Here is a 62,866-nt window from a genome sequence, read left to right on the forward strand (position 1 = left end):
TCTTTTCTTATCGCCCTGTGCCGCCGCACGACGGATTAGCAGGTTATCGCTATTGCAATGTCCGCCGCACCGTTGCCGTACAGGTGACCGTGCAGGCGCCCGGGCCTCGGTAACAACTGCCCAATCCCCCCCTCCTCATCCGGGCGGTTCGGTCATCGAAATGCGAAAAGTTACAACCGTTTAATTAAATCATTTTCTGTCCCCTGTCACCCTCCCCTTTTCGAGGGACACGCGTAAGCCGTGCAATAATCGCTCGACCAGCCGGTGAGTGCAAAAATCTATCAATAATGCTTTCTTCACTGCCAGCAATGCTGGGCTGGACTCGTCGTGAGGGGTTGCTGAGTGAAGCAATTAATGACGAACTTTAATTAAATAAACCGGGACCTATTTCGCGGCAGCACGGGCAGCAATGTGTTCTAATCGGTCGCATAAAGCGAACTCAACCTTTTTGCCCGATAGGCAAGGCACCGGGAGAGTGGGTCTATAAATTGTGGTATTTATTCAAATAATCCTTTCCGAACGTCTCGCGGGCAGGCAGGCGAACGTGCAAAGTTCGACGTGTTTTATCCCCCAGGGCAGATAACGAAAACGGCAACAAAAATGACACTTGCTATGGTAAGCAGATCAAATAACTCGAGCAGGAGAGCGTTCACCGGGGCAACAGCCTAGCAAACAGCTAGAGTCGGCCGTAGAATCACACTTCCAACAGCCAGTCGTCTCAATCGGATCTGTCTGGGAAAAGGATTCTATCGAACGGACATAAACAAACCCCACACACGTCAGCAGGTCAGCCGTAGCACACCGGTCGAAACCTAATTCGTCGAGAGTGAAATATAGTCCCCGGTGGACTTATCACGATCTTCTCGCTGACTTTTGGTGCTCGAGCATTATACACTTTCTTGCACCAATTGTATGCAAATCGGGCGGCTTGTGGGTTGTGGGATTGACTCGATACGGTTTGACTTTGAACCGATTGAGGGTATTGGAAGGCACGCGATGAAGACCACAGAGTGTTGAAAGGCAGATCTGTTTTCGGTACATTAAATATCAATCATTTGTTTTATTTCTTTCAAGGCAGAAGACTTTTGCTTGGTTTTATCTAACAAAGCCTTATAATATTCCCAAATTTTGGTGTCATAATTTATTTCATAATAATAGGGTCAAAATAACTGTTTACTTTTAACCGTAAATCATTGTACCGGTTTAAGAATTTATGGGCAATTTTTATGTATGGAACAGCTTACTTAAAACTTAAACCCTTACCCCGTCCTAACCCTGCCCAAAACAAACGTCACATTTTACGACTCGACAGCACGCGATCTACAGCGTGTATACACATAAACACACACGCCGCATATGACTGCTTGATGACAAAAACCAACATAAAACCGATCCCTGACCGGCCGAAGCAGGCGGGATAAGATAGTTTCACAGAAATGCAGTACAGTGCACACTGTCCCACCCGCCGAGGGCACACTCACCCCGTTTAAGCCCGCAGACGGAGAAAAATGCATCGATTGTTCACAGCTCCCTATGGCCATGCACTTGCTGCAGCGGTGCTGCGCACGGTGAAACAGTGGACGCCTTTGTGTCTTGTGCCGTTGCGCATTTGAATTGCCAACGCACTGTGACAGAGGCTAGCCCGCCTTATTCCCCCCCACTTCCCAGATGGATGGATCTAATCTGTCATCGACGGTTGATGGAAATGAGGAAAGGCAGAAGAAGCAGCAGCAGCCCTGTAAGCGATCGAACGAAGAAGAAAACACAGGGAACCGTATAGAGAGGAGTCGAGCACAACAAAAAAAATACACACTCCTCAACCGAGTTAAATGGACAAGGCATGCAATATTGCCATCTTTTCGGGAGGCAACCACTGGGTGGCGCAGTGTATGGCAAAGCGACACGTCCCGGCCCCGATCCGTACCGTCCTGGTGGGCCTGTACCGAAAAAGGCATTACACTTAACCGTAGCAGGCCGTGGCTGGCTTCTTCCTTCTTTGTCCCGTTTTGGCGAATCTCATCAAAACCGACCCGTCCGGGCAGCGGCAATGCCTCATTGACAGAACTGCATTCAATTGCAACACCGGTGCAGCATACCCTTTTTGTGTCGGGCGGAAAAGGCGGCGGAAAACAAGGGGGGCCACACTGCAAAGGAAATCAGAAAAAACGGTATCCCGTCACCGGTCAACCCGAGATGCAATCATAACGATCGCCAACATATTATGCTAATCAAATCACATATTTGCGACAAATAGTTACAAATCACCATGATATTGGCCGCCACCGGACGATCGATTGGTCGTTTGGTTGGTTGGCTGCTCTCCCGGGAGACAACTCGCTTTCCATATCTCTTTCACACCGGCCCTGGGGTCTTGATGGTTTGCCTCCCTTTTTTATAGCTTCTTTCGTCACCGGCATTGACACGACTCGATCCTCGATATGATGTGCATCGGCTACATACAGATAAACAAAAAAAAGAACATACTGCATTCATAGTTCAGCGTGGAATGAAAGGAAATTGCATCGAAGCATTGCCAAGCGCGTTGAGCTCCATCTATCAACTTCACATGTATGACTAACGCTCTCCGATCGCTCGCTTGCGCAGTTCATGCGCATAGAAATCTTCCACATCGGTTGCAATCGTGCGGTATCATGCTTCTGCTACCACACAGAACACAAAGCGATTCGTGGAATGTGTACGCGAGCGGGGCCGAATCGCGAAAGTTACCAATCATTTGCTGGAATTACATTTTTTTTGTTCCCTCTGCTGCAATCGCGATTTGATGCGGATGTTGCGTCGTCTCATCGCATCGCGACATTCGAATGCGTCCCTTTGATCGTTTGTGGATGCAGTTATGGCGGTGATAGTGAAGATTTCACAACGGTGTTATGCGAAAGGCACAAGGGCAAGCGTAAGGGTGCATTGTGGCCTGCGATCTTCGTCTATGGGGGCACGCGAAACAATTAGAAAATTTCTATGACGGAATTAAAAATTAAAAAAAAAACTGACGAACGACTAGAATCAATGTCGGGAATGATGAATCAGCTGATCAAAACGGTTGGGCCCGATCATCCATTAGCTGATTGTGCAATATACTTTTATTCATACTTTTGTCCATCGTTTCAAAGATGAATTGTAGTGTCGTAACAGCATATTTTCTTTTAACCAATGGTTACAATATACAGCTTCTTTCATAACATTTCCTTCCATACCAATATTCACCGCATACGTGGAATAACAAACATCGCTCTAACGATAAAGTATCATTTACTTTTATTTCCTCCCTCCAGCTTCTATCAAGCAGCTGGTGGTTAGCAGCTCGTTAAACACTCCACCAACGCTTCGTACACGGGGCGATCTTGTTAGCATACCCCCATCCAGATTGCAGACCGCCCGAAGATCGTCCACTGATTGATTCACCGCGACAGATGTAGTAAAATAAATTGTGAAATAATTAATGCTGATTACAATCCAATCAATCCGACCCCGCGTCCCTGCACCGAGCCCGTTCTCTCCCTCCCAAAAAACAGCGCTTATAAAGCGATCATAAACCGGCGCGCGCGCGTAAAGGAAACGCGCGTTTCTTTCTTCTTTTTTTGCATAGAAATAGGCATTTTATGCGACGGCGGGACACACAGGGCACGCGCATAATTGTGCGCCATAGGCTGGCAAGACACCTTCTCACACACACCCGCTGCTGCTGCGGCCCACGGGATCGCGGGATCGTAAAGAGTTATAATGAATGGTGCCATTACGCGGCTGCAAACGCACTCTTCGCGGGCTCTCGGCGTGGCCTGTCAGTGTGTGTGTGTGTGTGTGTGTGGGATGACGGCGTGTGTCGGCGAGGCGTGATTCATGCTCGATTGGCTTTCACCCGACGGACTATTCACGCCCGTTTATGCGCGGCTTTTGTGCTGTTTTTTTTTCTTCTGCGTGCAAACGCACCAACATCAAAGCAGGAGGGTCACACAACCGCGGACACATAACAGTCAGCATTCGAGGCTTGTACGGAACTGCAACTCAGACCTGCAGTATAAGCTTAGCTTGAGCTTTTCTATTCTTCCACTACACTGCCGATAAGCATCGACTGATTGCAATTGTTACAAATGATGTACAAAACCTGAAAAAACAGCCAAAAGCACCACCAGGGCAGCAGCATCGAACGGGTTGCTGTGGGTGTCAATTTGTTTTTTTTTTCAGAACCAATCGATCGCGACATTGATCGATTACGCGCGAGGACGCACAGCGTTTGCATCAGACCAGCATGTAACAGCAACCACCCCCAACGCAAACAATGAGTCACAATGTGTGGCGCGGCTTGCTACTCCCGAATAGGGAGGCGTTGGCTGTTGTTGTTGCTGTTGCTGGTGCAAAAATTCGAACCCATACGCCTGCCGGGCCTCATAAAACATGCTGCTTTCTGTGCTGATGAAAGGCGGACAGCAACAACAAAATCACTACACGCACTACATCCCATTTTGCTTGCTCCGCTGTGACATGTGCGTAAGATGGCTTTGTTTGTTTGTTCCGCGGTTCAATGTACATATACATCTTGTTAAGTGTGGTGCGATTTTTTGTTGTTGTTGTTGTATTTTTTGTGTCCTTCCTGTGCTGCGTGAATTATAAATTATTTATGAAGCTGTAATATGATGAGATTACCAAACCGAGGGCGCGCGCCGAGACATCGCGCACACACACACCACGCCTGGTCATCGAACCCTTAGGCGGGGAGAAGGTTAGGAGGTAGGAGCATTTTCAGCAAATGGTTCGTCACCGAAGGTGAACTGTTGCGTTTGCAGCGGGGAGATGTTGTGAAATACTTCTGCGAGGAAAAAGCAGCAGCTACACAGAGCAGTGTTCGCGTCCAGCAGCATTTTCCGTGAAGTTAGTTACAACTTTAGTGTAGTGCCTCTCACACTTACTTTTGATATTTATTTTAAGCTTCAAGCTGTAATAACCTAGCTCTCGCGAGTGCCTCTCCCAAGCAACGTACGCGCTACATCGCCCCAGGTTTCAATCTATCGTCCATTTCTATTGCTTTATTTGACGCAGCCGCCCCGAAAGGTGCCAACCTCATGGCGTCGTTGCGTAAAATCCTGCTCTCACGCCACATGACGCCTTACCGATGACCACTCGCCTTGGGGTATCAGGCCACCTGCCCCGTCCGGCAGGAAGCACACCCAAACCCGCAACGTATCGCGTGCGTACCCGCTTTGGCGTAAACAAAGCCCCGCAGAAAACGACGATAATGCTGGAGAAAAGTGTACGCATCCAACGAGTTGTCCGGCGAAAGCCACACGAGGCTCGACAGAGAGAGAGAGCGCGCGCGTTTGTTTGCCTTCGGGCGGGATGTTTGTTTTGTTTTAGATTTTGTACATTTCACCCTTCGTCTACCACCGCCGGTGCTGCGCGTGCTGCCTAAACACACGACGGCTGGAAAACGGTTGATGAAATAAATGGGCAAAAAAACGGTCACTAAATTCCACCTGCACGCACTAGCACTGGTAGGCCGCCGGTGGCAAGCGCCAGCGTGATGGACAGCAGTAGGTGTGACTGGCGATTGTGGGGCAGAAGCGGGCGCGAACGCGACGACAAAAGCTACCTCTTTTCCCTTGCTCAAAAAAAAAAAATATAGAGGCAAAAAAGCGTGCCAGTGGAAAATGGGTGGCATTCAACCTTAATGGAAGCAATAAAATGAAGAAAAATCAACTACACTCACGGGCATGAATTAAACATGAGCTGTGGTCTGGGGGGGTGTGGGAGAGAAGAGAGCTTTTCAAACCGGTGGATTATTCTATTCCCTCCCCCCCCCCCCCCACCTCCTCAAAGGGTGGTTATTTGTTTGGCTATAAGCTACGGTCGTTATTGTTTCGTATACATTTGCCCCCCAACCCACGGGCTAATATCCATTCCAGCGCCACGCTTAGTGCTGCGTGGCAGCTGAAATGATACGAATTTATTAAAACTGCACGGACAGATTCGGGTTGTGACGTCAATGGGGAGACTGTTTTTCCACCTCGGGGAGAAGCTCGCATCTCGTAACGGTATTCAAAAAATGACCAAAAATACACGCTACATCTCCAAATTGAATACAATTACAACCAGCTTGTTGCATTATTCTACCAACAAGGTCTCGTGGATACAGATCTTCTCTCTAATGCTAGGTATGTAACAATCCATTTAGATTCTAAGAAGTACACACTCTTTAATTGGAAACCAACATCCTGTCGGGATTATTTATCTTCATACTAGACACCCGCAGTCTTACTACCGCAGATCATGGAAAGCAATCACCTCATTACATTGATCTCGCCCAACACCGGATGTCGATCTTAACGGGTCGCCGCATGCAAAACTCCTGCATAATCGAACCGTTTGTCTGTTGCCGTTGCTTAGACGGGCAAGATTTCTCGAATGCATCGAGCACACTGCAATGTATCATCGGGCGACGAATGTTTGCAAACTGGCTGTGCTTTATGGCTGTGCTACTGCCAATGAGTAATGCAAATAGTGTATCAAAGAGCTTCTTTTATTTCAGCTTCGGTTTAAAAATAGCTAAAAGTCACGCCTTTCTTTTCAGTTAGCGTAAAAGATTGCATCTCTAAGTAAATGTGAAAATGGCTTGCAATAAAAAACACAACATTTTCTTCGTCGATTGTTTTAGTAATGTTTCAGGATTTTTTTTCTATTTCAGTGATTTATTCTTTTGTTAGTGAGTCATCAATTCATGCCTGTTTTAGTGATTCATTCATTGACAGTTCTGATCCGAGAGTTCAAACAATCATGCATCTCAAAATCGTTTGGCTTTTTGTTGTTTCCGGTTTGAAAAAAGATGACATACTTACATTGCGTTCGAGAACATCGTTACAGATTATTCAATTCGCTGATTCAGTGTGACTATTCACTCTATTAGAATACGTATCTTGTACAATTTGAACGAAGTTTCAAATTCAAAACATCTAAGAGGGATTCGATTCACTCACTTTCTCTCTCTGACGAGCTCACATTTTAACTCATCTAATAACTATACCGACTCACTATTTTCGAATTTAACTTATGTATTCTCTGTGCCGATTACTGCGAATAAAATAAACGTGTATGAAATCTTACAAGAATGAATCATAAAAGCTGTTTATTGTAGCAGTATTAGTAGTAGTAGTTGTTGTAGTAGTAGTAGTATTAGTAGTAGTGGTAGTATTGGATATATTTGGGCCATAAATTTAGATACATACATTTGTATTTACATTACTGTAGCTTCCCTCGCTAACTAGACCTGTCCTTAGCATTGCGGATTATATTAAATTATACGTTTTGCCTATTTGGTGATTGAAAATATGAGTAGAAAAAATTTCAAAGAAAACCTACTACGTTCCTAACAACCAAGAAGAAAAAAAGTTTTGTTTAATTCCATAATCTGAATGGCTTGGATATATTCTACTAAATTCAATATACGTTTTCCTAACTTGCTATAACGTTTTCAATTCTTTACTTGGATGGATTAGATGATTTGGGGTTTGAAGGAACTCGGGCCTATATTATTTTCTTTGAATATTCGCCAAGTTTCTTGTGATGTAGTCGTGTATACATTTTCTATTGAAATACGAATGTTAGTTCGTAGGCTGAAATTTCAGCCTGTCAGCTGTTTGCATTGTATAGCAGTTTTCGAGCAGCTATCTAAGTGTGTATAATATACAGGTGGTATTATCCCAAGAGGTATGAGTTTAGAAGACTGATTTTTATCGCTTCTGCTTCTGAATGAAGATTTTAAGAGTGTTTTGTGTATTCGTTAAGCCTTCAGAAAGCTTGTTTGGACAAAAGTTTTTACTCATCCTGTCAAAAAGTGATATTCAAATTTAGTTTTAAAAAACATGCTATGAGACCACCTGGACTACATACACTTTGATTCTAGATTCCACCACGTGATCTCTTTAATGCACCTTGGGGTAAATGTAAACAACACCGTGTTTTCGAGCAGGCACTCGAATCAAATTCTAACTTTGAGGCTAGAATAATCTAGACTGAACATTGCAGGCTAGTTTTTTGTGTGGTTTTGTATGGAGTGTTTACATGATTTCAGCCTCCAACTCTCAAACTACATACAAAAAATTGACTAGAATCGTGAAGGGCCCCATTGGCATATTGCATGTGCTGTAAAGAGTTGTTGTTCTGAACCAAGGGGTTACGTTCAGAATACTTTTAAGAAATTTATTTTTTATTCTTTATAATTTGATCTTATGTGTTTTGGCACAAGAATTCCATACCGGGGATTCATAGGTTATGTTTGGTCTAATGACAGTGGTATAAAGCACGAGCTTATTACTGAGATTCCATTTGGATTTCCTGTTCAGCACACTGTATAGGGAACGAAACACTTTTTCGCATTTTATTGTTGTATTTTCAACGTGTAGTTTAATTGTCATTATTTTGACGAATTTTTTTTCGTATATATTCAACCGATTGCTTCTATGTTATGTTCGAGTTTGCTGTTTTTGTGTGTTAGCTTTTTCTTTCTTGAACAAGTAAATTGCGTAAAAAATATTGCTTCAAATTTTTTGTCATCAATTTTCAGCTTCCATTTCTTACAGTAGTTTGAATGTTTCTTTTGTGCTTAATTAATATTTGTAATTAGTGCATTAGGACGTTTTCCTGATGCAGTTATTGCAACATAATCGGCATAAAGATATTGTTCGCAATTTCGCATTTTTTGGAATTTCAAAAATTTAAATATTGAACAATAAGGGAGATAGGACGCTCCCTTGGGGAACTCCTGCTAAAACTGTTCATAATACAAAGATTCATTTCAATTCCATGCGCTGAGCTAGATTTACTCACTTAGTTTACCACTTCTCCACCGAATTCACTTGGATCGATTTCAAATCACTCTTTGAATCTTGCTTAGTCCACATATTTCAAATTAAAAATATATGACTAGTGTAGTGCGTGGTTTTAATAGAGTATTTACATATTTTCTGGCTTCAAATGCCCTACTCCTTGTAATAAAAACTAGCTTTAATCGTAAACCCTCTTTCCCCCGTTAGGTCTACAATTTTAATATGTTTCCTCACTCTATAAATATGAAAAGCGATTCACATAAATTGCAAGCCCGATGCTTGCATACTATCGCCATCCTATCGCTCATACTCCTCGGGGCAATAAATTGTGCATTTCTTCATTGACCGATCCTAACATAATCGTGGCCACGGTTTTCGCTCCACCGTTTGCCTACGATGCGCAGCACAGCCAATAAGTAATTCATTTTCAATTACCATGTTAACTGAGGCCGGTTTGCTGTGTAGCACTTCCCCCTTCCCATCGGCACCGCCCCATGCTAACGACATTTATGAGCGCGTCAGTGAAAAACGATACACATTTCTCACCAGAACGAAACCTCAATCAATCAAGTGCCGTTGCAAGGAGTTGGAAAATATCCGTCCAAACCGTGCGACGCTGCAAAATGCAACAAAAACAACGCTAAAACCCGCTCACACACAGCGAGATGCACATAGAAAACTATTTTATTGGCTTAAAATGCCAGCAATATTGCGGATGCACCACCCGCCACACTATCAAACGGTTGACACCCCGATAATGATTGATATCGCCGACAATTACTGCGTCGGGGTGGTTTATTTTCTCCGCCAAGCGACTCCCATGCCTTTCCGCCTCTCCGTTTGGATGTAGCGGACCGAACCCAACCCCATTCAAGCTTCTGCAATGATAAACGAGTGACCGGCGGCCATCGGCCGGGTTGAGGTCATGTTTGGGTGTTTTTATTCGCTGGCGCAGCCAATTTTCCACCACCGTTCGACACCATCGATGGGTCCGGCTGACATGTGGGCTAGCTAATTTTTCACCAATGCACCTCTCCCATCCTCCCACTTCAGCATTATCCACAGTCGTGTGTGCACGCTACGGTGGTTGTGATAAATGGGTCCCCGGCTTTTCCATTTTCCGATTGTCGCCCGAGGGCAAACTTAGAGAAAAAAACCTCCGCAGCCGGTTTGGTGGAATGGAAATTGATATGCATACCCCATTGCCACCTTGCCATCCGATCCGGTAGGCCTTCTTGTGTTGATAGTGTTTTTGCTTTTTTATTATTATTGCCTGTTTACGGATTGCACTCAGCTACACTTTGCATCCTGCGCTCTATTCGCACGATCATGATCGGACCCGGGCCCGGGCCTGTTCCCGCACCCAGATGACCTTAGCGGTCGCGTAACTAATTTCCAGCCCCCGGGGCCCAGCCAGCTCGATGGGGGGCTGGGAAATGGTGCCGAACACTGGCCCCATCAGCAGGTTGTCGCCCGGGAAAGGAAACGATCGCCCATCACGTCAGCCGCCGATCCATCAAGCGCGATCGACAGCTCTGACCATGTTTGTCTGTGGCGACGACTCCGAGATGCAGTACAGATGGGTTTCATTTTACCGTTTGTGTTTGTCTGTTTCTTTTTTTTGCGTCTAAAGAGAGTTAGCGATGCAACATAAATCGATTATATAAGCAATGATTGGTCATGGGATGGATATGCGGTGTGAAATTTAGTGGAAAGACTTTTTTGTATTAAATCAAGCAGAAATGTGCTTTTTCAATAGCGTATCATTTGCCATTAGATCGGATAAATGCACTGCATGATTGGAATATTTCTTGAAATGACCTGACCAGAAGCTCATACAGCAATAATTCAAGACATTTTTTCATGAATTGCATATTTGCATATTGCTAAGCACGATGTAGTTACCACATTATGTAATTACCATCGAAACTATCTAATAAATTCACAATTATCCACCTCAATACCATCATAATCGTACGATAATAGTCTAACCTTGGACCCCATTCCGCTCAATTCCGCATTCCCCTACCCAAAAAAACGGAAAAATACACTCATGCAAACAAGCGCACACCGCAAACACTCAACAACAATGTGCTCCTTAACGGATTTGGTCCGCTCGCTCGCAGCATCCCGCGTGACCCTGGCGGTGCGAGTGTCACCTTCGCAGGATCGAACCCGATCGAACTGCAATCCGGCAATTGCCGGAACCTCCCTCGTGGTACCACACCCTATCGATCCGATTTGAGCGATTAACTCTCGAACAAAAGGCATTACGTTTAACGATTATTTGAACACCGAGCGCTTTTTTCCTGTTCCAAATCAAAAGGGCTCTGCAAAACCAACGACGGGCGACGGGTAAAAGCGAACGGAACAAGACCAAATAAACCGCATCGCTCCACGGCTGCTGTCCTTCCATTCCGTTCCCTTCCTGGTTGCTGCTCGCGTATTTTTTCCTCTGATTTTAGGCGGGTTTTGAGGCGGATTTTAAAATCGATCACAAGCGATTGGAAGGGTCGTTGGGCCGGCGGACCAAGGCAAAGGACGTGCGGCATCGCCGGTAAATAGAGAATCAATCGAACGAGGGGTGTACCCGGTGGCATTATAATCTGTTTGTTTACGCTGACGCAGCGGTTTCAAGTGCTTGCGTGAGCTGAAGGAGTCGCAGTGGAAAAGGGAATGTGTGAAACAAAACCACAAAGCAGTCGGTAATGTGTAATGTGTTTTGAATCCTTTGCCGAAAGGATAATGAGGATATGAGGATGTAAACGGAGAGGAACTAGGGAATAAGCATATTTTGGTGAGCTATTTATAAATAGAATTTGCGTATTATAGTTTCATTCTATCCCAGTTACAACTAAAAATTGCTTTGATTAGTTTTATTTTACACTTCCTAGTCAGGTTGATATGATAATAGCACTATTGAAAACAAGTGAGATATATTTTCAAACTCTCTTGTATAGTTGTGAATTTTGTTACGCTGCATCATGCAAACATAATATAAAAATACTTTATTTAAGAAGATTTCTGGATGTATTTTACAGGGTTTTCTACATTTTATTGGTTGGATCCCATCAATTTTAGGTGGGTTCGCTTTTTTTGTGCGTTCGCACGATTTTTTGGCAGTTTCGCAGAATTTTTTGGTCCAACTGTATTGATATTCAATCGGAAAATACCAATAAATTTGGGGAACGAACCAAAAATCTATGGGATACGATCAAAAAATCGTGGGAACGCACCAAAAAATCATGGGAACTGACCAATAAATCGTGGAAACCCTTTATTTAATTAAGATATGACTCAAACTATAATTGTCCCTCAAAAATTGAAGTAAGATTTTTGAATACAAAAACAAATGCCAATTTTAACCTGTTTTCTTTTTCAAGCTATAATATTGATATTTCAGCCTGTCATTGAAACAATATTCATAATTCAGATTATACTAATTTAACAATTACGTTTCTCCTTCCACGTTCATAGTGGATTTCACCATTTGTGTTCCAACAAAGATACGATTTAAGATCATTCTGTGTGTTTTCTGTTTGAAATTGTTTTTAATCATATTAAAACATTTAAAAAATATCGAATCAAATAGCGGTTTATCTTTCTGGACAAAATATTTATGCACCAGCAAATAAATACAATCATACGTGAAGTAACTCTACCAAATGCGATAAATCGGCGTTTGTTTACACTTTTTTCGGGTAAAAATAATATGGACTGAAAATCTGTTTTGCGTGTGGTTTTGTGTCAAGTGTTGACATGATTTCGACTGGCATGTGTCAAACTCCATAATATTGAATGATCAATGATAATTGTCGCAGCACGTAATCAACAAATAATCACAAAAGAAATATCTCCTTATAAATAAAGTTTAAGTTGTACAACTTATTAAAGCACACGTTGACGGATTCATATAATGTAAAAAGGCTTTAAAAAGCGTAACTTGCGGATTTTAAGTAATAATTCGTAAAATAGGGAAATCTTAATAAACATGTACTCCAATTACGATAAATCATATCGTAATAAGAAAATCGCCATTTCAGTTTAATGTAACATTCCAAATTGCCAAAAAAGTCGCTTCAACTCTTTGCTTCCACCTTTTTCTAAACCGCCCATCTGTTGTACGTCTGCCAAACAGGAAACGAAGTCCCGCAAAATTCATGACCAGCTGTCTCCAAGCCACGGCTAAACAATAAAATTTGCAATTACACGATGCATCTAAAACGAAACAAAGCAAAAAAACACCATTGCATCACACCTTTCCAACCGTTCTCAGGTCTAATCAAGCCGGCTAGCAAACCTAAGCACCGATTGTACGCTGCCCAAACGCAGCGGAAACAATGCATCATTAAACATTGGAAAACTACGAAAAGCAACATTGCCTTCACTTGCCAGAGCCCCTCTTGCCTTTGCTTTGGACGGTCCCGCGGATGGCGAGACGGGACGAGACGGCAATGATAGGATCTAATGCACGATGCAACTAACCCCGACCCCACAGCAACGACAGCGCACGTTCTAATTTACGCAGTTCAGCAAAAAAAAAAACAACCCGATCGTGCCAAATTGTCTAATTGCAGTTTTGGGGAGTAGCCTTTTGCTTCGTTCTATACTATCGATAATGGAAAAAAATGCAGTCGTAAAAACTAACAGAGTTTAGAAACCTTCAAGTACCTTGGAAGCGATTGGAAGGAAGTGAAGCCTAAAACGGACCTGCCTAATGGTGCATTAGACGCGTGCAGGTGCAATCGATGCGTGACGCGATGCTCTCTCACTTCCCTTCTAATAGCCGGATTCGCCCGGAGCGCATACAACACGGTACAGCCGAAAAAAAATTAACACCGCACCTCACTGCCGGTAGGAAGTTGGCCGATTTCAATGCCCAATTGTTCGTCGGAATGTGTTGTTTGTTTTTGTGCACACTCTTTCTCGCACTCTTCCCCTGTATGAACCTTACGCCCGTGAACACCCTCATTGCTTCAATGCGACCCTATTTTGGGGCTCGGGGTTGGCAAAAATTGTGCAATTGCACTTTACGCTGCAGTTACTTTCGCTTTCAATTGTCGATCACGGGCGCACCGAACCAATCAACTAAAACGGCTCCAGACGGCAAAGCAGGGGCGCCGATACGGGCCAAGCATCGAGCCAGACAGGGTGTCAGACAGTCTGGCTTAGTTGGGCTCCGATGATGGTGGATACGGGGGTAAAAAATGCTCACCCAAAACAAAGGTGCAAAAAGGAAGTAGACATCAATCGGGCGCAGCAGAAGGACGCATCGGAAGTGACGGTCTATTCCGCCGGCGGAACACAACACTGTAACCGCCCCGAACGGCCAGACGATGCACACATTTTTGGGGCAGTTTTTCGTTCTTTCGATTGTGGTGCGGTCAGTACAGTTCAAGGACAAGGTTGTACGTGGCTAGCCGGAAAGTATGGCAGCCTATTCGAGGCTGCTGTGTGCACTTGAGGCGCTAATTTTTCCGCTTGCTGTCGATGACGGGCTTGTGTGAAGATCTAATTGGGCGAAGGCGAGGTACATCGACAGACTGCAACAAAGCGTGGGAATGACAGCTCCGCTAGGAGTGTGAGCGGATTATGTAGATTTGTCTGTCTGTTGTCTAGACTTCAACAGTCACTAAGGGTCATGAATGGTACATACAAAACAAATCAACACACCAATGTTCAACCTCTTTACGATCCTCAAGATAGGGAAGACGGCACGTGTGACTGCCGAATTGCATGAAAAAAGTCATCTCATAGATCTCACCTCACCCAGTGGAGCAGTAGAAGACCGACTGTACGTAAGCATCTATTACAGATTCATCATAGTCACCCATCGATGCCTGGGTGTGAGATGATCCAGACGGACGTACGCCCAAAGGTTTCATTTTGAGCCTCATCAGCGCAATTGCTCCGAAAAGCTGGGATCCATTCGCTTCACAAGCATCATTGAGCTCAGGAAACGAGAGCCCATGTTTTTTGTGTGTCTGTAAGCTGCTACCGTCGTCCGATTTCAATGAGCCAACTCAACGAGGAGCAGCAAAATCTGGCCTCTTCGTCAACGCCGCAGTATCCGTGGGCACAGTTTTACATGATACTCTGCTAGCTAGTTGGTAGGATGTTGGATTAACGGAAGCTCTTCAGAGAATGCTCTGGAATCTGAGAAAAGAGTGCGACAGCCTATGTCGCTGGATAGTGGGATGATCGAATAGAGAAATCGTACGAGATCTCTAAAAATGTTCTAAAAATAGTATTACATTTGTGATAAGAAAATCTTTATAGGCAAGTTTTTACTTTATTGCAATAGATGGCGCTATACCTGTCATGTGCAAAGTAAGTAGTCTAAGGAACTATTGGACGTTACTCAGTGTTTTACCTAAACGACATTAAATTATTGCATGTGAAAAAGAAGCATTAAAATATTCCTTTAATTATATTCATTATCCTTCAACTCTTGGTCTAATATTGTAATTGGAAATTATTTTTCTAAAAGATACATCAAAATGTTACTATTTACAATAAAAATTCTAAACCTTTAGCGGAGTTTTCAACCGTTGTACAACCATCCTTTTTAACGGATTTACACTGTCCCTCGCTATATTTACAGATGGATGGCTTTTGAAAGCTTCGCCCCCCACAAACACCCACTCAACCCGACAACACCACCGTATCCTTCCAAGTGCAGCCAAGTGTGAAGTGTGAAGCTGGCGCATAATTATCACAAAATTCCGCACTAATCCCAGGCGACCTCGGTGCGCACTACTCGCGAGCGTAACCGAGGGACTCGAACAAAGGACGTTCGCCCCGGCGTATCAACTCCAGGAGGGCCACCTTCTCCGTGCCGTCACCTTGCCGTGGAAACGCGCTCGCGATGAAAAATGATGACGCGAGCGATGAAGTGGAAACGCGAGCAAACAACTCAGAATGCCGTCTGACACTCCGGCTCGACTCGGGCAGGGTGGCTGCCTGGACGATCTGCCCAGGCAGCCCAACCTCGCAGCATCCATGCCCGGGGAAGTAAGTGGCAAACACTTACTCTAATGAACTCTTCAGCGGTTTTTGGTACGCGTAAGAAGGCAGCGAAGGCACTTTTTTTCTGTCGTTCGCCCCAGGAACGGGACCCAAAAGCGGGCGGATTTTGTGAGCATGCAAATTAAGCTTCTCCTTGCGCTTGCCCATCGTATGCCACCCATACACAGACACATGCGGGACCAAAGTGGTGGATGATGTCGCCGGTGGAACCAACCGGCACACCCACTCGAGCGGCTCAAGTCCACGGGCTTAGTTTGCGGGATGCCGGGCGGGAGTGCCTTTTATTTTGTGTCCTCCGTCAAACAATCCGAACGGTACGCGGGACTTATAATTCGAGCCTCGCTTTCGCCACGATTGACGCGCCCCGGGTTGACAATTGCTTCCGGGGCCGGACTGGGCCGGGTCGTGCAGGGATCTCGGCAGCGGCGACTCTGTTCCCGCCCGGTGCAATGTGAAACAAAGTTGCAATGCTCGCAACACGCCGGAATGCGAATTTGCCGAAGGTGCGAATGGTATTGTGCTTAGCGTGTGTCGCTCCAGCCGGCAAATGGGCCGGTGCATCTCATCAACATTCCTGCTAATGGCAATTGGCAGTTACTATTGTGTTTGTTTGCAGCATTATTTTTTCTTCTTTCTCGCTCAAAAGCGCAGATGTGCGACTAACTTTAATTGCATTATTACTGGAAGGTGTGGTTGCGCACGGTCGTTTTCTTTTATTGCACTGCTTTTATGTGCATTAATTAAGTAGAATGGAATTGTGTTGGTCCTGTCCTGCACCGTTCACTGACATTATTAGCACTAGTCTTGGGCATTGAAAAAAATATTTGAATAAAATAGAACAAAGACTTTCGAAAAAGCATGTGTAACAGGTACAGCTTTGCTTCGTTTCTATGCGACAAGACTAATTATCCTTGACGCGAGCAATTTTGCTATTCAAACTAGAGCAAAGCTAGTGTTTACATTGATGAAACATGTTGTACTCCACTTTCTGTGAAGCAAAATAATTAAGAAAACACCGTTCGACCAGTTGATGGACGGATGACACCAGCCCAAAACAAACAAGCTTATAAACAGGGAGAAAGAGAGAGAGTGCAACAATTTATTTATCGATGCAAAGCCGTACGCATTACTTTGTCGCGAAGGTTGGTGCGTTGTGCCACGCCTTGCACCGAATGCCTTTTGTGCTTTTTTGTGTTTTGTTTGCTTTTACTTTCGCTGTTGCTGTGTTGTGTTGCTGGCGAAAAGTGCAGTGATCCAGTGCAGTGTAGCGAAAGCCAAAGCTATCTGCGAGGAAAACAAGATACTATTAGGTCTTGACATGACAGCATGGCACGTTCCGGTGCATAGGTTTTTATTCAACCTGCGACACATTACACTGGAAAAGCCGACCAGCCCAACAATTGAACTTGGCTGGTGCCCTTTCGTCACAAATAATAGACACTTATGATTTTGTTGCATGTAATGCGATGAAGAATACAGTCTGTTTTTTGATAGCTTCAGTGTGAACAAAACACTGGTGGTTTTCAGAAAGTTTTAGAACAAATAATTAGTACTGACCAACTGTATAGACCTTCGTTTTTATGTACTTACTGCATTCCATTGCTTTCTCTCTTTTGTTATAGTTTATCTCAATATTAATTTATTCAAATTAAGAAAAATCGCAAAAAAACCCTTATGATGCAATTTGACGGTTGGCTGTTTCTAACCTCCTACAGCCCAATATCTCAAATACACATCTGGTGCGAGGCACGAACAGACACCATAACGATCGAATTCTTTCATACTTCAGGATGTTCTTTCTACCCGTGCTCTCGCCGTCCGCACCTTCATCGCGCCATGGCACTGAGCTGGTCAGGGCACGAAAATGGAATCATATCGATCGCTCGATCAATGCTCATGCCCTCACGAACGCTAAACCCCTAAACGAGGCTCTAAAGAGCGGTTCCAAACGGACCCTCATGCACAAGTGTCGTAAATAAGCCCGACCCGAAAAACCGAGAAAAAACCCCTCGACAGGCAGCCGAAATACAGCCGATGCTATCGCCACTTCCTTCCCGGTTGGCGCAAACCATTCCTTGGCCTTTCGGCGAGGACGAGATGGACTCCACCCGGTGCTGCAGTGACCACCGGAAGACACGAGACACGATGAGTCGGTCCCTGAGAAGGCGCGCGCGGTAGCAGCCCTTGGTCAGCGTGCAGCTCCGAAGACGAGCGGCAGCAACTTGGGGATCCTCCTCCTTCCCTCTGACACGAAGACACACAAAACAAAAACAAATGAGACAAGACCAACCCGCAAAAACCCAAAATTAAACGAAACGGCTCGTGAAGCGGACGGATAAAATGTGGCCAATGTGGCAGCCATCCACTTGCACGGCGAATGCAAAATTTATTGCCGATAAAGGGAACATGATTAGACAACAATGAGCGTAATTGAAGTTGAACATGAGCATTGGGCCCGGTTGCAAATAACGGCTCGGCCGCACAAACGGCTGATACGCGACGTAAGCGGGTTGTGCAAAATGTGTAAAAAGGGGTTTTCGGGGCCAAAAGTGTAAAGCAAAAACCAAAAAATGTACGTTGGAAAAATGATGCAGCATTTATTTCGCTGCCTAAACTTCTGCCTAAACAGCTGAATGAGCACGATGGCAAAGAATTTGGGACTCGTTGCTGGTACCGCTTTAGTGCTTCCTGTGCCCCCGTTGCATGTGTTGCCGATTACAGTAGCAAGTGAGAAAATGTGCAATGAGGAGATACAATTTGAAGATACTCGGTTAACATGTTATGTTAATTTGGTTATCAAGTTCATCACCAGACTAAACAAAGTATTTGATGAAGGACTATGTATTTGGCATTCGTTTTACCAAACTTGCAACACTGTCCTTGGATGTTTTATTTTCATGAGAGTATTTACACAGTTTTGAAGTGAAAACTTCTTTAAAGTACTAGACTAGCGTCTGTATATATATTTTTCTCAAATACTAATACATTGGATGCATTTTATAATATTATCCTAGCTTTTGCTTTTAACCTCCTTTGTCTTATAACATATTCTTCGTTTTCTTCTGGATGCTCGGTCTCTGGCTGCAACTTCCCATCCATGTAGATAGGTCTTGCTTCACCTGAACCAGCTGATCGTGCTGAACTGAGGTTCGCTGTCGAACACCTTCTTGGTGGGGCACGAGTCCAGCATCCTTTAACATGCCTCAGCCATCATATCCTGCCAGCCTTTGCTACCGTTAGGATTAGGCATGTGTAAAATGAACGAGAATCGCACCGTTCGAACAGTTCGGTAAAGTGAACGAACGAACGAGATTCTTAACAAAAAGAACGACCAGGACTTTTGGAAGAAACTGACTACACCGAACGCGTTCGAACGTTCCGTCAGTGTTTGACGGCACACATAAATGTGGTAATGAAACGTGCAAAATCATATTGCTTTCTCGCTCTTTCTCGCACCGTGCGAACGGGTCGTCAGAGATCAAAATGTACCCTGTTGGTGTTGAAATCGTACCCATACAACTCAATTCCTCGAACGCCGTCGAATTTGTCCAGCAGTGTTCGATACGTGTGCTGTTGGTGTGGAAATCGTATCTATACGACTGAATTTATCGAACGCGTTCGAACTGGTGTTCGATCTGTGTTCTGTTGGTGTGTAAATCGTACCTACACAACTGAATTCATCGAACGCGTTCGATCTGATCGGTTAGTGTTCGATCTGTGTACTGTTGGTATGTAAATCGTACCTACACAACTGAATTCACCGAACGCGTTCGAACTGGTGTTCGATCTGTGTTCTGTTGGTGTGGAAATCGTACCTACACAACTGAATTCATCGAACGCGTTCGAACTGGTGTTCGATCTGTGTTCTGTTGGTGTGGAAATCGTACCTACACAACTGAATTCATCGAACGCGTTCGAACTGGTGTTCGATCTGTGTTCTGTTGGTGTGTAAATTATACCTATACAATTCAATAGATCGAGCCCGTTCAAACGCATTAGTCATTGTTCGCGAATGAACTGAACTGAATTGATTGCGCTCATCATGTTTATCCATGTTTAAGTAGTTTTTTTTTTTTTATAGAATCCTTGAGTGTGTATAAGACATAGGGTACAATATATGCTGGAGACATTTTTGCTCGTATTAGTTTTTTACATGCTAGTTTTTGGTCGGTTTTGCGATAGATTGTGTTGACCAGACAACAGATGGGCTGATTTATTTAATGTTTTTAAATGATTGGTTTCAACCGCAGAATGAGTACTTCTTTGGCTACAGTATGCGTCTATGGTGGGTAAATGAAAAAAATAACGAATGTTCTTTGTGAATAAAAACCCCATGAAAAAAAGAACGAAAGAATCGTCGTTCACGTTCGGTTCTTTTTGGTGAGCGAACTAGTTCGTTCGCGTTCGGTGAAAAGAATCGTTTTGCCCATGCCTAGTTAGGATGCTCGGTTCGCCGTACAGCTCAGCAAGATCGTGGTTCATCCTTCTCCTCCACGCTCCATACTCTAACACACCGTCAAAGATGGTTCGTAGGATGCGTCGCTCAAACAGGCCGAGAGCGTTTGCATCCTCCGCTCGGATGGTCCAGGATTCGTGTCCATAGAGAACAACTGGGCGAATCAATGTGCAATATATCACACATTTCGTGAGGGCTTGAAGTCTTCTGGAACTCAGCAGTCGGTGAAGCCCATAGTATGCACGATACCCTTGGACAATGTGTCTCCGGATTTCGCTGCTGATGTCGTTCTATGAAAGACCGTCACAAGATAGCAGAACTTTTCTATCACTAATTGTCGAGATTGTCGCTGTTAACTACCTACAAATACATTGCCTCTCAGTGCGGCCCTATCACGGACTGAGCCTCCGGCTAGCAGCTGCTTCGTCTTCGTCACATTGATCGTTCCAAGTTCGATACTCTCATTGATCCAAGTTCGATACTTTCAGCTTGCACTGCACCCCGTTCAAGGTGATCTCTAGCTGCCGGATCAACTTATCAGGAAAGTTGATGAAAGCTGGATGATATCCCAAGACTCATTTCGGTAAATGATGTCGTAAGTCACCTTGAAGTATTTCAACAGGTGGTGCGTAGGGATCTGTCGCTCTCGGCGATTGTGGAGAGGATCGCCTGAGGAGTAAAAATTTGGTCGATAGTTCGTCTGGTTGGTTACTAAATAATGCATTTGAAAGGTTTAATGTCTCACTATTTTATAATGACTTCCTAGCCTTCCATTCGATCATGACTAAAAACAACATTTAACTGTTTCTTTTTTACCCTAAAAATGCTCCAACGGAAATAATTTCAACATTAAAAAAAATCCCGAACCATTTCTAAATGAATGCATGGTCTCCAAAAAAGAGTCGTATTGTTTATCACACTACTCTCCTTTATCTCAGCATCATCAGAAGTAAGTGTTTAAGATCTTAGACATTACAGACAGGATAATTGTTCCCAAACCTGCAGTCGGAAACTGCAGCATTTGAGGCGAAGCGAAGCAAATACACGAAATACCATTTACCGGGCGCAATCATACGGCTCACTACTCGCCCACACAGCGCAGCGGAAGCCCATGCCAGTCTTGGCCTGACTGGTGGCCAGAAATCGTTCCACCCGAAACGGTCCACCACTTCCGGGGACAATTAAGAAAATCCGGCAATTTCCCCTTTTTTCCACCCGCTCACCCAGCCGGTGTGCAAATAATGACAGCGCCAAACCGGGCAGGGTCTGCTAAAAGATGCAGAATGCATATATCTCGAGAAAACCTCTTAACTGTCTGTCTGCCCGGTCGCATGGTTTCGCAGCTAGCAAGCTGATGCATGAAGTGTACCGGGCATGTAAGAGGACTACTTTGCCGCCCATTGTTTCGCGCACGGCACGGAAACGGAACAGGAACAAACAGCGCTGCGGGACAATGCCGCACTGTTTTGCATGAACAACAGCAGTAGGGAAGTGAGGACAACGTTGAAAGCAAAGGAAAGAAACGAGCGCCGAATGATAAGAATGAGGACGAAAAACAATAGCTCCGAGGCCTAGCAGCAGCAGCAGCAGCAACAGCAACCAACGGCATATACACATCGCTTAGGAGAATTCTAGTCGACAGATGGAACCGGTGTCACTCCCCCGATAATAACCCAAATGGGTTTCCGTGCGCGTTCGCGTCCTTGTGCACGTTCCTGTCGAGCCCGAGCGTTACATGCATCATCATGAGAGATGTCACAATGTGTATGCATGCTAAACCACCCACCACCGACCCTCCCAAACACACACACACATACATAATCATTCTAAAGGAGTATGAGCCTTTCCTTCTCATACGGACTAAGCATCCGACCATGCTAATGACGAGTAAAGTAGGATGTGGAAGTAGCTATTATTACGATTCACGTACCACCGGGCGCATTCGTCGTCGTCCACTCCTTCCAGCCGTACAATGTCGCAAGAAAATGAACCACAATTACACGGCAACGGGGACGGGCAGCGACGGCAATTGAAAAACATCCACTATTGTTAGGCGGCCGAGACGTGAGACGTGCAAAACATTCCGCAATCCTTCATTTCAGTTCAGATGCTCGGATGTTGTACAGAGCGCGGTGCATAATGAGGGAGTTATGTTTTTTTTTCTCTATTTTGCCGGGAATAAAAGAGTATTTTTAATATGGAATTTGAAAATTTTGAACGGAGAGGGAATGAACTCGTTGCGTAGAAAGTGCGTGCAAAAAAGATGCAATCATGTATATGATTTCCTTTTGCTTAAGTCGCTGGGATTGTTGATGTGGCGTTGACATACATAAAAGCCTTTACTCTCAAACTACTACTCTGAATAAATAGTTAATAATCAAAATAATTTTTCTTTTTCTAGACTTTATTACGATGTCTAAAGAGATAATATTTTAAATTGCTGTGCTCAAAATCAATAATTCTTTTCTTTAAGGCATAGGAACATCTTATCCACGTGTGTCATAAGACTATATTGACCGAGACTAGGATTAAACCTATCTGAGTCACTAAGACTATTGTCCATTATAATTGTAGAGAACTTTTGTACATTTCTCTATTAGTTCTTTCTCATGATTTTGACCAATCTAGCCAGTTTTCCTTAGGGACAATACAATCTCAGCAACATCTTTCTGTTATGGTTGTAATAAGACATTAGATGTGTCAAAATGTATATTGATAGTGTTTGCGCAAGAACATTTTCGATAACTGTTCTTATATAATGAACAGCTCATAACGAATCAATAAGGGAATCGAGAAAAAACTGGAAACCATTATACATTTTTATTAATTTATCATTAATGTTATCATCACCCAAAAAAACATCATTCTTAAATTATGTAAGCTTTAAATAACCAACTATAAATTTGTTTCAAGGTATCATAGTGACTGAATTCAAATATTACACTAGTTTTGTGTGTGGTTTTGTATGGAGTGTTGATTTTAGCCTCCAACTGTCAAACTCCATACAAAACAGCCGTCTAGAATCGTGAAGGGCCCCATTGACAGTCATTCGGCCATTTACCACATTCTTATGTCGTTATAGATTGATTAATTTAGATATTATCTTGTTTTCAAATTACTCAACTTTTCATCTACAAAGTCAGATAGCTGAAAAACTTGCCATAAAAGCAAAAAATTCTGAAAAGATAATCACCAATTTCTCTCCAACATGCACCAATACTTCCACCAAACCAAAATCAAAGCTTCACACGTGAGCCGTTCCCTTCAAACACTGATGGTAATTTATTTTCCTTTGATCTAACTAACATACACAAAAAAATCGAATCCACCTGTACTTTGAAACACCTTTCAGATTAAAATAAATTGTGTGTTAAAGCATCAACCGGTAAAGTGAAACGAATTGCGAAACCACCCACGATACCCACGAATAACGAGTTAAAGTGACTGTATGATATGCACACACACACACACACCAGCAAATTACCTCCGGCAATTGAAGGTGCTTGAATTTTCCGAAAGATTAATAAAACCAAACTTCAGCCTTGTTCTAAAGTCGTCTCATCATTCGGCGGATCTTGTGAAACTGTTCTCTGTGCAGGGGTTTTTTTTCTTCTTTCTGCCATGAATTTTGAAGAGAGCTAGACTGACAGGTTCTTTTTCGAGCGGGTAAACGGCAGCAGCCATCGGTAACGTGTGTAGAATCCTCGCGAGCACGTTGAAATAGCTGGCCGTATGTGTTCGCTTTCATCTTTGCCTTTTGAAACGGGGAGTTTCGTTTTTTATCTTCACCTAAGCACGCTAAAACCGCACAGCCAGCGTCAATTGACGAACTTTAGCGGAGTGGAAAAATCACACCAAACCAACCATATGGGGAACCCTCTGAAACTTCAGGATTGGATGTAGGCAAATGTGATAGCAAAAAAAACACACTTTTCCATTAGAAAGGATCAGCGGTTTAATCAATTTCTTATCCTTTCGTTGGCCTTTTGCCTGGCGTGTTGGCTTGCCCTAACGCGGCAAAGAAGACGAGTCGCATCGGAAGTCGCCGGCTGGAAGTTCGGCGAAAGTGGCAGCGGTTCCAGCAATCCACCGCTAAGCTTCCACTTTCCAGCGGGGGTGGAAAAATCCCTTATCAAACGTCGACTGTGCCAGTGAGCGAACAACGGCGCCGACGGCGACCAGGGCTGGCGGCTGTTGCCACCTCACATGACATGATCAAAAATGCGCCAGCCAGCTCGAGCATGCGGCGTGCTCAAGTGCGAACCGCGACCGGAAAAGCTGGTATGGAAAACCGTTTTGACTGGTTTTCTTTTCCTTTCCTTTTTTCCCGGACTTTTCCCGAACCGCAACACTCGACGTTTCAGCTCGCACCTCGCGGAAATAAAAAATGGAAAATCGAAATAATCCGAAGGGAATAAAGTTCCTCGAAATTATTTCCTGTTTTTTTTTTTTCGTGTGCCGCTCCGGCCACCCGGTTCGGTGAAACCTTTACTCGCCCGAAGAGGCCGGATGGAAATTGGATTTCTTCAGATAAAACCCCAATCCGCACGGTCCACCCTCACCCATAACAGACACGGGAAGGATAGGAATTTAACGAACCTGTTTACGACTTACGCGGTGATATTTCGCGTTTGCCTTTCGCCGCGTGATAGAGCCCGGCTGCGATTTCCCTCCCTTCCGCCACTCAAGCTCTTCAACAAGTCTTCCTCCACTGACTGGCGGGCACGAGCGACGGACTGGCGGAAACCATTTTGCATTGCGCTTCATCGGAGCCGTGTATTGCGTGCTTAACAAAAAAAAACCGAATGTAAATTATGCCTTGAATTACACCGGCCTAAAACGGTGAAGTTGAAGCAGTTAGTTAGTTGCTTCAGTGGCAGCCGCCTCGCAACAGTACCGCGGTTCGCGGATGATCATGCCATCTGTGCTGAACCGTTTATTATGCTTCCAACCGACACAACCACGGGAAACTAGCGAAACAACACGGCACAAGAGGCAAGATGCACAAACGAAAACTAAAGCCGGCGGGGCCGGTGGTGGGGCACGAAGTTTCCCTGCGCTGCCTGTGGAAATTGCTTTAAACTTTCAAATCAGATAAGCTTCACATCATCCTAACCGTGAGTCGCGTTTTGTTTGTATGTGTGTGTTTGTGTATCGGTATGTACAATGCCGGTAGCCGGTTTTGTTTCTTATTTCTAATTTCATTTCCCGTCTAAACTCTTTATTGAAGGGCCTAGCTGAAGAGATTTGATTTTAAAATTGAGCTGCGCTACTGTTCAAGCGATTGCGTCAGACGGTACAGGGTTGAGAAGGGAGTGGAAAAAGGCTTTATCCTCGGAGTCAGCCTGCTTGATCAGTGAGGAAACCTAAGACCACCGGTCCAGGGAAAACATGGTTGCATAATAATTCAATTTTCTTTGAATTTTTTGTTTCAAACTGTAACTATGCTTTCAAACAAATGCAATAATATGGAGAGAATCGTTACTGCTTATCAAAAGAACAATAACAACGAAAGCTTTCAGAAAACTCGCGCAAATTGAATTTGGCTTGCAAATACGTCGACATCCTAACATAACTTTACCGAATTTGCAGCTATCATTAAGATTAATAAGTATTGTTCCCAATCGATTGCTATGGAACTGAGTAGTACTGATACGAAGGAAGAAGAAGAAAAAACAGAAATGGCAATAAAGACACACTATAAAACATTCGCAAAATATAGTCCATCCAATATTGCGAGGACAATACCATCTGCAACAACAACAAAATCCGCTCTTTCTGTGGATTAATGGTTTGAAACGAATACCAATATATTAGCTGACTTATGATTGGAGTGTATTTGGCGATCAATGGGATCGTTGGCGGTTTTCACTGTTCATAGTCTGATTCACTGATCATAGTGTTCCTGTTGAGTCAAAGCTAAAGATAGGATGCCTTTAATACCATCATGACATTAACTTTTGTAGTTTTGATAGAAATGTCTGTCTTAAATACATTTTTACTGAGGAAACATCTGGAATGGGATACCAATATGTTAACTAATACAACATGTTTTTTTAATAGTTATAGTGTTCTACTTGATGACTTCTCTTGTGATATTAAAATATTACTTAAAAAATAAAACGTCATACCTCCATGAATCGTTCGAACTAAAACGAATATTGACTTTCATAACAATGTGCAGCCATTTCGATAACTTGAAGGATAATACAGACGTACAAACACAAACGGCAGCCAGTCTAGGCTGGGTAATATTGGGAAATGGATTCTTAATCTTCGTTTGGCGTAATGACCTACGCTAGGATTTCGAAACATCACGTATCTGAATAGTCAATCCTTGCTACATGAAGACGATCCTACAGACTATACTACCGAATCCCTTAGACTTGAAGAATATTAAACTTTACTTCATGATTATAGTATACATGTAAGACCAAAGCCAACCATTTCCAAACAGGATACGAATGAGTCCAGTAGGAACTTTTTCACAGTGGAAGCTAATTACTAAATTCATTCAATCCACGATTGAAAGCTACCAAGTCTTGAATTCTCAATTTTATTGTTGGCTTTCTTAATGACATTACTCAATAACTAAACTGTAAATTTTCTCGAACTGACATGAAAATTAACTACTCCCAGGATACGCCAACATTTCAATAAGTCTTGGACAGGTTTACATCTTGGAAATAAAATAGACAAGTGTTTCACCGGGAATGGCTTCCAGTTCTGAAGATCTGACAATGATATTTTATATGTCGGTCTTTATATCTGCATGATCCATTACACAATATTTTATTCCTGTAATTGCTCGAACTTTGGAATTTCTGAAAGGCGAAAAATATACTACATTAATCAAACTTTAATCAAATCAAAGTTCCACATTGCGCAGTGCGTAACTCACACCTCTACCGACCTTAAAGAACAATTTGTCCTGCGTCGCACAAATCAATTTGCCCAAACAAATTGCAAATTTGTCATTGTGGCTCATCCTACCACTCACAAACATATACCAACGAGCAGCCACACCCAATTTCGATGACAATGCACAAAGTTCTTGTACTTTCGGTTATGAAATTGTACTTTCAAAATCAATTCACTAGTAATAAACATTTAATAGCCTACATCTCCCCTCCCCCCTAGCCCACTCAAATGTACCGTAAACGGTGTGCCCACACTGCCGCTAGAATGTACCGTTTTGGCGGTTTCGCTTCGAACGGACGGACGCAGGCGGACGTGTTTTGAATGCTGTAGCAACGGCGTGTGCACTTGAGCATCAACATTTTTCCCACTTTCCCGGAGGAAAACTCTTACCATTGCCGCCAAAACGCAATGAAAAGAATATGAAACCTCGAAACCTTTGAACGGTGTGCTACCGTTGCTGGAGAGTGTGAGTTGCAAAAGGCAATAAGCGAAAATAAAAATGAACCGTTCACCATCCTCTACGTGGCAAAGTTAGACATAGTACAGCAATGTTGGGTAAAAGGTAAAAACAAATCGCAACCACCAAGGAACAGTGCAAAGGCTTGTAATGGGCTCGAGTGCTCGGGTTTCTGAGTTTGTTCGTGGTGTTGTTGTGTTTTATTTTCTTCTATTGCTGTGTGGTTCTAGGCATATCCAGGCAGCGAGATGAGAGTAAAAGTTCAGGTGAGGTTGGGCAATAAATTAAATTTTCAAACAAACCCGCTGTAGCAACCGGTACGCGGATGCAGTCCAGTGGCGAACTCTGTTCGGATCTTTGCCTGTCAGTTTTTTTTTATTCAATTAGCTTCTCTCAACCATTTAAGCGGCAAACGATACCTTATGATGTCGCAACAGACATGTTGATTGCATTATGAAAATCGAAACAACTATTTCATGCAATAGTTTTGAGTTTTTAAACAAACGATGGAGTACTATTAGCTTTGAATACTTGAGTTACTTGCTGAAAATAACTATGATTTGATTGCAATTTTGAGAAGGACTGAGAAGGAGAACAGATAAATACCAGTGACAAACTCTTTTTTTATCAAACTATCTTAACTATTCTTACATGAAAAGACATCAAAATCTGTAATGCACAACAACCCTTCCCTTTTACAAACGCCATCCCTCAACTCCTCCCACAAAAATGTGAGCAAAAATGAAAATCAAAGGGATCTGGGCACTCACCTCGTCCTGCACTTGCAGCTGCACTAATCCGCCCTACACACATGCTTTTACACGTATGGCGGCACTCTAGCACCCCCTTACAACCGACGAGTGGCACTTGGAAGCGTCTGAGAAGGCGCACATCCACCTCCACCCCGTACGGAGTGGCTTTTCACGAGGAATTTTCGCGTGCGCACACATTTTTTCTTCACCTCCTACTGGGACGCCCAATCCCACCAATCCCACTCGAGAGCGCATGAGAGCGGGTGACGGTTTTTTTTCCTGCCATGGTACATGGTAACTCTATCGGCATATGCGATCACGTCATATATGCGATTCCTTACCCCACGGAAGATGTCTCTCCCCCGGCGTGTAGCGTTCGCTGGATTGATTCGTTAATATGTGAAGAGGCGCATGCGTTTTTATTCGCCTATTTTTTCCTACTTTTTCGTGTGCGAGTAGGAGCAAAAAATTGTCATATATTATGAAGCGACGGGCGATTTCCCGCTTTTCTTCCAGACTCCAGAGCAGCACACATGAACACGCCCGCTCGTCGAGGCTGAATTCTTAATATGATTCGCGCAGAGGCTTCTCCATCCAGCAGTCGTGTTGTGTGTGTGTCTGTGTAGGCATGTCTGAAGAGCCACAGCAGCACTAAAGGAAAAGCAAGGACAAGCGTCTCCGTACCAGTTTCTAATCCCGTTCTCAACTCCCCGTTGTGGATATCAACACGATGGATTGGGTGCCGCGGGAATGGAAACATACTTTTTTCCCCTTTGCTTCATTCGCCATGTACACACATCCTACATTTCGGGCACGAATCAGCAACGCTACCAACTGGCGTAAAAATTTGCATCTAAAACTCCATCCACGAGTCTAGGGGACTAGTCGCGCGGGAGCAGACGGCAGAACGGTTTTCCCCCTTTCTCCAGCGAGCATAATAGCGATGGGATTTTCCATTGCCAAGTGAAAGTACAAAGCCTTCGAGGAGCTGAAGAGCCTCGGCATTAGGAGCCGGCAGACGGGAAATGGTTCGAAATTCTTTCACGAACCATTATATGACGCGGAAAAAAAGGTGCACGGAAAACTCGCCGCACCAAATGCAGAGCCGGGAAGGGGTGGAAAATTATGAGCAAAAAAGTTATGCCACAGGATTGATCCCGCGAATGTGCTGGTAAGCCGCGGCGGTTCGCGCACTCGTCGGCAAAGGTTGCAGAATCAACATTTCGCGTACTATAGTAGGTTGGGTTGGGACTGGTTGGGAAGCACGGAGCGTACCGGGGCGAGGGTGAAATGGCAAAATCAATGCTCAACGGTTGAATAGTTCCTCCTTTGCATGTGTGTTTTCCCCGTACGGGGTGTTCGTTTTTGCTGCTGCTGCTCCATGGCGGGTAAAAGGAGTGCACATGACACGAACGAGGGGACGAGCATACAGCAAATATGATTTTTTCGCCTAACGACACCGGGCGCGCGCACACCGATTGGTTGAAAATAAAATTGATGATGCTGAAGGAAGCGATTGAATTGAATTTGAAGGCACGGGCACATTTGTTTCCTGAACGACTGGTGAGGAAACAGTGGGGGAGAGAGAGAGTTGGGCGTTGGGTGGAAATGAAAAAAAGATGATTTGAGCGATTGAGTTGAGCGATTGGAAGGAAATGAAATTGACGCTAAAGATGGTTGTTAAATTGTTGGAGAAAAAGTTTTATATGCATGGCCGTTTCGGGTAATGCGAGGACAGGCAATGCTTCTGTTATGCACCAAACAGAAGCGTAACTAGATGTTAAATGCTATTAAACAGCCTATTTTTCATTGTAATCAAGATATTTTGACTAACTGAAAAATAAGTAGACTATCCATTCGTTTGATGTTTTTTAATCAAATTGTAAAATAAAAGATGCAGTTAATGATAATGATTTTAAACTTATAAGTATTAATATTGTTTCTAATTTGTTTGCTGTTTTAACAAATTCATTTGCTTGTTTATGCTATTCATAATTTTTATTTAAGTATTTTCTTCGAATTTTTATCTGATGTTTCCCCATTTCTACCGCTTCTTGCAAAGCCTTTGTACTTAAAACTTCTTAACTCCTACTTTAAGCTACTTTTCTAGCCTTCCCAAACGCAACCCGCAATCACCTTCAACAAATCCAAAACAAAGCTGCTTCTGTTTTCGTTCGCTTGGTTTGTGTTTTGCCTCGCCTAATGCCTCACAGCTCCGGCCGTTTAGGTTTACGCTCGCGATGGTATCGCTTTGTTTTGTTGATGTTTGAAAAATTACACTTTCGCCAACTTTTATCTCTCAAAACTGCACAACCAAAATCGCCCCCGGCTGCGGTCCAGCTCGGGGGCAAAATCAACCCGACAGCGAACCCCAAACGCCCAGTACTCCTCCTGCCAGTTAAGTTCAATAGTCCGAGCGGTGGTGGAAGGAGACGCCCAAAAGATGATAAATTTCAGTATGATTAGTTTTTCATTTTACTTTTATCACTTTGGCACCCATCCTGTCTGATGGCTGAGTGTACTGGGCCACACTTTGGGTAGGTTGGGTATTCCCGTCGCGTGTTGAAAAACGGCAAGGCGCTCACTTGCCTTCCTTCCTTCGGTTTGGGTCGGGAAAACTGTTCCCTGTAAGTTTTCTTCCGTGCAAGTTTTTCCTGCCCATTTGCGGACGGCTACACTGTACTGCCAAGTACGGAAAGGATAGATAGGCACACTCCCCCAGGGAAAAGGTGCAACGAAAAGAATGTGGTGGGGGGGAGCAAAAAATATTTTATGTGTACCATTTTTCATGCAAAATATTTTCCATTTTTTTGCACCGCGTGGTCTTTTGCAAATCTTTGTCCACCTTTTTCTTCTTCTTGTGTCCCCATCGAGTGTGGTTTTGATGCAATTGTATTCAGATCCCCTGGCGATCGGTAAAAACAGGGGAAGCAAGGAAGTGAGAAAGAGCGGCCAGGCTCATTCAGTTGGCAGAGAGCCATTTGGGACACGGATGGTTTTGGTCGCGGCGAATGGAAGAAGAATGTTTAACGGGTAAAAGAGTGGTTTCGTAGTGCAGGGGAAAAAAACTTTTACAGTATCGGGTGCGAAATCGATGAATGAGTCAATGGGCGTTATCGGACTGGGAAGGAACTGTTTATGGTCGGAACTGAAACGTTTTTTTTTCTTCTATGGGAGCCAAAAGACATCAGTTCAGAAGTGGAGGCAAAAACCAAACCAAATTCACGATCTGTTTCGCCCGAATCAAACTAGAGTGTCTTTACCACGAAGGAAGTGTTAACATATTTCTTGTGATAACGTCACAGACGAAAACTACTCATTTTAATGATGCCATATTTCGTCTGGTAGTCGTAAAGTGTTCTTTAGTTTGTTTTTTGTACCTAAGTAATTTTCGCAATTTGTACTGTGCTTTTTAGATTTGTTTTTTTTCTTTCAAGAAATACTGTTTTTAGTCTTTATTTTTCAACAATTAAAGGATAGTAAGGAAATGAAAGCAAAACGAACTCTTACAAGTTTTCAATAAAAATGCTTGAATAATATGGGTGTATTTATTATATTGGCAGGATATAATCAATATATTATTGCTTCCATCAAAGAATTGTGAATGTGTGAATGATTCAAAAATGAAAACTGTATGTGAAAAACGGTCGTTTGACGAATTCAGAAATAATGAGGAACATCATGGTGAGAAGATTAAAAATAATATGGCCACCAAAAATCCATGAGTAACTAGCTAAAGATAACCCATCCTCAGATGATATTATCAAATTTCATAATTAGCTAAACCAACTCTTGCTAATTGAAAACAAGCTGCCTTTACTCACTATGACTCAAACTCACAATGAATGCATAGCGAACCCTCACAGGTACTCTCCCGTATGAAAAGCAATTGCAATAAAATGAAATACCAAAGGCAACCCCCCTGCCATGCGGCATATTACATTTCAAAACTATGATTTTAGCTCTTTCATCAAAATCTTACCCGGAAACAGCACAAATACACTATGGTACTATTCACTATGCTCTTTCGCGTGAATGTAATTCCCCATGGTTTTGGTTGGAAGATTCGCGCAAGATAACATTCATACCCTTGCGCCATATTACGCCCGCGCACTCAATGACAAGTCGTCAACAAAAACGGCATCATAGCAATTGTTTTTCAATACCAGCTTCATGCGACACCGGATGCGTTATGAATTAGAGCTCTCGGTGACGGGTGACGGTTCGCGAGATTCTGACCGGAGTGGGACGACACTTGCAGGCTTTTTCACTTCGGGTGGATGCTTTACAAAAGGTTTACATCTCCACCGCACACCACCGCCACTGGTTGCTTGCTTGGCAAAATCTTTCTTTCTTTTCTTTTTTACAGTAATTAGAAGATGGAAGAGTGGATGGGTTTTGTTGATTATTTTACCCAACGCCTGCACGCCACCGTCGTCCACACTTTATCCCCAGTGCAAACAAACAAACTCTCTAACGTTTGCGAGACCATTCAAATTTTACACTACATGTTCAGTCCATCTTATCACAACGACTAAATTTCAACGCAACGGCTTTCAAAGCACCTCAATGCTTGTGTACAGAAATTAAAAAAAATCTTCCACTTGTTCACCCCACCCAACCAGCTGCCAGCTTGTCGCTTTGAATGGGAAAACGGTGAAGAATGCAATGCGAGAGAACGATGCGTTATGGATAGGCGACAAGCAAACCATTCATATTTTCTTCGACACAACACTAACCCAACAAGCAAGCTTTGGTTACGAACTGCAAAATTCTAGGAAGCCCTTTTTCTGCCTCCTTCTGCCCAATCCACCTGCATCCACATCAAGCAAACAAGGGCGCAGGGATAAAAAAAACACACTGAAAGGGAAAACACTTTTCATGTTTACATTGTGTTCATGCTGCAAATTACTTGGCATTGAAATTTGTCATTCAAAAGGACCGCTTCCCATGAGATGCCAAGCAGTGGTGCCAGAGTGGCAACAGAATTCTTTTGGCTTATGGCTTTACGGACCATCACCACCACCGTTCCCATTCAAAACACGGCCGCCAGTTAAAAGGGGTGTTGCAGCCCGTACAGACGCCTCGCGGGTGTGAAATGGACCTTTGGAAGCTTGGGTTGGAGATAACTTTTTTTGTGTTCGTCCTCACAGCAAGCACTAGCGAAACTCATACACATTCTTCGGCGTGTATGGCTTGTGTTTGCGTTGCTTATGCTTTGTTTTAGTGCAGTAGCGTCTTGTTTATTTGTGCAGTGATGTGGGGTACCGAAACTGAGGCCCCTGGCCTGGGGAAAGCAGAAGGTTTTGTTGCTTTCTTGCCGACTTCAACGAACCCCCGCGTGAGTCAGTCTGGTCCGGTCGGGGTATTTGTTCGTTGAATTGAAGTGAGCTTGTTGATGTGTTCGTTTTTTGTGTTTGTTCAAAAAAAAAATATGGATGAATGCCTTTACTTAACCTTTATGAATTTTTAATGACAGTCCGGGCGGGATTGTTCGAATATAAAGCTGTTTTTGCAGTTTGCAGTATCTCAATGTCAAAGACGAAGAAATAAATAAATGTTATCAACATTACGATGCTTTCGTTTACTGGATGATTTCAGGAACTCTCATATTTTTTTAATTATTTTCCAAATTCTAACTTTTTAAACTTTTGGATTTTTTCTGACTTTTTGACTATTTGCCGATTTAAAAAAAAAATGCTTCAAAAATATTGAGACAACCCAAATAAATTGTAAAGACAATTCAAATAAATTTTGAAACAATCATTAGATTTTATTAAAAAGAAACGAAAATCAGGAACCTAACAAAAAATCGTGAGAACTATGGGAAACCCCGTTTGCTTGCTTTGTTTATAATTGATTTTCAATTAAGAAATTCAGTACATAAGTTGTTTAACTTGTGTTCCCGAGATAATACATGAAAAATATCACTAAAATACATAAAAACATGAAAAAACATTATCTGTACAGTAAACTTAGCAGGCAGTTTTGTAAAATATATTCTGAGGTATATTGTATTACTTCTTTATCTATTTTAATCCATCTTTATCAACTGCATTGCAAAAGATACAAAATGTTACAATAAAACAACAGATTTGATGCCCTCTTAAGAGTTCAAACCGACAAAAAGGACATTCTTTCATTTCTTCAGAAACAAAATCCTACCGTCTTATTTTTAACTCCGCACTATAAACCCTGAACCTTTGAATTCACCTTCCATTCTAAAAACATGACACATTCTTCTCGACGAGCTGTCCAATTCTTCAAGTACTTTTGAAAATTACATGCCTAAGATTACAGCCATCCGCAAGCATGAAAAGCATCCGCCACTTGAAAGTGTAGCGACCGCGTCATAACACTGCCAACTCCCATAACGGACGGGGAGGGGGATCCGAGATTATAATCAAAGTCATGAACACGACCTCCTCCAAACGCACACACACATACGCCATCATTCTGGGGATCTCATCCTTTCCTGTGATGTATGTCCTATCCCACCTCCAAAGGGAGAAGGAAAACAGACAAGGACAATGTGACAAAAGCCATGTGCAAGTATGCGCTTTCACGGGCAAAGGCCTTGAGTGTATGAAAAGATTCCGTTCCTTTTTTTTATGCCATAAGGCTGGGTGCCCTCTTTACATGTTTTTGAAGTGCGGATGTGCAGTACACACCGGCGTATGTCAACGCCGCCGGGCAGACAAAACCCCTCGCTACAAGAACAAAAAAAAACAACGACTCTCTGATTCGTATCATCAAGTGCACCTTGTCCCGTCGCTTCCGTTCGGTTCAAGTTGCAAAGTGCAATCCGTTCTTGCTGTTTTTTTATCAGGAGGGCCCTGGTTAATGTGGAGGTGGAAAAGCAGGATGAAACTAAAAGGGGCACAGGGGATCCTTGCGAGAATCTGGAAAGAAAGCGCTCACAGTGCCGGTACGGTTCTCCTAGTAATCTCGATGTCGCCTTGACGTCACGTGAACTAAACATGTCCTTAGCCATCCATTTCCTTTTTTTGCATTTTGTGCCCACCACTCACTACTTGCATATGTAAAAGCCCTACCGCAGGCTCGAATGTACAATCTTTCGCGAATGAATGAAGAAAGCATGCAAAAAAAGAAACATATCCTGACTCCAAATTTTGTGCTCAAGCACAACCCACTTACCCGGCCCGGGAGGGATCTTTTGCAAAAAGGGGGTCCCGTTTCGATGGGGCCGGGATTTACACGTCATGCCGCGTGTTCTCGTATTTCCAGTCCTTAATACTCTTTTTGGCTTCACTTGAAATGTTTGCCATTCTTGTGGTAGCGGAACATTTTCCCCAACAGCACTTCAGCCAGGCTTTTCGCAACCACCCCGGAGAGCACACGGAAAGTCACGTACGCCGGGAGGATCATCCTGTCGGCTTTGTTATCGTCCCTGCTGCTCACGGTACTCACCATCACACCGTCCAGTGTGCTCGGTACATGCTCAAGTGAAAGGATTACACGGGTTAATTTGTGATATTTGAAGAGAGAATACCGCTCGTCAGCTAGCCCGGCGATCCGGTCAAGTGCCACTGGATGTTTTGTGTATCGGCGATGGGATGCATAATTATTGGCGGATGGGAATACCACAATAGAAATTAGCTGAAATGCTGCATTTCAGCTGCAGGCATTTGTTTAATTTTTGTTACTTTTTTTCTAGAAAGGTTCAAAATGTCTTCCTCCTCTGAGAAAGGCAGATGTACACTCGTGGAATAAGAATACTTTCAGTATCAATTCTAATGCCGGTTTGGGTTACTAATCAATTTCAGGACCAGTATGGATACAGTGACACCTCTAAGACTGATTTACATTCTATATAAGTTTTAAGATCGATTCGAGTTCAGCACTATTACAATAATCATTATGAGTTTGGGATCTATTTGAGGATTAGTGTGGGATGAGGATCAGCTACAAGATCAGTAACAGTTTAGCATCGGTTCCAGGACTATTAATGGTTCGAGTTATTTTCTATGATGTGTATAAGTTCAGACTCAGTTCCCAGATTTGTATCTCTCATGGATCTGGATCCGTTCCAGGTTTGTTGTAGAATTGGAATCAGTTTCATGCTAGATAACCGATCGGGATCATTTCGATCGGTTTCAGATTAATATGGGGTCAGGGAATGTTCCTGCACCATATTGGGTTCAGGTTCTTTTGGAGGAGTCTGAGTACAGACTCAGTTCCAGGATGTGTATAGATTTAAAGTTAGTTCCATGGGCAGTAAAAGACACATATTACTTACTTACTTATCCGGCGCTACAACTGCTTTGCGATCTTGGCCTGCCTCAGGAGTGTCCGAAACCGCTCACGGTCTCGCGCCTTCGTCTGCCAGTCCGTTATCCCAGCCTTAATGGCGGACGCCTCCACGACATCTTGCCACCTCAATTTGGGCCTACCACGCCTCCTCTGTCCTTATGTACGGCCTAAAAAGACTTTACGGGCTGGGTCGTCCGTTTCCATGCGTACAACATGGCCAGCCCACCGGAGCCTGGCGAGCTTGATACGCTATACGACAGTGAGGTCGCCGTACATCTCGTATAGCTCGTCATTATAGCGGCTCCTCCATTGTCCTTCCACACATACGGGGCCAAGTATCCTTCTGAGCATCTTCCTCTCGAACGCGGCTAAGAGGGTTTCGTCAGATTTGGATAGTGTCCATGTCTCAAAGGCGTATGTGAGTACTGGCACTATATAGGTACTATATAGTCCCAGCTTCGTCCGTCGCGATAGGTTCTTTGAGGTGAACTGCTTTTTCAGGCTGTAGAATGACCGGTTGGCAGCCAGCATCCTTTCGCGCAAGCTTCCATGCTATTTTCGTTGCTGACCTTTGACCCAAGATAGGTGAATTCTGGAACGACTTCAAACGTGCGTTCACCTATCTGTACATTACGCCTACGTTAATTCTGATTATTTATTAGTAGGCCCGCTGATGTTGCCACCATCAGTTTGGTAAAATAACAAAAACACATATATTTTCCTAAATTATTAAAGATTCAGGCCAGGGATCAGTTTATTGTGTGCATAATGTGTGTCGTTAGGCGCCAACAATTTTCAATAATGTGGAGATCTCCAAAACTGTAGTGCCATCTGGTAAAAGCCTGTTTCAGACAACTATTGCCACTACACTTGTGATTCTCGTATATAGCTGTCTCCAGCAAACCAAGTAAAACATGTCAATGCAAGTCTAAGTTTGCAACAAGTGTAGACAATATTGTTCGGCCCATTCTTTCAATATTTTAGATTTTCTCCGCTAATTAATTTCGCAACAGGATATTCAACTCTTCTTCTTCTATTTGGCGTAACATCTTACGAGGACATAACAGCCTACACAGGTTTTCGAAACTTATTCAAAGTCACGGTCCCACAGTCGAATAGTTAGTCTTTGTTACAGTGAGACGATCCATTTGCGACTAGAACCTATGCCGGTCATGTTATTAAAACGTACGAGTTGACGACTGCTCTACGGTACCACCACAGTCGGCTATTGTCGGCTCATAACCGTCATAACCGACCATGTTCTCCACTAAAAAATCTCGAACATCATTCAAACAGACTAACAACAACCTTTTGCTTTGCATGACTTCCAACATCAAAGATGTTTTGCCTGCGTTCAAGTGAAAATTGATCGCTCACTGTATCAAGCTTGAACAGTCTGCCGTAAAACAACCAATTGCTTCTCACGGAATTCTACTTTGACAGCAACCCGATCCTACCCGATAGCATGCTACCTTCTCGGACCTAGACAACAACAGCCAACGAAAATTGAAATACTCTCGATAGCTTTCGGAGAGCAAAACGACGACGGTAGCAACAACAACCACTACATTCCCGACCCGCCCGATCGATACACACTGACACTTGATGCAATTTTGCTTCCGTGTCAGCTTCCGTGGCCACCGTTGGTTAGGCTTTTTTTTTCTTTTTGCCTGACGCAACACTATATCCGTGCCACGGAATTATGTGCCCTGGGGCCATCACGAATGGGTTTGGGTGTTGGAGCTGGCATTCTAGGCGGTCTTGGGGTGCGGCTGAATAGCACCGGAATGAATGGAATAATATCAATCGTCTTAACTAACCTACCTTCGCTACCGGGTCCGGGTGGTTTCCGTCGGAGCAAAAGAAGCAAAACCTTCCTGAACAGACCGTTTCGTTTGCTTTGCCCTGCGTTGCCGGCAGGCATTCGTATCGGAATACGGCGAAAGTAGCAAATAACGTCACGCTCCGGGTTGAGGGCAGGGGTTTACGGAGCAAAATCGATTGTACGAAATCTATCATGCTAATGTTCAATGTCTGGTGTTGATGACGTTTTTTTTTTTACCTTCAGCGTACAGGCTTTAGAAAAGTGTGCTTTAAGATAGAGAAAACTCCCTGAATTGGTGAAAGATATCACCACTTTAAATGCGTTCCTGTCAAAAGGCGAATGCTCACATGCCAGCAAGAGTTAAAGTGAAATTGCTTTCCCAAACACAGCGTTGTCACTTCACGCAGTAGCAATGCAATGACCTCACTCGCCATCAGAAGCCACTCGGAAACGAATCCCATTCAAAAACTCGAACATCTTTTTCGTTCCCTTCCAGCGCACGAACCTTCAGCAAACGTTCTATTTTGACCCCAATTGATTTCCCCCACACTGTCCTGCTGGGCAGTGTCCCGTCACCGCCAGCTATCTCAGCCCGTAAAGAATGGCAAACGCATTACGCCGAGCACGCCGTCAAAAAGTTAGTTTCCGGAGGCAAAAATACAGTTTCCGGTTCGTCGGCTCTCGGCCCGCCAAACCCCCCTGAAGTGTTCTTTTTTGCTTGAATACTTGGCTCTTGAGCGCGGGACGGGACGGGACAGCACCACGGAACGTCCAAAATGGGCAACACGATTGCCAAGAGTTTGGCAGAAGAACGCTTACACAGTTTAATATCGCTTCAAACTTTTGCCTGAATCATTTCTTTGCTATTGCCACAACACCTGATGCTAATAGATATAAAGAGGGCAGAGAAGCGCGCGCGAAAGAGAGAACGAAGAAAACAAACCATTTTGCTAACACAAAAACATGTGTTGAAACAAGTTGGCCGAATATTGTCAGTTTCATTTCATGATTTGCTTTGAAATAGAAGAAAAGTTTTCTTCCTCTCTCGCCATAAATAGTTTATTGGAGCTACAAACCAGGACCTTCCCATTATGCAAGGAAAAATCCCATCCATAAACATAACTCCAACAATGGCTCCCCTCCAAAACCATGTCTTATTAAAGCAAGACCCATCGTCTCAACATCTTTACGACAACTCGTAAAACAAATCAACAACACCGAAACGCAGAATCGCCCTTTAGCGTCTGGCCGTGGTGCCGCTAACGTTCGTGCGGCTGACTTTAAAATTTAATTGACCTATCGATTTTCATTCGCCCCAAACTGCGACAAGTGAAAGCGAGGGTGCGCATTTGACCCCCTGCCAGAGGGGGGAGAGGAATAGAAGGCGACCAAACAAGCGAAGTAAGCGCGCTCGGTAAGCTCGTAAAGTCTCGTGAAAGTCGCGAAGATTAAAATCAGTCCACCGGAAGCTGGACCCTTGTGCTATCGGTACGGTACGGATGGTGAAATGGATTTTTCCACCCGCACTCCCGCAATGTCCTTTTACCCAAGACATAAGCCCAAGCAATTGTACAACCGATGCGATGGGAAAAGGAAGCCGCGGAAAAAAACACACCAAAAGCAGAAGCTTTTCACTTGCAAAACGAGAGTGAAAGGGAACTTCATCAAGCAGGAGCGGCAGTCGGAGCGGATTGTGGTGATTGTGGTGCGAATTCCTATGCTAAGGACACCGAATCATTCCCCCCACCCCTGGCCGGGAATGCCGTCTGTCTGAGCTGGTGCTCGGAACACTGGCCACATTGGGGGAGGTGAGTAAAAACTTTATTTCCATTACCGCAACTGTGGCATTAAAAAGTACATAATGAGAATTTTCCTACAGCCCCAGCCCAGGTCTCAGGGGCAGAAGAATGAAAAACGGCATGCAAAGTGGAATGGACGAGAAGATACCGTCGTCCTGCTGTCCCATTGGAGTCCTGCTACTAGCGCTCTGTTTCCCATCGTCGTCCTAGCTTCCGGAGTTCCGGGGCAGACCACCGAGCTCCATGCCTCACAGTGTCACAGTGCCTTGCCCAGCCAGACAACAACGGCCATTCAGCATTCTTTATCTCTTCCCATTCGCACAACCTTAACCCCTCCCCAAAGAAATGAAAATGGGACCTTCAACTCATCGATCTGTGGTGCTCTGAAGTGCTTAAGTGCCTTCAAACTTTGCCGTTTTCCATTCGCCGCACAGACAATCGTCGCCCGGCTCGTCGCCCGACCACCACCCGGGACCAAGCTACCGGAAGATGACCGTCCGTTTGACTTATGGCGACCGGGCTACGATTAATATCCCCCGGGGGGAGACACACACACACAGACAAACACGTACCAGCTGGCACTGTTTGCTGCTTAATGTAGGTCATTGTTTCATTTACCAGTGCGAACGATTACAATGGGGCAGAACGCCCGCCGCCGCTTTGGGTCAAGACCGTACTCCTGGGGAGGGAACTCCGACGTGCAAAAGGGAAGCGGCAATTAATGGGCGACGGTGGGCAGCGGGGTTCGGTTTAACCTTGATCTTCGTTCATTATGTATTCACGAGGTGATGCGTACCGGGCGGTTGCTTCATTTATTTCTGGAGCAAATTTCAACTTCATCGAGAGCGAAACCGCGTTCCCATCATTGCCTGTGGGAACAAAGACGAACAGGATCTTGGCCGCCGTCTCAAAGTCTTGTTCGCTCTCTCTCTCTCTGTCCTTCTTTCCCGTGGTTCCGTTTTTGCTCCCTTCGGCTGCCTGCCTGATGACGGTAGAGTCCTGTGCACACAGACGTCCGCAAACGAAAAACGTTTAACTCCCTGGCAGCGTTCAATGACGACGATGCCTCGATGACGGACCTACCATAGCGGGGGTACGAACGCAACATCAGAGTCATGGGGGCAGCGCCGGACGGCTTCCGCCGTAGACGCGATGATTGCATTTTCCCCTCCACGCTCCACCAACCCACCGATGCTTCTTTGCGTTGTTTGTTTTGATTTTTAATTAAAGGATTATCGCTTCAACGCTTTCCCTTCCGAATGGCGCGGTCGGGCGAAGGAGCAAGCCCTTGGCGAAGGGATTAAATTAAAGCCAAAGCAAGGCAAATACATACGAACTACGAGGTGAGGTACCAACGAGCGGGGAAAACGCAAAAGGGCGTACTACTTGCTGCGAATGTAGAACACTGGGACGGCCTGCGTTACGTTTTCTGCCCGGCTCTCGAGGCTCTTCCTTCTGGACGTACGAGCTTCCCCTTGTTTTTTTTTCTACTTAGCGTCTTGACTGTAGATTTTCTTTAATTTCAGTGCGCGTTTCACTTTCGTCCGGAACACCGGTAATTGAAGGCAATTCCCATCCCATCGTCCTCGTCTGCCCGTCTTAGCGCGTCTTGGCGGGATTTCCGGGCAAAAGGATGTTTTCAATGCGTTCCCCTTCTTGCCCCCTCCTCCCTTGTTCATGTCCAATCGGTGCCCGCAGAACGGTGTACGTGCTAATTGTGGTCCAATTCACAGACGATGAATCGAAGTCAGTCGCTGGTTGGCTAGGCCACGGACACGGATGTTTGTTTGATTGGGAACAGCTGGCGCTCGGAACGGTCGTCCGGGGCGTTGGGAAGAGTTTTTTTTTTCTGGGAGGATAAATGTAGAACAATGCACGTCTGCTCCACTTTTTAACGCATGGGAAGCGGTAAAGGAATGCTGTCTGCCGATTCTGATAGAAGGACATTGAAGACGGAGAAAATCATCAGTAGGGTATGATAATGACTCACCGATCGAAATCTTTAATTAATATTATGTATAAATAAACTAAAATTCAATTTTCATTTACTTAAAAACTTTGATAATGATTTCATGATTTGTTAGATATAAAACATCTGATTGCTTACAGGCTATTGAACCACCAAAAATGTTTCTTCAGGGCAGCTTTTGCCATGTTCATGCATTAATACATTCTTTCATTTGGAGTGTGGAAATGAAAGATCTGAATATTTTCATGATTTATCATAACATTTGTCAGCTTTACTTTCCAGAGATTGCTCCTGATGCATTCCAGAGATTGCGTTGATCCTCAAAAATGTACAAAGAATAGCAATAGTTATCAAGCTGTTTTAGAACATCTGCATATTTTGTAATGTAGTAGTTTTGGGATTTAAATGTGGATTGAAGGCGATTGTGTGTGCTTGAAGATAGATTGAGTATACTCATGAGTAGAGGAAGAATAGGCTTGCGTACTACCTAGCAAGGTAAACTACCTTTGATTGCACTATTGAGTAAGTATACATTCCTGGAAGTCTGTTGCGTAGACCAATTACCGGGCCTTTTTAACATGTTTTTATTATAATGATTAACAAGTTATTCCTTTCGATATTCAATATGAATCAGGCCTCAAAATTGATCTTCGATAAACCTTTCTTAACTGAACTTTAATAACCTTTTTTTTTGCTACTGTGGTCCCATGCGAACTTCAAGGACTTCTGAGATTAAGACTTCAGAGTTTTAAAACAATCAAGAGATTTCGAAAAGATTGGAAAATATCAAAACATTGGATATGCTAGACTGTACTACTAGCATGAATTAGTTTAGATGGATAATTAAATCATTCTCTGGGATGAAATTCTATAATAAAATAAAAAAATTAAATTACAAACGATTATTGTCCTCCAAAATTCAACGATAAATTGTTTTCAGGCTATCAAAAAAGTGTTTTTGTTGATAATTTACACTTAAAAAGAGTTCAATATTTCGTACCATTGCATTAAGAATTGTATAATCCAACCGAAATAAACCTTCAACCTATGCTTTCCAAATCAATTACCACAACGAGTGTTCTCTTAACTATCCGTCTCATACTTCCCCTTCAAGCGCATCTCATTCACTCACTTCATTGCCTTCAGCTACACGATACTAAATGCAAATTAAATTCAAACCCACCGCAATAACACCCGATTGCTTTCCAATAAACCTGCTCATCCGCTTGCCTGCTAAAGGGACAAACAGCCTAAAGCGAATAGAGAACAAAATTGAAAGAAGAAAAAAAAACGACGAAAAGATTTCACGTTGCCACCGCGCGTAACAGAGGTGAGGGGAATGGATGCAAATAAAATGCATCCCGAAACGCATCGATTACCCTGTTCGCACGTCATATTTTTGTTGATCTTGTCCGGCTCAACCCGGCCGCAGCCAGGCCCGAGCCCGTTGCATATGGACCAGCAGTGACTAGGACAACAGAAAATGGGGAAAGAGATCCGAAGAAAAAAATACACAAAAGTGCATCTCCCACCAACTTCCCGTGCACCAGATCGGCGAGGGAAAAAAATCGGGCCAACGACCGACTCGTTGTGGATCGAAATCGGCCGAGAAGTCAAAGCAAAACAAAAAAAAACGCTTTCGAAAAAAAGGAGTTTAGACTTCATTTGACCATAGCCACGGAATTGCAGCATGCAGCAAGGCAGAGGAGAAGGACAATCGCTTCGGCCAGCAATTTTATGCATCGTCCCAATTCCATTTCAATCCGCGGCTGATACAATCGCGACGCATTTCGTGTGCTTTTTTCTCCTCTTGCCTCTTTCTTGCTCTCCCATTGCGGGCCGGAAACAAATCAAGGGGCAGTGCAAGCGGGGATAGCGAATCAGTGAATCTGATTCCTGCATTTCAGCTGATTCGGCTTCATCTGGCTTTGCGTTCACCCGCCCTCCCCTGACGGGAAGCGGAAGACAGCACCGACAGCGTGCACCGGCAGATGCAATCCGCATGCATCCGCGATACGATCCGCGCGAGCGGCAAAATTTATGACCAAAATGCATTGCCGAGCTGGTGGGAAAAGAGGTGCGGTTTGTGGCTGGCATTGGCGAATAGGAGAACCAACAAAAAAAAAACACATCCCACACCGTGTCCACCGTGCAACAGCTGCCTACCGATTATTGAAATGCAACCGAGCTGGAGGCATGGCGGAGAGAGGAGGTCGCAGAAAAATGGGGTGAGGAGAACCAGCCACCAACAAGTTGTGTGGCGAGATTCGCTTCCGAGGCGAAAGCGAAATGCAGGAGCAATAACTGCAACAACTGCAACGATTGCAACCTAAAACAACAACACAAAAAAACAGGGTAATATTTAAAACACGCACACAAAGCCACCACCAGCTCCCGGTGGTGGGATGCTGAATTTGCATCCGGATTGGGATTGGGCCAACAACACACGGGCTTAAACGATGTGTGCGAGTGTGCGTTTATGTATGTATGGCAGCCGCCTGAGACCGGCCAAACGGTCCATATGTTTGTTTACTCTGCTTTTGCTGCTGCTCTGGATTTGCTACGGTCCTTGTTTTTTCTTTTCTTTCGTTTTGCTTGCCGAGTGCATCTCACCAGTGCAACACCATTACGCTGGTGCAAGTCGGTGCAACGCAAGGCACATGCAAATCGGCCCGAGATTTGGATTGAAGTATTTAGGTCAGCTTTTTGCGGACCATTTTTTTTTGCTCGTGAATTTCACTTTTTCGATCGCTTTTCTGGATTCGTGTAATTGCATACGGTACTAATCGCACTTGGCTGGAGCCCGGTGTTTCACACGACTCATTTTGGGATTTGGTGGGAAACGCTTAAGAGCGATTGAATACTATTAACCGTTTAAGGAATGTTCAAAGCTGGTCAGTCATGTTTTTCGAAACATTTGGAACAATTTATAATGTTTTTTAATTATGTACATGCTCTCAATTGCCAGAGACGCTGAAGAGAAAATCAATAGCTTCCTAAACTTTATAGAAAATTAAACACCATAAATGTGCTAAAATTACAAATAAAATGTAAAAATGTTTTCAAAATCGTTCTACAAATCAATGATGTTCTTAAGGTGCAATCCAACACACGGACTGCAAGCTGTATCCTGAGCTTCTCTCTTAACATTTTCTAGCGCCATCTGTTGCTGGTAGCTGCAAGCTTGAACATGTCCTGAAAGCTTTTCCTATCTTTATATCGGATGGTGACTTTGGTAAAGGAAGAAATGTGCACTTATAGAGGGAAAATGATTATAAAAAATCAGAACTAAAATAAAATACGTTTACTGACCAAATTCGAACATAGCTTACAATCATTTTATAATGAAAGAAATATAAAACAATATTTACAAAAGACTCAGAGTGTCTGGAACGATAAAATTAAGCATCAAATGCTGTCATTGCTGATAGAGGTTGGTAAGCTATGAACAAAAAAAGAGATTAAATTGGTAAAGTAAAAAAAAAATAATTATGATGCATTGGCCAAGAAAAGACGCAGATCTCTTCATTCTGCACATTAAAATAAACTAACACATTCTACACAAGTTTAATAAATAATATCATCGTTTATTCTAACCATTTACACTAAGGTTCACAGAACATTTCAACCGTAATCGCGTAGGTCAGCGGACTCGGCCCATTGAGTCGATACCCGACCGCGGGCGTACCAATCTGACCGTCCGTCTTGTCCACCGTGAAGCCCAACACCGAGTACCGGTCCGCGTTCATCGTGACGAAGTTGATCTTCTTGTCGTTCGGATTGGTGTAGCTGACCGACGCAGGCAGGGCCGTACCCTTGGACAGAGTTTTCGAGTAGCACAGCAGATGATCGGCGGGTTTGGTTCCGAAAAAGTAGCTCTGCTCCTGCGACACCACCAGCGACAACGCCCGGCAGCTAGCCAGACAGAGCGCACCCAGCACCAGAAGCCTTAACGTGGTCATCGCGTCGTCGCAAAAAAAAAAGGTGCCGTTATCTGTTTTCGCTGCTAGCTCCCCGAAATCGTAACGGGCTGCCACATCCGACTGAACCACAGGCGGGAAGCTGTTGTCGTTTAAATACCAAAACCAAACGGGCAAAATTCAAGTATACAAATTTGGCACACCTCGGCTCCTTGACAGTGAACTCTTTTTTATTTTGGTTGCTTGAAACATTGAAAACGAGATAAGATTGCACTTTTCATGGGCAAGAGAATTGCACGCGAAAGTTAATCCGACAATGCAGTGGCTTGAAACGATGGAGAAAGTTTGGTTTATGGCAATGTTTGGTCGCCTTTTTTGGGACAGCAAGGAAGTGAAATTTATTGATAAAAATATCTTAAAATAGTGGCTGATAGAAGTACCATTCGTGGTAATAACCTCCAATGATAGTTCCTTTGGTGTGGGGCGTTTGGTCATTTCATGCACATGGTTCATGTTTAAAGCTTTATATATGTGTATGAAATAACGTAACAAGTATCCACGTCAAAGATAAATGTGTTTAATTGAAACAAATTTATTTTTAAAAAAGCTGGTTAAACAATTTTTGATACAAAATTACCGTGAACATGAATCGCAGTTTTAAAAACGAATCGCAAATAAATCGTATTTCTGAAACTCTATATTTTTTATTTTGCTTGATTAAGTGTAATCTGTGCCAGCTTTTTTATTATTCTCACATAGAAGTTTTATGATCAACGATTATTGTTCTTATGAAGAACTGAATTCTTTCAAACAACTAATATTAATGTATTAGTCAGAAAGGAGTATACGAATCCAAGACATTATGGTTGCAAAAAAAAGATTATTTGCCACTTATTCCATGACATTCCACTTGTGGAATAAAAAATAAAACATTTAATGAATATATGTTTGTATTCAATGTCTAAAAATACCTTTTATTCGAATGATTATTCAAAAGTCTAAAGCAATGGAGTCTCCAGCTAATTTTTTTCAACAATATATTTACGAGTAAAACAAACCCTGTTACTACAAAAAGAACGGTCGCTCATTAAACTTAAACTTAATACTTGCGATTGGTGGAACGGAGCAAATGTATTTTCCAGCGAATTATTTATTGAATACACGAAATATTCTGATTTTTTGTTGCTAAAAGTAAATGTCCAAAACGTGTGATCGGCAGAGTAAGGCTTTGTGGCTGTTTGCTTTCTATATGCCGGCTCATTTTCCTTCATGCATGTGATTAAACCATCATACATTTTGAAAAATTATTCTATCAATTGGACTCATTACGTGGAGCTCTTGGGGCATTTTAAAGGAATGTACTTCTTTTCGTCGCAAAATTTGCCGATCACTGCCGCGGACCATACAAACATTCAAATTTATAGTCATAATTGTAAGAATAATTCAAGTCAACTGGTTAAAAATTTGACAATAAATATTTATTAAAGTAACAAAACAATGCGCTCCTTTCTTACTGCTGCTACATTACTTTACACAATAGTACTTCACTATAATGGCGTACGGCAAAATAGACTTTGCATTTATCTTAATTGTAACGGTCGTTGTTCCAATCTTGCCACTAGAAATATCGGCCGTAAATCCGTGCGTTGAGTACCTGTCTGCCGCCAGCGTAATAAAGTTGATGTTTTTAGCCTGCACACGGAACGAAAGAAGATTCGTTTATTAATGTTTTATTTCATTCCTTTTCCTAAAAAAAAAGAGATAACTCACCGCTGTCGGATTGGTGTACGACACATCCTGTGGCATTACCGAGCCTTTGAGAAGCGTTTTAGAGTAGCACAAAATGTCGGCCGCATCTTTTGCGCCGAAAAAGTAGCTCTGCTTCGACGTGTTCACATCGCTCGACGTGTACAGGCCCCGGACATCCGGGCAGAGGACGACGATCAGTCCCGCGATCAGCACAAATCCCGCTGTCCGATGCATTCTGCTAGTGCGGTCCGTTCTGTATGCCGGGCGGTGTGCCCAACCAAGCCGCTTTTATAAACTTCCAAGCCGTTACGTTTTGCTCTCCTGCGGTGTACCTGTAATTGAGGACAGCCTCATTGAGCCGACAGTTTAATGTCCTTTCCCCCCGACGAAAACAAAAACAAACCAAAAAACCGACCACTCCAAAAATTGGTTTACATTTTTATCTCCTGTTTCTACCACTTTCTCACACGATCTTACCCAGAGAAAGTTACCTTTATTTCCTTCCAATCGTTTGTATGGCCGGGCTTGGAGAACGTTTCCGGATTTGCGAAGCGAAGACACTTTTGGTAGCAGCCAAAAGTGGTAACGGACGTGAAATAAAATTTCACCTGCACCCCTTGCACCGAAATGCACTGCTCCCAGCACATCCTTCCCTTTGCCGTGCTGCACCGTCAGGCGCGGCGCGAAGGGATTCTATAAAAGTTACCGCTCCGTGCGGGACATGTTTCAGTTCCGTCGCTGGCTCGATAAACAAGGAAATCGATAAAAATGCATCCCACGTACCGGCTGAGTGCGTTCTGCCTGACCGTGATCCTGTGCAGCCTGGCGGCCCGAGGCACGGTGGGCTCGCTGCAGACAAATACCAACCCGGCGGTGAAGGAATTTGGTGTGGCGGACGCTAAGCTCGTGCTGTGCTTCGACAAGACGGTCTACGCGCTTAGCCGGAGCCCAACATCGTTGGCTCACATTACGGTAGGTTGGACCAACTGCATGGGATCGTCTTGAAATGTGCGTCCAACATTACTGATCTATTTGTATTTGTAACACTTATTTTTAGGACAAAAACATCAACTACGTCAAGGTGGAAACGCTCAAACCAGGATACTATGGTGGCGTCAATGCTGAAATTACCGGCGGTGCCATCAAAAAGCCGAACATCGTCATTACACTCACCGAGGGTGGTAGAAGGAACATTTTCAAAAGTAACGTAAGGGTGCAAATGTACTGCGAAGCTTAAATTGCCATAATTTATTAAAAATTGAGTATCTACATATTGTTATAAATGAAGAAATTAAGGTGTTTGTTATAATGATGACACATTTATTATAAGGCTTTGTTAAATATTTTCATTGCGTTCTGTAAGGATTTTGGTTTGGTTGGATTTGGTTGAAATAAATCTTTTGTTTACAAAACTGGGAAATATTACGTTACATTTTATGTGTTTTTTGTTTCATGGTCCTGTTTCGCTCTTTCTCAAATCCGCGTGCAATAATACGCTGGACCTTCACCTTCGCACGGTGACCTCAAAACACTTTTATTGGCACAGACACTGGCGCGGACACTGCAAAAAGTAATAATAAAATGCTCCGTAACTGAGGCCACCCAATAATCCCCGAAAATCTCTCCCGCAAAACTCCCGCAAACGAACACGCTCAGCCAGCCAGCCTGGTTTAATGTTATCGATATAAAAACGAACCATCCCGCACCAGCACGGTTCAATCTCGTCGAAAGTGATCAGGAAGAAAGTCATTCCGCGTACGTTCGTGACCGTGCATTACACCATTCTTCCGAAACTGCCCCAAAGCATCGACCGTAAGAATGGACCGTTGTTGCCTGTTTGTGATTTCTGGATTTCTGCTGATTGTCGCACTACACACGACCGGGGCGAGCTTGTTGAACACGAACCAGGATCTGGTGGTGCAGTTCGGAACGTACGATGCAAAGTTCCAGCAGTGCTTCTACCAGAAGCTTTACTCCGGCATGATCAGCCCGCAAAGTGTGACGTTTAACAATGTAAGTGGTGTAATCTAATGTGTTTTGTTGTCTGCTATGCAGTGAAATTCGTCAATTTGATTTGCCTTGTTCTGTTCTCTCTGTTTAGCCGGCGGCGAAAGCGATAAAGTACGTTATTGTGGAATCGGATCAGAAGATTGATCTCGGCGGTATAGCGGCCTCGATCACGGCGGGCACGGTCGGTGACAGCAAGGCGATCACGGTTCAGGTAAACACCTCGCCGAACACGATCAAATTCCTGAACAATTTCACGGTGAAAATGTACTGCGAGAAATAAAGTAGTTTATGTAGTTCGTTATAACATTTTCGGTTGTTTTATTTCGGATCCTCTGCGTCTGACCAAAGATCACTCTTTGCCATATAAAAAAAAAAACAAACAAAAATATCATCTTACCTTTCCTTATTCTTATTCTTACCTATGTGAGTTTGGACCTATACGCTCCTATGATGGTACTCCTAATTGTTGTTTGACTACTAAGGGATACCGACTTGCGTTTACTTTTTAATTTATTTAGTTTATTAACATATCTGATTTTCTTTGATGATTCACGATATTATTTTTGTTCGGAGGAACAGGACTGAGGAACATCCCTGTCATTAAAATGCATTTTAGACTCTTTTTGGTTATTCCTAAGGATGGCAACAAATTGTTGTATTGTATTGTTGTATTGTTTATTGTATAAGTGATTGGCCAAACAAGCGGCCTTATCACTGAATTAAAACTAAAACTTAAATAACTAACGCAGTGTACAATGACAAAACCGATCAACAGAATCTAGTAGGTAGGTGCCAGTCAAATAAAATGTAACGCTGATTAAATTTACGGGCCATCGCAGTCATTGGGTCGTTCTCGCTATATGCACGTCTTGTAAGGTCAGTTCTTAATAGTCTGTAGTTACGGAACACTCTAGGAGGGACATTTATGTTGACTCTAGCCAGTAGTTCTGGCGAATCTATCTCACCGACAATAAGTTTGGACAAAAACGTACATTGGGCATTATCACGTCTCCTAGCAAGTGTGTCCAGACCAAACAACAAACAACGAGTATGATACGATGGACGAGGGGTTACATTACGCCACGGAGTGAAGTGTAGGACAATACGAGTAACTCTCTTTTGGACAGCTTCTATTCTATTGGACCAAACACTAGAGAACGGACACCAAACTGTAGAACTAAACTCGAGGATGGAACGAACATAGGACTTATACAGAGTTAACAGGCAGTGTGGGTCATTAAGTTCTCTCGAATGTCGACGAATAAATCCTAGCATTTTGTTAGCTTTGTCTAAAATATCACAGTATTGTTGTCGGAAATCTAGTTTGCGATCCAGGGTGACTCCTAAATCCCTGACCGTATTGCACCGCGGTAGTTGTGTCCCTGATATGCTATAGATATACCTTATCGGACTAGCTATTCTAAAGAAAGACATTGACGTACACTTATCAACAGAAATTAGCAGGTCGTTGTTGATACACCAGTCAGAGAAAACATCAATCGATCTTTGCAGTGAAAGAGAGTCGGAAGTATTCCGTACGATACGAAACAGCCTAACATCATCCGCATAAAGCAGACAATCTGCTTCCGTAATGGCCAGTGTGACGTCGTTAATAAAAAGTGTGACGTCGTTAATAATAAATACAAACAAATAAATACGTTACATTTAAAAAGCATATGAATTGCTTTCTCTGGTAATTCACTATGGCTACAATTTGGATTATCCGCAATTCTTATTGCATGCAGTCAGCAGTTTTGCTAGGTTGTATCCCACTAAGATTCGATTAGTTGTTCGAATTTCGTTTGCTGACAGGTTGACTTCCTGATACTAAGACTTATCTACAAAAACTGATTGAAAATACTTAAACCTTTTACCTTTCTTTGACGTTTGTCGCTGTCACTTTTGTAGCGTCGTCTTGTCTTAAATTTATTACGAATTTCGGATACCCACTTTCAAACTCTCTTTAGCTACTTCGTCTACTTTTTGTTTCCCAGAATGCCTAAATATCTTGGGATCCATCTAAATTCTTATGGGTGTGTTGTCCTCACACCTCATACTAGCATATCTTGTATTGAAGCGTCATAATCATAAAACCAGCAAATAATTGATATCGATAAAATTAACATAAATCCGTCTCATTACGAAACATAATATGCCCATTTATTTGCATACTTTGTTTTAACACGTTCACATTGAATCTCCATTTCCTTCCACACCGCTTGGTAAACAAAACTGCAATTACACGCTCGAATCGACTAAACAGTACATTTATGCTGCGATACAAACACTTCGCTGCCATTCTCCACTTGAGCATCGATTCGAGGCCTACCAACCAACATTACCTCCAAAAAGGAGATCGGCTTGCCCGTCGTGAACTATCCCAGCGTCCGCTCGCCCGTGACAGGTGAATGGGTAGCGCCGCGAAGAAGTCATTTAGCGCTAAGATTGATTTCCCTCCCTAGTCGGCCACTCGCACCCGCTACATTGTGGCCAAGGGCACCGACGCCGGCGCCGATTGTCTCAGTCAATCATTGGCGCATAATTCAGCCCGCTTCGAACTGCAGATCGATTTGGTGTCCGTTGCGGCGATCGTGATGCTATTATTTTGAGCGGATGGGAGGAAGTATGCGCGGGCAATTTGATGCTAAATCCTTCCCAATCCCGCGCACTACCGGGCGGGTGGGAATTTATGTCTTCTTGTGTTCAAGCGGGGTACACGACTAGAAATGTGATTCGCGCTCACGACACCGTTGACGGTCGGTGCCGTCAGCGAGGAACATTATTAGACAAGCGGTGCCGTAAATTAAGCTACCGAGCCCTTGATTCATTGTTGGCGAGGTGAGTACGTGCACTGTGTATGTACGAGGAGTGCAAAATCCTTGAGATTGGTGTTAGAAAGGAAGTAGTGGTCCAGCAAAATAATTGTTTATAATGTATGTATACATTCTATAGTTTTTTTTATTAATATTAAAAGTATAATTTACGAGACAGTATGCTTTCGAGTGTCTTCAAAGACTTCCACAATCCGCTTTAAAAAAAGGACAATAATAATCTCCACAAAAACCAACGTCTTAAGAATAAGCTGCCCCACCTCGGCCAACCAACCAATGCACGAACGCCCACCGGGACTCGGGCTAGTGGGTTTCCTTTCCTTCCCAAGGTACACCCGACCCAACAAGTCCAGGAAAAGAAATCCCCAAACCTAAGCTTCCGCCGCCTGTTCGAATGGCGAGCAGGCGCAGCGTTTCCAGCAGCCGTGTCCACAACAGCTTCACGCGAACACGGTCCAAACTGATTGTTTTTAATTATAAAAGTAATAAATATAAATGAGCTTCGCGCAGTAATGGGGCGATCCAGGGCGAGGTATTTATGAAAACATGTGTCGTTCGTGCTGGAAACTGGAGCAACCTACTGGGTGATACGCGGGGGCTTCGCAGTCGACGCGAACAACCAGCCCGAACTGCCGAACCCGTTTGCTGACATCGGCGGGAAGAGCGTCCAGCCAAAAGGGAGTGGCGCTGGCCGTCTGTGTAAAGGGAGAGTGGGAAAGGAACTGTTCATGTTTTGATAATTTTCTCTCAGTTTCTTAGTTGTTTTGAAGTTCTCTTTTAAACAACTGTAAGATGTTCAAAAAGAAACAGATATCTATTTTTAATTATTTGAGTAATTTTTTATATTTTAGTATTACGAAAATCAGGTTTATGTACATTTGAATTTATTCGTCTTTATACAATTTATACTTTTATCTTTCTAGTTCATATCTAATATTCTTAGTCTTGGCTTATATACTCAATCATAGCATAATATGAAATATGACAATACAATATTCAATAGAAATGAATCAAAATAACATCTTAAATTGTCACAAATAGACAATTAGCAAGAGATAGAACAAAAAACGACTTTTAAAATGTATGCTTTAAAAACAAAGAAATAATTTGCATCAATTTGAAATGTAGATTTTCTCTCAAAATTGATGATTTCAATATAGTAGGTGACACATTTTCCTGTTCCTTTTATTCTTTTATCATCTGATCATCATTTTTCATAACAAATGTTTCCATTTTTTCTCATTTATTGTTATTCTACAATCGATTTTCAAACTTCTTTTTTTTTACTTCTATGCTGCTTACATACAATCCTCCCACTTTTCCTCGCTTTTCTCAGCTCGGCTCGCCTTCCCAGGCCAATGAATACAATTATGCTCTATCGAATCATGTTGTCAATTAAACCGCTCGGTACCAAAAAAGGCAAAAATAAATTAGCGTAAACCGATACAAAACACAAGAAAATTTAGATAAGAACCCCGTCGGGTCCCGGTCCCGGCAGCTCCCGCTCACCAGCTCGAGCTGCAACGACACAGGGCGTGCATAAATTAGTCACCAGCACGACTACGGTTTTGGGGGTGATCCCGAGAGGCAAACGGTGGCCGCAGCCGCGATCGGATCGTACATTCCATACGCCACTCCCACGACGAGCCGTGCAGCACAAACGGCAGACGGAGCGAAAGGAAATAAGGGCAGGAGCGAGTTCTGCCCGAACCTTTTTGGTGCAGCCGGGCTGAGAGAGGCAGGGGCAAAATTGGAAAAAAGGAACCGGAAAGCAGGGTCTGCGTGTACAAAACCGTGCACACCGGTGTGCGCAGGGCCACCGATTCAGATTTGTCATTTGCCGTGGCCCGGTTTGCAGTGGGTGGGACAGTTTGTCGTTGCATACGACAGGGTGTCGCTGTTTTGCACATGCGAACTGGGCCCGTTCGCTTCTCCGCCGTGGCTGTCACCCCCCGTATCTCCCGTAGGAAGTTATCCCGGGGCCTTGCACACGGTGCCCGGAGGTCCCTGCGCCCAGATAGTGTCTATGATTTATTACCGTTCGGGGTGTGATAAATAGCGCCCGCGCGATCGAAAGCCGATCGAAATCGGTTCCAGATAAGCACGGTGTTTGTCAGGTTTTCTTCCCGCTTCTTGGACTTGCTTGCTTGCCGTTCCCGGGGGCGTTTGTTTTATCCGGTGTGTTTGCACACCGTTCGCTTCCCTTTTCCACCGTACCTGGGACTGTTCTAAGCGGTCGCCCTCACAGGGTGACTCCACACCGGCCAAGAGCGCAGAGAAAAGCTGTCAAAACACGGGGGGAAAATCGATGACAGGATGCAAGTGCTGTGTGCTGTGATACTTGTGCCGAGCGCCATGTACTGTCTTGCCAGCGAGCGAGCGCCTGTGGAGAAGGCGCAGAAAAAAGCACCCAATCCATTACCTCGTACCGATGTTCGATCGGTGTACAAGCCAAAGATAAGCATCGCGTGAAAAGCTTGGCTATTGAAACAACGCTGGAGCAATGCGCCCGCCCGTCACGACCGAAAAGGGGCATTGAAAATCGGTCGGGAAAATGTGTTTCTTAGTACTATCTTTTTTTTTGTTGGTTAGCTTCAACAATGTCCCAAGGTGGTTTGCGTGCTTATTTGCGGTATATTACTCGATCCTTCGATATCTTATCTTAGCGACAAGAAGTCGAGCCTGATGTGAATTAGCCCGCGATGCAATGATATCTCATTCGGTTACAACGGACACCTACCGCAGACACCCCTGCAGACAAGATTCGCGATAGGCGTTGTAGCAATAGCGATAGCACGACGTTGAGATAGATTAGGCTGATTACCATAATTCAGAAGAGAGAAAAACTTACACACACACACATGCTCGGGAATTATGCAGCACACGATGGGAACGGAAAGTCAATGATTTAATGAAATATGGCTAATAATGAGGTATTTTACGTATAATGTAATTTAACTTCAATCTATCTCAGTGAAATATTAATCATCCGGATTGTATTGTTTATACCTAATTGATAGTTTTCTTTCACTATGCATGTCACAATCGAAACGTTGTACGTGAATACACCTAAATTTTATTGTATGATATGTTTTTAAAGTTTTTGCTATATTTCTTGAAAAATGTGTGCTACCATATAAACATAGTAGAAACATGCATGAAGAATTGTAGGAAATTCCAAGTTTTTCAGGTTCAGAGGCCTAGTTCTAATGGCCTTCAAGCGATTGTTCTACTTCTTAATATTATTATTATTTTTTAGAGAGCTACATCTCTGGGGCGACGAGCTTCAGGGCCCATCAAAAATAGTTTTTTTTATTGATGTATAAAAATCCACAAGCCTCTGAAGCTTGGGACCAACAAGTACTGCAATATGTCCTTAAATTTCAGAATTTTTGTAGTTTATTTCATGAGAACTGATATTTTTGTTGATCATGTGTAGTTTTCTTAAGTTACATTAGACTATTCCTTGTTATTAGACTACTTTTATGTGTGATTTGAAGTAGGGTGTTAAATTCAATAATTTCTATTGAAGCAGTAGTACTAGAGATACAACTCAAGAGCCATATCTTAAGCGACACCAAAGTCCTTACAAGTGTCAATAAGACGACAAAATTGCACAATTAAACCTTTATTTTGAATGCATGGAATGGTTAAAATGTATAAAGCACAGCAAGCGAAACACTACAATGAACATAGTTCTACTAATGCCAGTAAAATGCAATATCACCTTTGCAATGCCACAGAATAATTGATCTGCTTGATCCAGATATTAATACACATATGAATATCACTCACCATCGCTTTATCTATTCAATCTCCAGCACAATCAAGCCATTCGGCCAACTCGACCCAGATCTCACACACGAACGATGCCCTCGAAAGAGGATTAGCTGTGCCGCGCTCTCGCCCACCCACAGCACAATCGTGCATCTGTGCAAATGCAGCTCCGATGTTATGCATCGATCATAAGCACAATTTCGCAATTCTTCACGGTTCCAACGAAACTACTAGCAGCAACAGCGACATAACGTGCATCCGTCCAACAAGAATTGGCGAGAAGCAGAGCACGATCGGAAAATTGAAATTCATCAACTGCGAGCGGCTGCGAGATGTGTGTCATTCGATTGCAAATCTTCTTACACCGGTCACCATTCCCCATCACCCCCCCATCTCGATGTGTTATCCCTTCACTGTGCTGCGGCCCTTCGGTACACTCGATTACCTTCAGATATGCAGCTACCTTTAGACCGAGGTTAGACAGAGAGTAGAGGAGGCGGTATTGGTGCAATTGGCGGGAAAATTATGGCAGCTCTAGCAATATTTTCTTCTCTCTCGTCTGCTCCTCTAGCGCTTCCGAAACGTTAAAATACATTTCGCGCTACCGACTCGAGCTGGTGTCCACCCCTTCTCTTTGCTTCCATCCATCGGACGGATCGATTTAAAGTGGTCACGTTCATTTTTTTTTTGTTTTTTTCTTCCGTGAACGTTGCACCGAATGATGAAATCAATTTTTCCCATGCATCTAAACCATTTCCTTTGATGCGTACCGCGCGATACTGCCGCTCGGTTGGCAAATTCCCGAGGAAACGGCGGTATGCAGTTCTGGGCCCGCTGTGGTTGGAGCAGAAAAATTTGTATCTCGATGGAAATGGCGATGGCCGGTATGTCCGCTCAGGTGACATATTTCACCGTGGGGCTTTTAAGATTGTTTGAGGATGCTATCGATTACCGCTCTAGGTTTTCAAGAATTCGTGATCGAGGTTAAGCATTAAACGGAGATTAAAAGTAAAGGCCGGCAGACGAAATTAATGATGTTTGTATAGTAAATTACTTTAGTGATCCCATTCCTCTTCTTAGCAGCAATTTCATTCAATTCATTCATTTTAATCACATTTTAATGTTGAATCGTGTTAGATGTAATAATAACTAAATGCTCACTGCAGTCCAAAAGCCGTGTAATTCACATCATTCATAGATTTTGCCTCATTAATTTTTACATTACTAGATATATACAACATTACAGGCTTTCTTACAACTGTTTCCAGATTTACAACACTATAAATAACATACAATTGGTTAAATTATAATAGAAAATCCTTTCCAACCGCTTGAAACATACACTCAAAGTTCCACGACTACGGCCGGCAACCCATTTATTAAACACAATTTGTACAGTGAATGCGTGATTGTCTTTGAACCTACGCGCGACCCTTTGGACGACCCCCTTTGCGTTCAAAGGACCCCCGTGCGTCCAACGCAACACGAATCACCGCCGCCTGCCTGTACTGCTGCTTTTCTGTTTCAATTTTTTCCCGCTTCCAATGCCGTTTCGTACGAAACACCGCCGCCGTTCCGGCAGCTGGCATTGCGGCCCCGAAAAGTTATGGCTTCCGTTTACAATGGGTCCCAAGCCCAAACGGCCGCCCTGACATGACGAAACCGCCTCCCCCTGCGACACCCACCGTTCGGGGCCGCCTTTGGTCGGCCTACGTCCATTTCCTACGCCAGCCGCGCGCATGCAGCCCATATTCGGCGCAGCCGCAGAAAGCTATGACAAATGTAATTGTACAATAAATCCAAACCTAGCGCAACCGACCGCGAGCCGGCGTGGCGGTGCAATTGCACCCGATATTGTACCAACCGCGCACCAAAAACGGATTGCCGCCGTGTGTCAAAGTTCCAACAGGGCCGCTCAAAGCGTTTTAGATAGCTTCGGATGGTAAATTGACACACAAAAAAGCCTGCGCTACGGTTCGCTACGGTATGAAAAATGCTTCTGCCTATCGATGTTGGCGAGCAATATTGGCGCGAGCTGTGGCTGACCGACTGGCTGGTCGGTTGCCTTTTGTGCACTTTCTTCGTGCGCCGAAAAAGGACAGTCAATTTTGCGATTTATTAGGGACGATTACAGACCATTCCCGCACCGATGGGGCTCTGTTGCTGTTGGTGGGCTGGGTACTGAGTCTGGGCGGTGGCATAAATAAGTGACTTTATGAGGAAGACATTTATAGTTAAGCGGGATGTTTACGGCAAGAGGGCTCGTAAACTAGGTCTAACGTACGTACGGTTAAGTGGAGCTGGGGAGTCAATCCCACTGAATGGTTCGCCGGGTCAGATGTGTCTCTCGAGGGCTGCATTTTGAGTTCTTTAAAACTGCGACGCTATGGATTGCGGATGTTAATGCAGTGATTGAAAAAATAAATAATAATAAAGTTTCAGCAATACACAGCTTATGGAGGTTTGTAGCCGTCCATTTGGAAAACAAACTGCTAACAAACATTTTCTAATTTTCTTAGCTCAGAAATTGTTATTTCATTGATTTTTCAATGGTTCCACATAAAAATATTTTGATAGTACTTTTGCTAACATATTCATCATTAGTAACATGCGTACTAGTGATTAGTAGTTTGGAATGGTGTCATGGTGTCATCTACCTTTAAACTAGAACTCTACAGTCTTCGAACGAATCCAAAAGTGTCAGGATGAATCCGGATGAATTTAAACGAACACAGTGTCTATCGAACAGATTCAAACGACATGAATCCGGATGACTAATGATAAATCTGGATGGTTCCGGATGAATCCAGACGAGTCAGAACGGCTCGGAATTCGTAATAACGAGCCTGTGTCTCATCTTCACTCATGCGGACTCAGCTTAAATCATTCGGGTTCGTCTTTTAGTTTCCTAAGTGTGCAGGTTTGGTCGAAATCAGACATAGTTGCACAGAGCCTATAAAAGGCGTCTAGATTCGCTCGAGCTTCTTCAAATTTCCTAATCAATTGTTTTTAAGACCTTGGATCTTGTTCGTCTTGTTTGACACAACTAAAATTTGAAGATAAACTCTTCCTTACTGTTTCGACCTACCAAGTTCTTCATTTTACTTAATATTATATTACCTTTCAGACTGTCATATGTAGAGAAGTCCTTCAGCTTTATTCTTCTAGCACACAGTCTATAGATCAACAAAATAAAAGAATTCTCGAATCCTAGAATTCTATAATTTTGCCAGCTTGATTAACAATTACATAAAAAAAATTACTTCATTCCTCGGTTAAAACTTGCTCTTTTAAACTAGCAAGCCATCATGTATCTACCAAACGTCAAGCTAAACACTCGTACTACTTCATGCTCTTACCTCATACTTCACAGATCTTATTTGCATAAACTATCTAGATGGAATAGCACCTCATAAAGTAGCCGACTTTATTCCCTTTTTTTTCTCTCCAACAATCGCGATTGTGGTGACATTCTCAACGACACGTATCCTCGGACCACGTATGCTTGCCTCGAACACACCTGGACCCAACGTACTTCCTTCGGACGGCAAGATCGCTACCTATCTTCATGGTCCCGCCCCTTATCGGGCCCGAATCGAGCACAAACACAAAGCACGACGCTCGCAGCATAAAAGTGATGCGAAATTCTATAAAATACAACCAACGCACCACCAACAACACCTCACCAGACGGGCTAGAACATTCACCCCTCGTTTCGAAGGTGTGTGGAATTTTCCAGCGAGCATAACTAAGCCCACCTACCCGCCTCACGCTCGCCGAGCGCGAAACAATATTTCGGCGAATAAATGGACCATTCGGTGCTAATCGCACTAATAACTTATTCAGTCACCCTGCAGGCCGCGTCTAGTGCTAGGAACAGAACAACAACAACAAAAAGCTCCCTCGTCACCTTGTTCTGAGCGGTAGGCAGCGTCGCGGGGAACCCAAGCCGTTCGGACCACAATTAGTCACCCAGTCCAACATAACAGGGACCATGGAACAGGCCGTGGAAAAAGGCCGCCCCAGAATTATGGTCCGACTTTTCACGCACCACGTCTTGCGCCCGGCTGCCGTACGGTGTTGGTTCATTTGAACGGCTCGCTGGGTCAGCAATTTGAAGCCCGATTTATTGGACGATTGTTCTACATTTTTGATTTCGTTAATTACGCCCCCTGGTCCCCGCTCTCCCCTTTTCGGGACCTGTTGATTGAGAACGCGCGTACACGTAAACGGTGCATAAACGGGTACGTCCGGCCGGGCAACATTGTTGCCGTTGGGCCAAACTCCTGGCTCCGGCCTTTGCGATAATCTTTGAAAAAAAAAACTCGCCAAACAAAGCGGGAAAAAGCCCTTATTCGAGCAGTATCCCTGTTCCACCATTGAGCTGGCTTAACGTGACCAGCCAGCACATAAAACCTAAAGCACCCGAAACCACCTCACCAGAGAGAAGAGAGGAAAAAAAAACAGATAAACAGTAACGATTATGGCTGACAACTGATATCCCATTCGTAGCTCAGAACCGTGCAGGGGATGGAAACGGTGGAAAACCCTTCAAAAGCAGGGGGAGGGCGAAGGGAAAAAAGACGAATTTACGATCTCACCTGTGCCATAGATTCTGCGTCACCACTGTTTCTGCTGCGCCTGCTTCCCGTTGGCGATGGTGGAAAGTCAGCGAACCGTCGAATTGCGTTCCTAATGCTGCGTTTCGATCGCCACGAACGCCATAGCGAACGCCAGCCGCATCCGGCGGGTGAGAAGCGTGCTTGATTTAATGTTACGACCAACGTCAGAGGCTTCAGCAGGCCCATTCGGAGGGCTTGATTTTACCAAGTACCTACTAAACCTGCTTGCTTTTCTGGCTCGGTGTGAAACGCCCAAAACGACGGCGTTGAAAAAGGGTAGCCAGTGGTCAGCCCTGTGAGCTCTGAGAGCTTTCAAATAATCTAAAGGTAAATTATTCGATCATTCCCGCCGGCGATCGAGATAAGAAGCAAATGGAGTTTTATCCCATTTTCTTAATTACTTTATTATAATTTTGTGTGTGAATTATGAGCAAGTCTCGGAGGCCGAAGGGTGTGTTTTTGTTTCAATTGAGACGGTACCTCGAATGCATTAGTTTTTTTTTTATTTCCTATCCTTATACTAACTGCCTTGATGGGTTCGGTTGATGATCGTTGGTTTTTATATGATCGTTTGTGAATGTATGTTTGAAGTCGTTTGTACGATGATTTCCCCCTTTTTCATTTGCATATTTTTTTAAGTGAGATAAATTCAATGCACGTAAACATGGCTGTTATCTTTGGTAATGTCAACGATCTTGTTAGCTTTTAGATTTCTCTATTTATATCGTGCTGTGGTGGCGGTATGTCACGATGGTTGAGCAACAGCCAAAGATAAGGCAAACTGATTGAATCTCAAATATTTTAGACATCTACGTAACTTTAACTAATAAATTAAAGGAGCAATAAACAACGAGCGTACCGTGGGTGTAGAAGCATGTTATCGCAAGACCTTAACAGTGAAAAATTGAGCATTTGCATTAAGCTGTAGTATATTAGACTACAATAGAGTAGTGATGTTGCTGAAGTGTTTGAAGCACTGAAATAAGATTGATTGTTCTGAAAATATTCTCTGATATTCTGCAATTCATCAAACCTTATAACCATCATCGCCTTTTCTTTGATTCGTTGCTTTTGCAATGCACTAACCCTTCGAGGTGACACGTCATTTGTGTATTACGACCAAGGTTCTTGAGCTGTTAGTTTATCACCGATGACCTACTGCCATCCTTCCGCGATTTGTTAACAACTATTTATTCGAACTACACACTGCTCACTCATTTAATCTAGGATCAAGGAGTATTTAAATCTACGTCTCTTAAGATTAGTCTTAAAGGTGCCGATAGTGTCTTTTAGTGTTGGGAGCTTGGAAACGGAACTACCCAATTCCAATTTCATGTTGGGAATCATTTCCGGAGCCAATTCTGATGCTGCGATCGATTCTGGAATCAGAATTGGCTCCGGAATCGGAATCGACCAGGAATTGCAATTTGCTCCTGTAATGGAATTAGAATTAACTCGGGAATTGGATTAAGCTGTGGATTTAGAATCAGTTATTGAATTGAAATAAGAAGTTTCAGAAGTGATATCAGTTCGGGAATCTCCACGAGAATGGATCGTTTACAAGCAAATTTAGATTCTTTGCAGCTATCAACACGTAGCATAATAAGATCCAATCGTCTATTCTTATGTAGATGCCAAAACCGA

General features: G+C 43.6%; 2 protein-coding genes and 1 pseudogene across 2 annotated transcripts; 2 read left to right on the forward strand and 1 right to left on the reverse strand.

Moving 5' to 3' along the window:
* Positions 1 to 47,689: 47,689 nt before the first annotated feature.
* On the reverse strand, positions 47,690 to 48,845 carry LOC3290025 (uncharacterized). The gene is made up of 3 exons (XM_556339.3): positions 48,474 to 48,845; positions 48,004 to 48,314; positions 47,690 to 47,925 (listed from the first exon to the last, which is right to left on the reverse strand). The coding sequence occupies exons 2-3, from the start codon at positions 48,214 to 48,216 to the stop codon at positions 47,758 to 47,760; spliced, it is 381 nt and encodes a 126-aa protein (XP_556339.3). The 5' UTR covers positions 48,217 to 48,314; positions 48,474 to 48,845; the 3' UTR covers positions 47,690 to 47,757.
* On the forward strand, positions 48,610 to 49,219 carry LOC5667322 (uncharacterized; annotated as a pseudogene).
* A 577-nt stretch (positions 49,220 to 49,796) lies between these two features.
* LOC5667323 (uncharacterized) lies at positions 49,797 to 50,296 on the forward strand. Its single transcript, XM_001688659.2, has 2 exons — positions 49,797 to 49,995; positions 50,084 to 50,296. Exons 1-2 carry the CDS (start codon positions 49,801 to 49,803, stop codon positions 50,270 to 50,272), a joined length of 384 nt encoding a protein of 127 aa, XP_001688711.1. The 5' UTR covers positions 49,797 to 49,800; the 3' UTR covers positions 50,273 to 50,296.
* The last annotated feature ends 12,570 nt before the right edge of the window (positions 50,297 to 62,866 follow it).

The sequence above is a fragment of the Anopheles gambiae genome, chromosome 2 (assembly GCF_943734735.2).
Source record: "Anopheles gambiae chromosome 2, idAnoGambNW_F1_1, whole genome shotgun sequence".
Lineage (NCBI taxonomy): Eukaryota > Metazoa > Arthropoda > Insecta > Diptera > Culicidae > Anopheles > Anopheles gambiae.

Coding starts and splice junctions, on each gene's coding strand:
- LOC3290025 (XM_556339.3), bottom strand. CDS start 48,216: ATGCATCGGACAGCGGGATTTGTGCTGATCGCGGGACTGATCGTCGTC. Junction 47,926..48,003: donor CGTACACCAATCCGACAGCG/GTGAGTTATCTC, acceptor TTCCGTGTGCAG/GCTAAAAACATCAACTTTAT.
- LOC5667323 (XM_001688659.2), top strand. CDS start 49,801: ATGGACCGTTGTTGCCTGTTTGTGATTTCTGGATTTCTGCTGATTGTC. Junction 49,996..50,083: donor AAAGTGTGACGTTTAACAAT/GTAAGTGGTGTA, acceptor CTCTCTGTTTAG/CCGGCGGCGAAAGCGATAAA.